This window comes from Dendrobates tinctorius, unplaced genomic scaffold (genome assembly GCF_039654945.1).
Source record: "Dendrobates tinctorius isolate UK_male_01 unplaced genomic scaffold, ASM3965494v1 ptg000028l, whole genome shotgun sequence".
Lineage (NCBI taxonomy): Eukaryota > Metazoa > Chordata > Amphibia > Anura > Dendrobatidae > Dendrobates > Dendrobates tinctorius.
This window is the reverse complement of record NW_027361696.1, coordinates 66,960,924-67,033,012: the sequence shown is the minus strand read 5'-3', so window position 1 is coordinate 67,033,012 and position 72,089 is coordinate 66,960,924. Positions and strand designations below refer to the sequence as shown.

Genomic DNA, 72,089 nt, shown 5'->3' with positions numbered 1-72,089 from the left:
TAGGCAAACACTATGAGAGACCCACTTCTTCACAATGGGAACATTTTTTCATGAGGCCCTCCTCTACCTCTCTTCAAAGGGGCATTGAAGTGGCTCCAAATTTTTGTCAGCCCTTGCATTCACTACATAGGCAAATAATATGGGAGACCCGCTTCTTCATAACGGGAACATTTTTTCATGAGACCCTCTTGTACGTCTCTTCAAAAGGGTATTGGGGTGCGTCTAAATTTTGGGCAGGCCTTGCATTCACTGCATAGGCAAACAGTATGGGAGAACCACTTCCTAATAATGGGAACATTGTTTTCAGGAGGCCCTCCTGTACGTCTCTTCAAAGGGATATTGGGGTGCGTCCTAATTTTTGGCAGCCCAAACACTCACTGCATAGGCAATAACAGTCTAGGAGACCCACTGTTTAATAATGGCCCTTTAAGAATAGTAAAGGCCGCCTGATGGCACTATAAAAATAGGCTTTGTGACTTTCAGAGTCCCTCCTTCACAAATGAAACAGGATGTGTCTGATGATGTGTCACACACCACATGGCCAGATAAAATTACATTTCCCAGTGAATGCATTTGTCTTGGTTGAAAGCAATGCTAAAGTTCAAAAAGCATCAAAAACGCTACATGTGGGATAGCTCAAGGTGTGGAAGAGCATTTTTGTTTTTGGCGATTTATTTTGCCTTATATACCCTGGAAAGGATGTTCTTTAACATATTTCCCAGAAAAATCCATTTTGATTTTGTTTTTGTATGTTTTATTGTGTGCCTGTAAAAGTGGCATAAAACTGACCACATTTGTACACAGCAGTGACCTAGGAGTCAGAAATGCTTCCAGGAGTCTTCACCGTGCCATTACCATGTCATTTGAGCACGGTTCCCATCGATTTCCGCAATTTCTAGACCCTCTGCAGATTGCCAGGGGGCCGCCGGAAATATGCTTGAGTTTCCCATAGACTTATAATGGGCTCATAGCTCGGGTCGAGCACCCGAGCATTTTAGTGCTCGCCCATCATTAGTGAAAACCAAAATCCAAGCTTTGTACCTGCTACCTAATTTATACAGTATGTGTTACACCAGTTCCAACAGTAAAGTACACCTTATTTTTATAAATTACTCATGCAATACATCTAAGGTTCTTGACTCAGTGATCTAAGGGTATGCGGACTGGGTATGTGGACTGAGTGGGAAGGTCCACGGCAAAAAATATCACTCCCCACTCGGTGCTTAGCATCTTGACAGAACACCTTAGCCTGTGCAACCCTTACACATGTAATGTGATAAAGCAAAATTAAAAAAAGTCGGAATTGCTGTTTTTTTTGCACATCATATCTCTTAAATGGATTATTTTGCAATCCCAAGTTAGGACAGCATGATGTAGGGGCAGAAACCCTGATTCCAGAAATGTAACACTTACTGGGCTGCATGGTCCAGTTTTGATAAATTCAAAGTTTTCTGTGCTGCAGATGTACAGGTTCTCTGAAAGGTGAGTTTTGTATAACCCTGCCCACACCACTGATAGCTTTCTTTGTACACTGTGCATAGGCAGAAAACTTCAGTGATGCTGGCGGGGTTTTACACAGCTCATTAATATGGGGGACTACATAGCAGCAGATTTGCTAGTCCTCTAGTGATAACTAGAGTTGAGCGAAACGGGTCGAAAAATTTCAAAAGTCGCCGACTTTTGGTAAAGTCGGGTTTCATGAAACGAAACCCGACCCTAGGGTGAGGTCGGCCACGAGCTCGGCGACTTTAGCGCCAAAGTCGCGTTTCAAAAGTTTGTTTTCCGCCCTTTTTCAGCCAATCAGGATCCACGGACACTGTGGGCAACGTGATGACATAGGCAGGGGTCACCACCATCTTTGAGAAGGGCATGCAAGTGATCGGCTTGCTTTGGGGGGCGTCACAGGGGGTATAAAAGGGCGTGCACGCCGACCACCATGTTACTCATGCTGATCTCAGAATAGGGAGAGCTGCTGCTGCTGATTCTGTAGGGAGAGCGTTAGGCAGGGAAGAAGACACCAAAAACTGCTTCTGCTGCTAGCGATTTTGCCTGCACAACACACCAGTCACTGTGTGTGCAGTGCAAATGGAGGCTATATTTTGCTGGATCAGCTGTGTTGGTTGTTAGGCTGGCTTATAAGGCTTCCTGATAGCTGCATTGCTGTTTTCCCACTGCTCTGCAAACTGCTTTTTTAAAAGCAATCCAAATTTTTTTTTTTGTCCTGGTGAGGTACTGAGCGTGCATTTTTTCACACCATACAGCGGTGTACGCTCCTCACACAGTACCGTGTAAAGGCTGTTATCACGGCCACAGTGAAGCTATCTGTGTGTGACTCTGTAAGAATAAGTCGAGGACATGCTCCGTTATTACAGACCTCCACCTTCTAGTTTTGTCTGTTTTTCAAACAGTTAAGTATATTTGCTGTTGATCACATTCAAAACTATAGAGAGACAGCGTGTGTCAGTCCGTATACTTAAAAAACACGGAGCTTGACAATTTTACGGACACCGGACAGCGGTGTACGTGCACGCTCCTCTCTCAGTACCGTGTAACGGCTGTTATCACGGCCACAGTGAAGCTATCTGTGTGTGACTCTGTAAGAATAAGTCGAGGACATGTTCCATTCTTACAGACCTCCACCTTCTAGTTTTGTCTGTTTTTCAAACAGTTAAGTATATTTGCTGTTTGATCACATTCAAAACTATAGAGAGACAGCGTGTGTCAGTCCGTATACTTAAAAAACACGGAGCTTGACAATTTTACGGACACCGGACAGCGGTGTACGTGCACGCTCCTCTCTCAGTACCGTGTAAAGGCTGTTATCACGGCCACAGTGAAGCTATCTGTGTGTGACTCTGTAAGAATAAGTTGAGGACATGTTCCATTCTTACAGACCTCCACTCTAGGGAGATTCCTATTCTGCCCAATTCTATATGCACCTTGTAGTTTGTCATACACTAGCCAATTTCTGCCTGTGACATAGCGGTGTGATATTCACTGGGCCTCACACAATCCAACAGTGTCCACATGTGTGTTCAGAAATTCTACATCTCCCCTGTCCTATAGTGACATTTTTCACACCTGTGACATTGAGCCTGTGACATAGCGGTGTGATATTCACTGGGCCTCACACAATCCAACAGTGTCCACAAGTGTGTTCAGAAATTCTACATCTCCCCTGTCCTATAGTGACATTTTTCACACCTGCGACATTGAGACTGTGACATAGCGGTGTGATATTCACTGGGCCTCACACAATCCAACAGTGTCCACAAGTGTGTTCAGAAATTCTACATCTCCCCTGTCCTATATACACCTTGTACCTTGTTTTACATTACTATATAGTTTGTGGGATTTTGTGTACATTTTTACCAGAAATGAGGAAGGCTGGTGGAAGAGGCCGTAGAATTGGGCGGGGCTTGCCAGCCGGTAATGATGGTGTTGGTGGTGGATCTGATGGTAGTGGCAAAAGCAAAATAGGACCGAATGCAGGAGGTGTTGAGCCTGCGTCATCGTCTGGCTACACAAGGCCTCAAAGGCTTAGTTTTCTAGGAGTTGGCAAACCGCTTTTAAAGCCAGAGCTTCAGGAAAAAGTTTTGGCTTACATTGCTGACTCATCCTCCAGCTCTATCGCCTCCTCTTCTGAAGTTGTAAAAAATAAAATCACTGAGTCGTCATTGGAGGCTCATGTTCATGAACCACACCTTTCCTTGTGTCCTTCACCCCAACCAAGATTGAAGGATGATGCAGGCCATACAACTGATTACTCCATGGAGCTGTTTTCACATACCATGCCTGGGTTATCAAGTGAAATGGTGAATTACCCAGGCCAAGATGAATCTGACATGGAGTGCACTGATGCACAGCCACTGATAGATGATTCTGCTGGTACATTCACTCAGAGCGCTACATTGTCCTCGCAGTGTAATGAGCCAGATTCTGACCCTGATGAGACTCAGGTGCCCCTTCCCGCATACTATACCACCATACACGGTGACACAGAGGAAGGTGCACATGACATTGAAGAGGAGGTGATGGATGACCCAGTTGTTGACCCAGATTGGCATCCATTGGGGGAAGAGGGTGCTGCTTCCAATAGCTCAGATGAGGAGGAGGAGTATCCACAGCAGACATCGACATCGCAACAGCTGTTATCTGGCAGGCCCGGAGCACTCCAAAGACAGGTTCCAAAAATCAAAAGAGTTGCTGGACAGCTTGTCCAGACGGTCAAAATAGCACAGCGTGCTAGGCCGCAAAATGTCTTCCAAAGAAGGAAGAGTGCAGTGTGGCACTTTTTTGAACAAAATCCTCATGATCAGGCCAAGATTATCAGTAAGAAGTGCGCAAAGACCTTTAGCCGAGAGAAAAATCTGAAAAATTTGAATACCAGTTGCATGCATAGACATTTAACCAGCATGCACTTGCAAGCGTGGACACAACACCAAACCTCAAGTACCACATGTGCAACTGATCACAAAGAAGGTAGTCAGCAACGCTACATTGTTTCCCCCACTGTAAGCCCACCGGTTAGCACAGCAGCAAATGTTGAGGTGTCGTTGCAAGGCCAAAGCAGTCAGGGAATCCCACTGTTATATCAACGAAAGACTGATTCTAGGCCATCAGAAAGAACACCAACTCCATCACCATCATCAACCCTCTCTCAGTCCGCCCTGTCCACCGCTAGTTCCACCATATGCAGCTCTCAAGTCCAGCTCACCCTCCCAGAGACTATGAATAGGTCAAGAAAGTACTCAGTCTCTCATCCGCGTACACTGGGTTTGAACGCCCACATTGCCAAACTAATCTCGTTAGAGATGATGCCCTATCGGTTGGTGGAAAGCGCAGCGTTCCGCGAACTCATGGCCTATGCAGTACCACGCTATGACCTACCCAGTCGCCACTTCTTCTCTCGCAAAGCCATCCCAGCCCTCCACCATCATGTGAAAGACCGCATTGTCCATGCACTCAAGCAGTCAGTGAGTGGAAAGGTGCACCTCACAACAGATGCATGGTCCAGTCGGCATGGCCAGGGCCGTTACGTGTCCATCACTGCGCACTGGGTTAATGTGGTGGATGCAGGGTCCACAGGGGACAGCGGTGGTGGGACAGTGCTGCCTAGCCCACGGTATAGGAAACAGTTGGCTGTAGGCGTTCGACCCTCCTCCTCCTCCTCCAGAAGCGAAAGCTCGTCCACAGAGCGCAGTCGTACGAGCACTCCATCTGTAGCTGCCACTGTTGCACACGAGGTGTCCCCCTATCGAGCAGCTAGTGGAAAGCGTCAGCAGGCTGTGTTTTAGATGATGTGTTTGGGCGACAGACACACTGCGGAGGTGCTGGCCGAGTACTTTCAGCGACAAACTGAGTCATGGCTGGGCAGTATACATCTTGAGGCAGGCATAGTGATAACGGCCGTAATTTTGTGGCAGCCATAGCCCTTTCAAAACTCAGCCACATACCTTGCTTGGCTCACACCTTGAACCTGGTGGTGCAGTGCTTCCTCAACAATTATCCAGAGTTAACAGCCCTGCTCCAGAAGGTGCGGAGACTGTGCGTGCACATCCGCCGGTCGCCTGTACACTCCATTCATATGCAGAAGCTGCAGCGATTGCTCCACCTTCCCAACCACCGCCTCATTATCGACATTGCAACAAGGTGGAACTCCACCCTGCACATGGTTGAGCGGCTGTGCAAACAGAGGCAGGCCATAATGCATTTGTGGGAGGATACACGGCCAGGCACTTTGAGAGCAGACATGGAGTTGACAGGTGTGCAGTGGTCGAATCTGAAAGACCTCTGTAAAGTCCTTCAGTGTTTTGAGGAATGCACACGGCTGGTAAGCGCAGACGACGCCATCCTAAGCATGAGCATCCCACTTATGCGTCTGCTCATGCAAACTTTGACGCACCTTAAGGAGCAGGCATCTGCAGCCAATGTTGACGAGGAGGAAGAGGAGGAGGGAATCCTTGATGACATTCAGCCACTGTCTGCTCAGGGACCTCTCCTGGATGAGGTGGAGGAAGAAGAGGAGGATGATGATGGGGATGATTACTAAGGGGAGGAGGATGCATCTCATGGGGCAAGTGAAAATGTTGGCGTGGCAAGGTCTGGTACAGGGTTTGTGCGTGACTGGAGGGATGTGGATTTGCCAGAAAGTGCTCCTCCAACCAGCACTCGCAGTGCATCATTGACATCGGGAACATTGGCCCACATGTCAGATTATGCCTTGCAGATCCTAAAAAGGGACCCCCGCATTGCCAAAATGATAAACGATGACGACTACTGGTTGGTCAGCATCCTGGATCCACGCTATAAAGGCAAATTACAAAACATCATGCCACAGGAGAACCTTGACCTAATATTGGCTAATAAACAAGCAACTCTGGTAAACCGGTTGGTTGAGGCATTCCCAGCACACAGCAGCGGTGATGGTTCTCACTCGAGCCGTACGGGCCGGGGGCAGCTTGGCAGAGGTGTTCGTGGTGCACACAGTAGAAGTGGCATTGGAGGCAGTGGTGTCATGACAATGTTGTGGACTGATTTTTCAAGTACCGCTCACACAACTGGTAATACTGCATCGATGGAAAGTGACAGGAGACAGCAGTTGTCAACTATGGTTACAAACTACTTTTCCTCCCATATCGATGTTCTCCCGCACAGGTCATTCCCCTTTGACTATTGGGCCGCTAAACTGGACACCTGGCCTGAATTGGCACAATATGCCTTACAGGAGCTCGCCTGCCCAGTTGCAAGTGTGCTATCGGAAAGAGTCTTCAGTGCAACTGGATCAATCCTGACAGAAAAAAGGACCCGTCTGTCAACCCAAAATGTGGATGATTTAACCTTCATTAAAATGAACCATGTATGGGTTTCCAAGGATTTTGTCCCACCTTCCCTTGATGACACATAGGTTGCCAGAAAAATGGCTTGCTTTGGTCCTCCTCCTATTCCGTGAACTTGACCTATTTCGCCTTTTGCAGCAGCTGAATGTCCCACATCAACATATGCCACTTTGTAAACCGCCCTAACTGGGCTGCCCCCCCTCCCCCCATGGCCGGGGTCACCACCTAGCGCACGAAACCGTGCGAGTTCCGTTGCCCTGGACAGGTGGGTAGGCCGACTCTTGGCCGCAGGCACTGGCACAGGGTCCCTCATAGTGCAATCAAGTGTCTCTGACGGTGGTGGTGCACACCCGCCGTCAGACACACCGCCGTACTATGAGGGGCCCAGTGCCAGTACCGACACCCACGAGTGGGCCCCCCTTGCTTGGGCAGGGCCACAGCATTTGCAATGTTTACCTCTCCCTGCTCCTCCGCTGTGTAGTCTGGGCTGTCAAATCCTTCACTGGGAGTGCCACTACAAATTGATTGAACTGAAAGATGATGGTTAAGATGTAGCTATGCCCTGTCCTGCTGGCCGGGCTCTAGCTCCAGATGATCAATGGCTTCCATTTCTTATGGACGTTGTCTCACAATGACATGCATTGGTGGTTTATCATCAGCTTTCACAGTTTTCCTACTCACAAACGTGTGACATTCCGGCGCACATTTTAAAATGTGCCCTCTCATGCCAATCAAATAGAATCGCCTACGGCCTGTGGCTTCTGTCTTTTGCACTCCAAAGTTACGTGACAGATCATGATAGCCAGTGAGCACCATGTTTACATCGCTCCCTGTGATAAAAATTTGATTGAGATGAGTAACAGTGATGGAATCAACGGAAGTGCGATACAGCAAGACTTTATTCACAAAAAAAGTTTTCACTGTCTCAACACACAAATTAATTGAGGGTCAGCATCGCCTATGAGAATTGTGACGGAAGTTTTTCCCATGAATAGTAATTCCTAGATTTCTGCAATCACTAGCCTTTATGTCAGTAATTGTATGCATCTCATTTCCTATTGCGGAGAGACTGGACTGTATTACTGAGACAGAAATATATATGAAGATTTAAAAATAACACCAAAAGTATATAGTTTTGTACGCCTCAAATGCATTTCCTTTTTTCCACTTTTTAGATTGCTGTGAACACGGAGATTTTACATGTTTAAACTATGCTATATATACCTGCTATCTAGTGATAAAGTACCCTTTCTCAACTTTGTACAATCTGGTCAAATCCATACTGGGCCTGAGAACATCTGAGTCTGCCTCCTGATCTATAGACATATATTTTTAATGTATAAACTAGGCTACATATATACGTGTTATCCGGTGAAACTGTACCCTTTATCAACTTTCTACAATGTTGTTGAATCCATACTGGGCCTGAGAACGGCTGCCGCGCTGTTAAGCAAGCTACAGCACCTGTGGTTTGGACACGTAATTTTTTCAGGAATGACGGTTAGGCCTAACTCCGGAATTGCGGTTGACCTGAACTTACTGGGAAATCATCGTTCGTTCGCGGGGAATAATCTGAATCCCAGATCCCCATCACTAACGGAGTTCAGCAGGTTATCTGCACCTGTAAGCGACATAAGCTGGTCCTTTCAGTGTAGCGTGCCTGCAGCCCTGGACATGTACGGGAATGCTAGACCTGTTATTGCTCGATCTCACGTGCCAGAGCCTCGCTTATCCCTCTAGTAAGCTTGACGCGTACTGCGGGGGCATGCCGGAGTCTCGGTTGTTAACGGAATAAAGCTGAGAAATCGCTAGCACAACTACAAACACACATACCACACCACACACAGAATCGACAAAGCTTTCAAAGTGTGCATCTTTTCTTTAGGTGGCATGGTTGTGGTTTCCCGGGTGGAGTCCAATTAAGCCACAGGCTCCACTCCTGGTGGTGCCCTTTTGGACATTCCTTTAAGGTTCAGCTTTGCAATCATACTGCCCCCGGAAAACAAAAACTTTGCCTTCATGGACGCTGTTTGGAGGTTCGTGGGAATAACGCCACCCGATCAGCAGTCGGCATATGGGTCGCCCTCCCAGGGCTGTGGGGTACTCGGTACCAGGCCGGTGTCAGTGGGATGTGTCACAGCAGCGGTGACCCGGACAGTGGCCCTGGGCGCCCATGTAAATGGCGTGGTATAATGGTAAAGAGTTTATATAGATAGTTTGATGCCACCTGTGGTGTTCGGCAACATAGATGTTAGGCCGACGCTGCATGCAGATCCTCTGGGACTGATGGTGTTGTGCAGCAAAGATGGTGAAGCTCCCCACAGGTGGTGCAGGATTCCCAGGGAAGTGTAGATGTAGTGATGGGGGAAAGGCACAGGCGGTGTAGGTGCTGCTACCCAGATGTAGCGGTGCTGGAATAACTGTAGGACACCAGAGCGTGCAGTTAAAAAGCTTTACTCACAGTCTGCAGGTTACACAGATGCCTGCCTCCGTGCTGTGTCCTCCGGGTCAGGACCTCAGCCAACCTCCGGGACCAAAATGGAAAGCTCCCTTCCAACACTCCGCCAACATGTACCTTCCTGAACGTCTCCTTTCTAGCGCTTGTGGGGGAAGCACTCACAAGACCATGGTTCACTGAAGCGCCTCCTGTCTGACAGATGTTTCTCAGACTTTACTTGTATGGCAGACAGATGTAGCCTTTTCCTTCTGGCTCCCACACGTTGATGCTGGGGCCTCCGAGCCTTAGTTGGGTACAGAGCATTTATAGCTGCTACTTCCCCCGGTTTCTGCTGCAGGAATGTCAGTGTCCCTACAAACTCGGAGACCGGAATCGGGACCATGCGCTCCAGCTAGGAGTGAGCCTTAACTCTGCTCATCCTAAAGCTCCCCTTCTCACGTCCACACACTTCCCCTTCCCTGCACAGAGTGCCCTAACTTTCCTCCTCCTGACCACAGAGAGCAGCTCCTCAGCAGTCAGGTTCAGAGGTCTCCCTGCTAGCCTGCAGTGGGAAATGTGTTGTGTGTTGGTTTCACTGCTAGAGAGATCCTTCATTGCTCCCAAGCTTGACAACACACTCCCTAGGAGGAAGGTAATGCCACAGTGGCGACCGTACTCTTGGGGACGCCACAAGTGCACTGAGGCCCAGCCACTGCTGGATGATGATGCTGGTACATTGACCCAGACCACTACATTCCCCTCGCACTCTACACTGCCAGAATCTGACCCAGAGGAAACTCAGGTTCCCCTTCCCACATACTATTCCACCTTACACGGTGACAAAGAGGAAGGTGCAGATGAAAGTGCAGGTTCCTTGAGCAGGTGGGGGGGGCATACTCATGGGCGATGGCACTGGCACAGGGCACCGCATAGTATGCAAAAGTGTCTCTGCCGGTGGGAGGGCCTAAACAGCCAAGTGCAGTGAGATGGAAGATGGGGACGACAAGGAGTTCAGAGTAGTGCAGGGATTCCCTAGCAAGGAGACTTATGTAATTGTTTTCAATGTTGGGACAGCAATTTTTGGGGAGCACTATACTCTGGGGAATGATATATGGGGCCCACCATACACTGGAGCATTCCAAAGGTGGACATCAGACACTGGAGCAGCATTTACAGGGCCCATTATACACTAGAGCAGTAGAAATGGGGCCCATTATATATGGAGCATTATTTGGGCCCATAAGACAGTGGAGCTTCATCCATTGGGACCAACATATACCATAGCATTATGTGGAGCTCATCATATATGGTTTGAAACATTATATGGGATCAATGATTCCATATGGAGAAATATATGGGCCTCATTACTCTGTATAGCGCACTAAGCGCTGGCCATAATACTGTATGGAGTTAAATACTGTCCGTTTTTGGAGGTATTGGAGAATTTAAAATGGATATCAGTCATGAGATGTAAGAAGTGAAGTATTTTTCATTGTACTATACTGCTATTTCTCTGCCGTATCGGAGCATCATGAGTTGTGGTATGTGTTAAAGGGGCGCTCTTTGGCCCTGGGCCCACGAAAACCTGGAGCCAGCCCTACCCCCCCACAACTGTAGCCAAATAACCCCCATTTTTCAGTGCGTAACTAGGATGACGAAACGAAACTCGACCCTAAAAAACCAAAAGTTGCTCAACTCTAGTGATAACCTCTTGCTGATAAAACAGTGATTTTATCAAAACTACAGCAAGAGGCTAAGTAAGTAACACATTGCTGGAATCAGGGTCTTTGTCTTTACATCATGCCCCTCTCATATTAGTTGGCAAAAACTTGGTGACAGATTCCTTTTGAATAAAAAGTCATCAAGAAGCCATATGTCATCCAAAATAGGAGTAAAAAATAACAAAGTCCCGGATAACCCCTTTAAAGAAAAATTAGAATAAAAAAAGCCTGAATTGCTGTTTTTTTTGCTCATCCCATGGAATAAAAAGTGATCGAAAAGTTACATGTTCTCCAAAATGGTGCCAACAAAAAGTACAGACTGTGCCCTCCAAAAAATACACCATCTCACAGACCACCAGATTGTGTCTAATGGTGGAATTACTATTTGTTCTAGTAATATGCATTGGAAATACTCAATGATCAGTTTGTTTCTGCCCTAAATAAGTGACATTTATGTTTACAAACTATTGAACTTCTTTGTTGTCAACAGAACACCTTAGCCAGTGCAACACATGTGCTATCATTAAGCAAAATTAGAATCATAGAATCATGGAATCGTAGAGTTGGAAGGGACCTCCTGGGCCATCTGGTCCAACCCCCTCCTCAAAGCAGGATTTGCTAAATCATCCCAGACAGATATCTGTTCAGCCTCTGTTTGAAGACTTCTATTGAAGGAGAACTCACCACCTCTCGTAGGAAGCCTGTTCCACTCATTGATCACTCTGTCAAAAAGTTTTTTCTGATATCTAATCCCATAGCTTCTAGTCTTTCCTTGTGCAAATGAGAATAAAGATGATCCTTCTGCAATGTGACAGCCCTTGAGATATTTGTAGACAGCTATTAAGTCTCCTCTCAGTCTTCTTTTCTGCAAGCTAAACATTCCCAAATCCTGCAACCTTTCCTCATAAGACAGGGTTGGCAGACCGGTCACCATTCTGGTCGCTCTTTTCTGAACTTGCTCCAGTTTGTTGATGTCTTTTTTAAAATGTGGCGCTCAAAACAGGACCCAGTATTCCAGATGAGGTCTGACCAAAGAGGAGTAGAGGGCAATAATGACTTCATGCGATCTAGACTGTATGCTTCTGTTAATACATCCTAGAATTGCATTTGCCTTTTTTGCTGCTGCATCTCAATGTTGACTCATATTCAGTCTGTGATCTATTAGTATACCCAAGTCTTTTTCCCATGTGCTGTTGCATAGCCCTATTCCTCCCATTCTGTATATGCTTTTTTCATTTTTATTGCCCAAATGTAGTACTTTGCATTTTTCCCTGTTAAAAACCATTCTGGTAGTTGCTGCCCACTGCTCCAGTTTATTTATATCTTTTTGAATCTTCTCTCTCTCTTCTCTAGTATTAGCTATCCCTCCTAGCTTTGTGTCATCAGCAAATTTAATCAGTTTACCCTCAATTCCTTCATCTAAATCATTGATAAAGATGTTGAACAATACAGGGCCCAGGACAGAGCCCTGTGGTATGTTATGAATGAGTCACTGGAGGAGGAAAAAACAAAAGCACAAGCTAAGTCCGGAAAACGGAGAGGTTGGTAGCTAGCGGATTGCAGACCCCTGATCCTATTCACCACAACTAACAGTAGCCGTGGGGGGTTCCTACGGTGCCCTAGACCCCTCGTCACAGCCGGAGAGCTACATAAGCCTAAAGAAAGAAAGGGGAAATCTAAACTGCCCCAGAGCAGCCCCCAACATGTATTGTCGTTGAAAAACAGATGAAAACACAAACGCAGACAGAAAGACAGGCTGAGCAAATGATGGGGCCCAACTAACTAAATAGGAAAGGACAGAAAAGATGCTGGCTGCAATCACGCAAAAAACCCTGCCAAAAATAATGTCCAACACATCTGATAGAAAAGGCCTTGAAGTCACTAGACTTCAAATTCTCTATATCAGCACTCAGGTATATTCTGAAAACAGAGCAAAGAGATCAACTGATCAGAGACAAAAATGGAGTTCAGCCCATCCCAACCAGGGCAGGCTGAACACAAACACTAAGTAAACCAGACAAAATCTCATGGAAAAATAGCAGAGCAAAAACTTAGCTTTTAGTAGACAGGAACTAAACTTGATGCCAGAGCTCAGAGCAGAAAGGATCACCAGCAACCCAGCAGGGCGTCGGCTGCCTTATATCCACTCAGAAATTTCGGATGTCCAATCACACTCCACCTGTTCAGATGACAGGTTCTTCCCATCTAGATCAATTTCACTACCTCCTTTCACCAGCAGAGAGAGTTCATCAGACATCAGAGGTGAAGGAGAAAATGAACTCATAACAGTGGTTCCCCACTTGAGACATTCTTCCAACTGGATGTGCAGCCATTTACGACCATTCTTTGGGTCCGATCACTAAGCCAGTTATGAATCCACCTAACAGTTGCCTTGTCCATTCCATACTTAGTCATTTTTTCAATAAAGATTGTGTGAGATACTTTGTCAAATGCTTTGCTGAAGTCAAGATATACTATATCTACTGCATTTCCCTGATCCACCCAATCAGTGACTCTGTCATAGAAGGAAATTAAGTTAGTCTGACATGACTTATTAGTTACAAACCCATGCTGACTCTGTTTAATCACTTCATTCTTATCCAGGTACTGACATACATGTTGTTTAATAATTTGTTCAAAGATCTTTCCTGGTATAGAAGTCAGACTCAGCGGCCTATAGTTGCCTGGGTCCACCTTCTTCCCCTTTTTGAAGATATGAACAACATTTGCTTTTCTTTTAATTAGCATTAAAAGAAATGCCGGAATTGCTGTTTATTTTGCCATATCCAATCACAAAGTTTTTATACTTTTCAAATAAAAAATGTATAGTCCGAGCCTTGCCGGAAACTTCTTTGGACTATGTGAGATCCATAACTTTCACATCCATCTATATGAATGAATTACAGCAGAAAACAGAGGACTTTAGAATTGCTTATCTAACACTAGAAACTTTTGAGTACAACTTGAACCTACAATATTGATTATTTTTCTGTTTTTCTTCAATGATTTGTTTTTAGTCATCCTATTTTCTGGTCATATAGTTGGCTATTAACATTATACCTATGTATGCGTGATAAGCCGGATTACTTACCGGTAATGCTCTTTTAATGAGTCCACGACAGCACCCACTGGAGGTATCGGATCCGCCCCATTTGGAACAGGAAACCCTACAGGAAAGATAAAAGGGGCGGTCCGCCTTTCCTCCTCAGTTTTGCATTTCAGAGTACCAGGAGGACCGCCAAGGATTAGGCAATGTCTTGTACTTGTAACTTTACTTATCCAACTTTAGCAGATATACTTTTAATATTGATATTTCTAGCAGGGAGGGAAGTGAGCGGGTGCTGTTGTGGACTCATTAAAAGAGCATTACCGGTAAGTAATCCGGCTTTTTACCCTTCGCCACGACAGCACCCACTGGAGAGATTCCAGAGACCATCACCTGGGTGGGACCACTGTGCTAAGGACAGTCCTGCCAAAGCTTAGGTCAGAAGTAGACGAAAGGTCAAGTCTATAGTGTCTATAGAAGGTAGAAGGGGATGACCAAATTGCCGCCTTACATATGGTTTCAATTGGAACGTCTCCCCTCTCCGCCCAGGAGGCCGCCATTGCTCTGGTGGAATGTGCTCTGATGTCGTCCGGAGGTTCTTCCTTTTTTGCAGAGTAGGCTAAACGAATGGCATCCCTGATCCATCGGGAAATGGTGCTCTTTGTGACTCCATACCCCTGAAAAGAAATGAAGAGAGCCCTACACTGCCTCCAGCTCTCGGACCTTTCAATATACTTTAGGACAGTTCTTCTGACGTCCAAAGTGTGGAATTTCTGCTCTTCCGGAGTGGAGGAATCTTCAAAGAAGGTTGGGAGGAGTATCTCCTGAGACCTATGGTACTTTGTTGATACCTTAGGCAGGTATGAGGGGTCTGGCTTTAATATTAATCTATCCCGGTATACCTGCAAAAAGGGTGGATCTATGGACAGGGCCTGGATATCACCCACTCTCCTAGCGGATGTCAGTGCTACCAAGAGGGCCGTCTTAAATGATAAATATTTAAGGGATATCGTATCTATCGGTTCAAAAGGTTCTTCTGTCAGGGCGTCTAACACCAAGTTTAAGTCCCATGTAGTATTGTAGGTATGTGAACCGGAGTTATTCTTAAACATGCTGTAATGAATCGTGATATCCACTTATTCCCTGCTATATTATGGCCATACAGCGCCCCCAACGCAGACACCTGTACTTTCAGTGTGTTTACTGACAAGCCCAATTCCTTCCCTTTTTATAGGAATTCTAAGATAGGAACTATCGGGACTTCTGCTGTATGAGATGCTGTATGAAACTGTAGGAATTTCTTCCATATTCTTTTATAAATTTGGGTTGTGGACTGCTTCCTGCACTGTAGGAGCGTAGTAATTAATGATTCCGAAAAACCTCTTGATCTTAATAGGTGCCTTTCAAGTTCCACGCCGTCAAGTGTAAGTTGTCCACTTGAGGGTGGAAGAAAGGGCCTTGGGAGAGTAGGTTGGGGTTTGAGGGAAGAACCCAAGGATCTGTCACTGACATAATTCATAGCCACGAGAACCACTGTCTCTTGGGCCAGAATGGTGCTATCAGGATTACTCTTGCCTTTTCCTCTCTGATTTTCCGAATCACTTGTGGTAGGAGAATCAATGGAGGGAAGGCGTATGCCAGCTTGAATTTCCATGAGGCCTGGAGGGCATCCAGTATGTCTGGGTGATCTGCTGGAGACAGGGAAGCAAAGTTCTTTGTTTGTCTGTTCTCCCTTGTGGCGAAGAGGTCCACTTGAGGATGCCCCCATAGAGCTACTATGTCCTGGAAGATTTGGCGATTGAGGCACCACTCCCCTTGCCGAAGTGTGTGTCGGCTTAAGAAATCTGCTTCTTGGTTGTCCTCTCCTCTGATATGAAGAGCTGAGAGGGACAACAAATTGCTTTCGGCTAAGCTTAAGATTCTTGCCGCAGAAGACATCAGAGTCTCTGATCGAGTACCTCCTTGTCTGTTTATGTAGGCCACTGTGGTGGTGTTGTCCGACATGATCCTGACATGTTTCTGTTGGAGCTGTGGAAGGAAATGATGTAGAGCATAGTATACTGCTGTCAGTTCTTTTAAATTAGACGAGTATTCTCTTTCCTCTCTATTCCATCTTCCTTGACAAAAGCTATTCCCCATATGGGCTCCCCAGCCTTGGGGGCTAGCGTCGGTGGTTAGGATACCAGATGGTACTATGACCCATGGGACTCCTGAGGATAGATGGTCATCATCTAACCACCATTCCAGAGAAGTCAAGACCTCCTGAGTTAGAGTTATCTTGCTCTCGAGGTGACCACCATGTCGCCTCTCCTCCTGGAGGATCTGATGCTGAAGTGTGCGGACATGATAATGGGCCCACCGGACTGCAGGGGCACAGGAATCTAGCGACCCCAATAGCGACATTGCCCCTCTCAGAGACATGCGTGGTCTATCTATGGCTGCCTCTACTTTCTCTTTTGTTAGTGCAATCTTTACCTGAGGAAGTAGACATTTCTGGGTTATGGAGTTCAATTGGAACCCCAAAAACATCTGGAGGGATTGCGGAACGAGCCTGGACTTCTGTATATTGATGATCCAGCCTAGGTCCTGCAAAGATGAGATTGCATCAGCCACTCGTTCGGTACATTGGGTATCCGAGCTCCCGATTATTAGGAAGTCGTCTAAGTAAGGTACGATTAAAGTATCTTTTTGACGAAGATAGGCCATCACCTCTGACATCACCTTGGTGAAGATTCTTGGCGCTGTAGAGAGGCCGAAAGGCATGGCTGTGTACTGAAAATGACGGACCTTGCCATCGAACACCACTGCGACCCTTAGATATTTTTGGTATCTATTATGGATAGGAAGATGATAGTAAGCATCTTTTAAGTCAATCCCCGCCATCACACAATTTGGAAAGAGAAGCTTTATGGTGGATCTGATTGATTCCATCTTAAACTTATAATTTTTTATAAACGTATTAAGCTTCCTTAAATTAATAATTGTTCTAAATGTACCATCTGGTTTGGAAATTAAAAATAAAGGAGAGTAGAAGCCTCTACCTTCCTGTCCCTCTGGGACCTCCACTAAAACCCCCTTGCATAGTAGGCTCCGAATTTTTTCTTCGAGGGCCTTTTGTTGGGCCATAGAGTTAAGGCGGGTTATGATAAAGAAATCATAAGGGTTTTGAAGGAATTCTATTTTCATTCCTTCTTTAATAATACCCAAGATCCATGGGTTTGAGGATATTTGTTCCCATTTTGGATAAAAGAAACGTAATCTACCCCCTACAGGTGGGTCTGATTTTTTAATTTCTATTTTCCCTTCGGAATGTTGGACCCCTGAACATGGTACCCTTTTGTTTCTCTTCTTTTGCGGCCCATCTATTTGATCTTTCCGTTTGCCTCCTACTTCCAAACGGTCGCCTCTTAAAGGTTCTCCTATAGAAAGGGATAGAAGGGTCAGGGAGGGCCGACTTCCTCTCCTTTGCTTTGGCGAGTATACTGTCTAACTCTTTCCCGAAGAGAAACTCACCCTCGCATGGGGTTGCACAAATCTTAGCCTTTGATTGCGCGTCCCCCTTCCAGCTCTTCATCCACAACGCCCTTCTGGCGTTGTTCACAAGAGCTGCTGATCTTGCTGCCAGCTGTAGAGTGTCCGCCGACGCATCAGCCATAAAGGCAGCTGCCCCTCTAATTAATGGGATAGCGGCCCGTAATTTTTCTCTGGACACCTTTTGCTCGATTTGTTGATCCAGCTGGTCCAACCACACGAGCATAGATCTAGTGGTGCATGTGCTGGCTACCGCTGGCTTAAAAATACCCGTGGTAGATTCCCAAGACCTCTTCAATGATGATTCTGCCTTGCGGTCTAACGGGTCTGCCAACAAGCCTGCGTCCTCTACTGGAATAGCTGATTGTTTCGAGGTAGAGGATATAACGGCATCCACTTTTGGCACTTTGGTCCATTTTAATAGCTCCTCATCGCTAAATGGATACTTTCTTTTTGAGGCTGATGGGAGAAAACTTCTTTGGTCGTGTTTTTCCCATTCCTTTTTTATTAGGGCCTTAATTGCCGGTATTACCGGGAACGCTCTCCTTTTCTTTTCCGCCAATCCCGCAAACATTATGTCTTGTGCGGTTTGGGCACCCCTTGGTTCCTCACACCCCATAGTGCTTCTCACCGATTTGACTAGGTTGTCCACACTATCCAGGGGGAAACATGACAGTCCCTCCATGTCTGATGACGACGAGGATGTGAGTGAGGAGTCAGAGATTAACCCCCCTTCTTCCTCTGACTCTGAGCTGAGGGTTAACTGCTTTTTGCTGCCAGTCTCTGAGGGAGTTTTGGCACGGTTAATAGCCTGTATCTCCTCCCTGATTATTGCTCTAATGTCTTTTGTCGACAATGCGGCCCCTTGCTTTGTCTCTTTGGTGCACTGCTTACAGAGCTTCTTAGGGTAGGAGTCAGGGAGAGGTTCAGAGCATAACGCACATTCTTTATGCTTGGATTTATCCTTTTTCTTTGTCTAGAGGGGGACACCAAGGCGGGGGGGGGGGGAGAGGTCAGCTTAGTAGGCAGAGTATATACTTTGCACACTCACCCAGTGAAGCCTTATATTACCGGATCAGATGGCTGAGATCCCGTCCTAGGCCTTGATTCTCCTGCTTCATTCCTGCGGCCGGTGTTGCGGTCCCTGGTGGAGCTACCTCCTGCAGAATCCCCCGCTGGAGCGTGCGCTTCCGTTGGGGACGACATTGCTGCATCGCCGCTCAGCTGCGCCGCTGTTTAAATAGTTTGCCTCTTTTTTTTTTTCCTGCCGTCCCCCCGGAAGTTGCTTCTCCTCCCTGGGATCACTGCGCGCATGCCCCGAGGCGCTCTCAGCCATCCCTCCCCGGAAGTTCAACCATTACTTCCGGGGGGTCAGGAGACTCTGCGCCGGCCGGCTACCGCGCCGCTTTGATGTGCGGCCCCCGCTCTCCATGCGGTCCCACCCTCTCTATGCACCGCCACCGCTGCTGTGCGCTTTTTATTTCAAAAGAAAAACCTTTTTTTTTTTTTTTCCCTGCGCCACTGGCGCTCTTACCACTCCCAGTAGCGGTGCGTCCCGGTGCCTACCGGCGCTCTCCTGGGTGATACGGGGCGGCCCTCCCCGGACCCCGTCATCACCCTTCGTTCACCAGACGAGGGGGAGCCGTCTAGCGGAATCTCCCCCGACGCTGCCTCCGGACCGCAGCCCCTGCCATTCACATGGAGACTGCACAGGCGGCATGCCTGGCCCAGGTATTCTTTCCTGAAGGATATCGTGGCTCCGTTTGGAACAGGAAACCAAAACTGAGGAGGAAAGGCGGACCGCCCCTTTTATCTTTCCTGTAGGGTTTCCTGTTCCAAATAGGGCGGATCCGATACCTCCAGTAGGTGCTGTCGTGGCGAAGGGTAAAATATTGTATCTAACGTAATCCTGGAGCATAGGACTGGTGCCCTTTGGTCATAATCTGCTGATATTAATCTAGTAAATTCTGTTAGTGATGACCATTCTCCTGTTGGTGCAAAGAGCAGAATAAGTCGAAGCACAGGTTACAGAAATCTTTACCTCCATCTCTTAAGTATTAGGTCACGATCAGTATTCGATCAGTATTTGTAAGCCAAGAATATGGGTGGGCGAAAAATACAGAAGTGGCGACGTTTTTCTATTATACTTTTCCTCTATTTGTTCCACTCCTGATTTTGGCTTACAAATACTGATGTAAAATACTGGCCAAATGTTGAATGTGTGAACCTTAAGGTAGATAAATTTCTTTTGCACATCCCCTTGAATAAAAGTCTCTATTCCTTTCACACACGTAAAAAAAATCTAATAGTTTCATCATTGATTTCGGTCAGAGTTTCATTAATGAGTTGGATCCAAGTGTCATCAGTTTTTCTCATACTTGGAAAGAAAAATAAGGAAAGTTTTTCCGCCTTCTCCTATCAAACGGTCGGTGAAAATCAGGCAGCACATGGATGGCATCTAAGTGCTGTCAAATTTTTTTCCACAGCCCATAGACTTGCCTTGACAATTTTGAGCTGACTCTCGGACCAATATCATACCTGTCTACACGATTTTGCTCAGAGGGCTCGATCTGCAAAAACTCTGAGAGAAATTAATGGCCCCATTTACTACTTTTAGTAGGAGTGCCATCTGTGAAAAATATGGATTGCATTTGTATGTCAAAAACTGTCATCCTCAAAATGCTAATTGAACCCCTACAGCGGTAGGGGACTTAGTACCATTAAAAATCACAGCTGTAGTATAGATTTTAGTGGTTTATTTGTTAGGAAAAACTATTAATGTTGTACTCAACTATGGTGGCTTCGGTGCCCCATTGATGTGTCCAAAGTCTCTGCAACATTGGCATGTTCAAAGTCTCTGTAGCACAGACATGTCCAAAGTCTCTGCACCATTACTACCCCTGTATTTATATAATGAGCACTGCCATATCTTGATTGACAGGTCACAAGTGAGAGCTGCCTGTAGACTCTCTGTGAGTGCACGCTGTCATCACTTGCTCCTGTCTTTGTTCTCCTTTGTGTTGACATTCAGCCGGAGCTGTTTGGACAGAGTGCCAGATGTCGGACCACCACCAGTCTGATATGGATGATGTATCTATAGGATAAGTCATCAATATCTTGGATACTTTCCCTTTTACCAGACAACCTCTTTTATGATGGTTCTTTTCCAATAGTATAGTTAACTATTAACTTTATTTTTATCTGCGTAATAAATGACATAGACATGGGAAGAAAACATTGTAAAAACCCGCCATCCTGTCTCCTCTACTCACCAACGTCGAGGATTTACTGGAACTTACTGGAATGTTTTCATAAGGTAAGTTCTTATAAACGCCTTGATTAAATGTTTCTCTGCAGGTCAGGATTCTCCGTGATAACCATAGTAAACGCCATTTATGTGGATTGTCTAACGGTAGCGCTGTTTGACTTATTGAAGAAGGCTTGGTGCATGGGACCTTTACTATTTCCTATCAATTAGAATTTCCATGGCTCCCTCCAAGAAAAATTACGCAGAAAATTTTTTTGAAATCAAGAATTCTAGGTGTGAATAAGCCCTAACAAAAGTGAGCAGCAATAATGCAAACTACCCATGGAGAGGCATAGAGCTGTTTCTGGAAGAAAATTGGCATTTATTCAGTTAAACCAGTTATCGCTCCATCCTCTACTGATCCTCTCCAGGAAAATATATTTGTAGCATGCTAAAGATTGGAGAAAATGGAAAAATTTGCAATTTTGTAAAGTTGGCAAGGGGATGTGGAAACCACATAAATTGCGACCAATAGATCCAATTATCAAAAAATAATAATAGATACTTTATTCAGGGAATTACACAGAACGGGTAGTGGGGAACATGTGTACAGAAATAACAAAGTGCAACAGTGCAAGAGGACACGTGGCCTGACCCTGGCCATATATATCACTATATACACAACACTCTATGAGTAAAAAATGGCGATTACCAACTCCACAATAGGCAGAAAAATAGCCAAGCAGCCTAGAGTTAAACAGGGGAAATATGTTGTACACAAGATCCCTTGTTAATGTGTATGCTTATGCTAATTAGCAAAGGAACAATTGTTTGTAGCAAACATGTACTAAAACTACATCACAACCGTGATTAGCTATGCATACATAGGCAGTAGAATCTGCCAAAGACTGCAATAAGATGACTTCCCCTGTGTGTGACCGTAATCTGCCCACCCACATGAGTGAGCAATGCTGGGGCAGAACATACCTCGGAGTGGGAGAAACCAGGATGGCCGGGCAGTCTGCGACCCCTGACGAAGGAGAATCCCTCCGAAACGCACGTCGGGGTGATGCGTGGACTGCCCGGCCATCCTGGTTTCTCCCACTCCGAGTTTTTTGCAAAAAAAGAGTAAGTAACAAAACATGTTATTTCAGCAAATGTTGTACTAACTAGGATTTATGATTTGTTTGTAATAATGTTTTAATGTAGCCACTGGGTGCTGCCATCTTGGTTTGCAGATCTGTGGAGGACTCATACAGTCTGCAAATATGGCCGTCCCTGGACATAGGAGACTGCGGTCGACTCCCGACCCCACCATGCAGCCTCATTAGCAGTGAACTGGGCACGCCCCCGTGGGCTGCACAATTCACTGCTGTAGGTGTGGCTGGGCGCCATTTTACTGTAGCCCAGTGCTATCTGCTGAGCTCCACTTTCTGCACCAGCTCCACTGTCCTCCTGCTCTGTCTCCGCCTCCTCACTCACACACAGCCCCAGTGATCTCCGGTAATCTGACACCTTTGTTTTTATGAGAGCTTTTATGGCTGTCTGAGGACAGTGACATATACAGCCCATAGTCTAGTGTATAATTGGGGGGGGGCTGGAAGTTTCACCAGTGTGGGCATATCTGTAATACTGTCTCCTGTGATACTGCCTGCTGAGCCGTGTATCTAATCCTCTCCTGTGTGATACTGCCTGCTGAGCCGTGTATCTAATCCTCTCCTGTGTGATACTGACTGCTGAACCGTGTATCTATTCCTATCCTGTGTGATACTGACTGCTGAACCATGTATCTAATCCTCTCCTGTGTGATAATGACTGCTGAACCGTGTATCTAATCCTCTCCTGTGTGATACTGTCTGCTGAACCGTGTATCTAATCCTATCCTGTGTGATACTGACTGCTGAACCATGTATCTAATCCTCTCCTGTGTGATACTGACTGCTGATCCGTGTATCTAATCCTCTCCTGTGTGATACTGTCTGCTGAACCGTGTATCTAATCCTATGCTGTGTGATACTGACTGCTGAACCGTGTATCTAATCCTATCCTGTGTGATACTGACTGCTGAGCCGTGTATCTAATCCTATCCTGTGTGATACTGACTGCTGAACCATGTATCTAATCCTCTCCTGTGTGATACTGTCTGCTGAACCGTGTATCTAATCCTATCCTGTGTGATACTGACTTCTGAGCCATGTATCTAATCCTATGCTGTGTGATACTGACTGCTGAGCAGTGTAACTAATCCTATCCTGTGTGATACTGACTGCTGAGCCGTGTATCTAATCCTCTCCTGTGTGATACTGTCTGCTGAGCCGTGTATCTAATCCTCTCCTGTGTGATACTGACTGCTGAACCGTGTATCTAATCCTCTCCTGTGTGATACTGTCTGCTGAGCCGTGTATCTAATCCTCTCCTGTGTGATACTGACTGCTGAACCGTGTATCTAATCCTCTCCTGTGTGATACTGACTGCTGAACCGTGTATCTAATCCTATCCTGTGTGATACTGACTGCTGAGCCGTGTATCTAATCCTCTCCTGTGTGATACTGACTGCTGAACCGTGTATCTAATCCTCTCCTGTGTGATACTGCCTGCTGAACCGTGTATCTAATCCTCTCCTGTGTGATACTGACTGCTGAACCGTGTATCTAATCCTATCCTGTGTGATACTGTCTGCTGAGCCGTGTATCTAATCCTCTCCTGTGTGATACTGACTGCTGAACCGTGTATCTAATCCTCTCCTGTGTGATACTGTCTGCTGAGCCGTGTATCTAATCCTCTCCTGTGTGATACTGTCTGCTGAGCCGTGCATCTAATTCTCTGCCGTGTGATACTGCTCTCCTAAAATACTCTGTGCTGCTGTCACCCTGCTGGTTTTATGTGTGATCTACATGGTGGTATTGTGTATGATCTATATGGCGGTATTGCGTGTGAAGTATATGGCGGTATTATTTGTGATCTGCTAAAAGGGGACCCATTCTGGGGTGGTTCTGGCTGAGCACCTGCACACGGGTCAGAGGTAATAGGTGCAGTCAGGGGAGAGCTGGGGAGGCAGCTGAAGAGAGGGGTCTCATTTTTATCATTACTGTATGGCTCCATTCCCCCCCAGCCTGCTTCCCAGCGTCACCCCGGACTGCGCCTGTCGCCTCGCTTTCACACATCGCCAGGACAGGATCTGAGGAGGAGAATGGGGTCTTTGCATGCAAAGTCTGGATCAGAACAGGCCATCAATCAGCAGAAATGTTTCCTGGATTTCTGTGCTGCTGTCTCCCTGCTCCTCCCCCATATATCTCCCTCTGTGCCCCCCATAGACCAGCGCACTGCTCTCGTGAAATACTCTGTGCTGCTGTCACCTTGCTCCTCCACCATATATCTCCCTCTGTGCCTCCCATAGACCAGTACACTGCTCTCCTGAAATACTCTGTGCTGCTGACACCCTGCTTCTCCCCCATATATCTCCCTCTGTGCCCCCCATAGACCAGTACACTGCTCTCCTGAAATACTCTGTGCTGCTGTCACCCTGCTCCTCCCCCATACATCTCCCTCTGTGCCCCCCATAGACCAGCGCACTGCTCTCCTGAAATACTGTGTGCTGCTGTCACTCTGCTCCCTCTACCATATATCTCTCTGTGTGCCCCCCATAGACCAGCACACTGCTCTCCTGAAATACTCTGTGCTGCTGTCACCCTGCTCCCTCCACCATATATCTCTCTCTGTGCCCCCCCATAGACCAGCACACTGCTCTCCTGAAATACTCTGTGCTGCTGTCACCCTGCTCCCTCCACCATATATCTCTCTCTGTGCCCCCCCATAGACCAGCACACTGCTCTCCTGAAATACTCTGTGCTGCTGTCACCCTGCTCCCAGAATCCTTGCTGCCTGCCATCCTCGGTGACTGAAGACCCCATTCCTCTCCTCAGATCCTGTCCTGGCGATGTGTGAAAGCGAGGCGACAGGGGCCTGATATATGGAGGAAGGAGCAGGGTTTTAAGATTAACATTAATTCTTTACATTTTTTCAATTGCTGAAAAATTTTTTTTGGGATGGCACCTTCCCTTTAAGGCTACGAAACCGCAGAGTCATGGGGTGCGGGGTTACAGGAGCTCTAGAGGGGAATTCCCAGAGAGAGGGAATATAAGAAGGGGTAGAGAGTTCCAGAGTCAGTCAGTCCATGGAGAGGAGCTCAGGAGAGAAGACTGAAGGGAGAGAGAGAGAGCGAGAAGAAGCTCCAGAAGGGACTGATAACAGAGACGGTCAGGGAGTGGCCCTGACAGGAGAAGCTGCAGAACAAAGGAGGCCTGGGGGTACCTGATGGACGTACTCGGACGGGTGAAGCGCTGTGGTGGTAGGCCTAGGGCAGCCAAAGTGAAAGAGCCACGAGGGACGTCAATTAGGAAAAGGAAGGAAGTGAAGGTACCCGGGCTTGTGTGCGTAGTCGAGCAGCTGCTGTGTGGTGCTGCGGGTCGTCGAGAGAACAGCCAATAAAGAGGACCTGTAGAACACACATCGGTGTCTGTCTTAAGACTCTTTGCGGCGGAAGAAGGACCACCCCCCCAGTCGGCGCCCCTACCTACATTTGGCGTATTCGGCAGGATCATCACCGCCAATACACCATCTTCAGTGGTAAGCCTGCACCAAAGATCCAAGGGACACAAGCTGAACCGGTTGAAGATTTCCCCTTGTGGATTACAAAATTGGACTGTCAGGGGCAGCTAAGCCGAGCTCACCCCTGGAACACTGCTGGGAAAGCTGGGTGCCGTGGCTGGAAAGCTGGGTACCCTCCCACGTTAAAGGACTACAGAGAGAACTGGGAGCAGATGACAGCGCAGCAAGTACTCACCCATCTTGGAGATCTGCAGCAGATGGAGTCCCCGACAGCTGCATCCGCGAAGCTGGAGCCGGAGAAAACGGGGGGCGCTCGCCCGCAGCCCAGGCTGTGTCGGAGCAGCCGCCCGAGGAACTGTTGCCGACTGTCCTCTCAGAACCATCGGGCCTGGAGGCTGGCCCTGCGAGATGGCGGGGTGAAGAACATCGGCTGCTGGAGGAGATGTGGGATGGCCTGTTGGAAGTCGCGGCACTGCAGGCAGGTCCCGTCTCCACGCCCCGTGCACGAAACAGGCCCAAGGCCCTGACACCAGCCCTCAGCCTCCCAGCCTGGCCTCCTCTCATCCCGTGTTTCCAGCTCCTGATGGATCTGCGGTTCGTGCAGGGCCAATTGCTGACCCCACCATCGACCCCGAGCCGCCCTGCCCGGCGCCGCCTCGTCCTGCATCTCCGGTGCCGAGCGGGTCCGCGGCCTGTATCCTGAGACTGGGGGCCGCCTCTGCCGCGCCCCATACTGCGGCTGCGGCCTGTCCATCAAGGCCTGCGGCCGCTCTGGCCCCATCATTCCAGATCACGGCTGTGGCCGGGTCACCAGGCCCCGTGGCCTATGCGAGGCCATCCGACATCCTCATCAACAGGCCTTCCCGCTCCGCTTTCCACCGGTCAACATTCCCGGCCTCCTACCTGCAGATGTACCTGCAGGAGCTGAGGGTCGGACGGAGCGGAGCCTCAACATCGACGGAGATGAGCGCACCTCTTCCGCGACCTGTGGTGGATCGCTGGGCCCTGACACTGTCCCTCGGTGGGGACGCGAGGCCTGGGGTCCCTGTTGCCAGGTGCCTGCGCTCCCGTTGGGCATCCCCTGGGGCCGCCGGGCCCTCCAGAGAAAGTATCGATCCCCACGCAGGGGTGACTGCGGACTCCTCTGCCCCCAAGACTTTTCCGCTGTTTGGAGATGCTGCAGCGGCGGAGTTCTCTTTGGCCCATGTCAGGGCCTGGTGCCCAAGTGAAGATGCAGTGCAGGATGCGCGCCGCGGAACTATCCTTGGCCCCTTCTTCCCCTTTTAATGCATCTCTCAGGAGGGAGATGAACTCCTAGGTCCTGGGCAATAAGAGCACTCGGGGCCCAGGAGCAGTCAAGACATCCCAGGAGCTCCACGGCTGTGGAGTTCCTTGCTGTTGGCAGAACATCGGCCATCAGGAGACGGCCCAGAGCACCGCTGAATATGGACTACCGGAACTGCTGTGCACTATTGCGCAGCATGGGGACTGTTCCGCGTCCTCTTGGGGTAAAGTACGCAACTCTTGATACAGCAGGGATGTGTGGGAGTGCTTACCACAATGGAAGGGGCGCACCACTGTTTAAAAAGTTGCTGATAGATGTTTGAACCGTTGTATAATGATGCTGATTGCTATAGATGTAGATATGATGGGGAATGTGCAGAGATAGTTAACAGATATGTTGAAGAAATAGTGAGTAGTTTAAAAGGTAGAATATTAGGATGATAATTAATGTAGAATGTTTCAAGGAATAGGGTAGATGTTGTAACCATCAAAAGTAGTGTATGTTGACACTATGTATATTATCTATAGTGAGTTTAAGAATGTTATACAAAAAGAATGTCCAACAGGTCCCGGGTACTAAGTAAAGAGAAAACCGCCGACCATGACTGATTTAACTTGAAGGGACAAGGAAACAGGTGGAATTGAAACAGACATCGGTCCATAGATCAGGTCCCGAGTACCACAAACACCCCAAAAGAGAGAGGGAAGCGGACTGTGACTTAGAAGGTTAAAAGTCCTCGGTCATTGCGCTGAGATGCTGAACATGAGAAAAGTGGGAAGTATGCACCCGTAGAGGAATCCGGGTGGTCCTATCCCAACAGGAAGGAATTGTCATAGTGGCGTATGCGCTGGCGGGTAGCCATAAGTTACTTGGAGCATGATTGCTCCCGGTTTAGTTCAGCTCCCTGCGTATCGTGGGCCTTGCTCAGCAACTGGTCTGACAAAAAGGTGAGGAAGCTTCATAACGCAAAATAAAGGTGACGAGTTCGTCGAGGATGACAATGGTCAAAGGAAGGGGGCAAGTAGGGAAAGTGGACTGACCTATGGACCTGTCTGCAGCATTAGGGCAAATGTACAATGTGCTTGACATGGACTGCTGTATATGAAGGTGGGAGACAGCTGGAGGTAGTAAGGGATGGTGAAGTACTGGGTTTGGCCACTAGGGGGAGACTAAAGACAGCAGAAACAGAAGGAGGTGTAATGCTGTAGTTTGGCCACAAGATGGCAGCAGAGAGCAGTGAGAAAAGGGCTTTACATCAGCTTAAGGTTACGAAACCGCAGAGTCATGGGGGGCAGGGTTACAGGAGCTCTAGAGGGGAATTCCCAGAGAGAGGGAATATAAAAAGGGATAGAGAGTTCCCGAGTCAGTCAGTCCAGGAAAAGGAGCTCAGGAGAGAAGACTGAAGGGAGAGAGAGCGAGAAGAAGCTCCAGAAGGGACTGATAACAGAGACGGTCAGGGGGTGGCCCTGACAGGAGAAGCCACAGAACAGAGGAGGCCCGGGGGTACCTGACGGATGGACTCGGACGGGTGAAGCACTGTGGTGGTAGGCCTAGGGCAGTCACAGTGAAAGAGCCACGAGGGACATCAATTAGGAAAAGGAAGGAAGTCAAGGTACCCGGGCCTGTGTGCGTAGTCGAGCAGCTGCTGTGTGGTGCTGCGGAGTCGAGCAGCTGCTGTGTGGTGCTGTGGGTCGTCGAGAGGACTGCCAATAAAGAGGACCTGTTGAACGCACATCGGTGTCTGTCTTAAATCTGTTTGCGCGGAAGAAGGACCACCCCCCAGTCGGCGCCCCTACCTACACCTACATACAAAATTGCATAACTGGGGGCGAAACGATTCCCAATGGCACCGCCTCTGAATTGTCAGTATTTTTATGTGATGAAGGAGTTATAACAACTTCGAAACTCGTTGTCAATAAAATTCCACTCTTTCCAAACTCCTGGATACCCTGATGCTCTTGACCCAGGAGCAGCAGCAAACACTCCATTTTCCATTTTTTCCTTCTTTCTTCGTTTTTAATTGCAAGCTGACACCGCCAATCACAGCCCCATTGAGATAAGTAGAGTTCTGCTACAGTTCCCTAGAAGCACCACTATGCAAAGAAAAGAAAAATTAAAGTGAACCTGTCAGCAGTTTTGGCCGCTATAAGATGTTGCCACTGCCTTTCAGGGCTTATCTACAGCATTCTATAATGCTGTAGATAAGTGTTTAAAAATAAGTTTTATTATACTCACCCGGGGGGCAGGCCGGTGCTGGCCTGACAATGGGTGTCACAGGTCTGGGTCCGGCGCCTCCCATCTTCTTGTGATGCTGCCCTTCTGTTGCTTCATCGCTCCCCGGCACCTTGCTCCTGCGCAGGTGCACTTATTGGCCCTGTTGAGGACAGAGCAAAGTACTGCAGTGCGCAGGCACTGGGCCTCTTGGTGAGTATAATGAAACTTATTTTTCTTATCTTTCAGGTGGGATTGGGGGCTTATCAACAGTATTGTGGAATGCTGTAGATAAGCCCTGAAAGGCGGTGGCCATATCTTATAGCGGCCTAAACAGGTGACAGGTTCCCTTTAAAGACAACCCAGCCCTACATCATAGAAGCAGAACCTTCTTTTTGAGAATCAGTTGCTCCTTCATCTCTACATATCAGGTATTCAGATCAGAAATACATAATATTTTTTTTTCCGGGGTGGTAAGGTGGAGAATAGAAAGACAAATTATGTAAAAATTAGTGACATTATTCTGCAGATTGTTACGATTGCGTTAATACTAACTTTTAGAGTTGAGCGAAACAACTAGGTCTGATTTAAAAATCGGCGACTTTCGCCAAAGTCAGGTTTCGCTCGGCGAAACCCGACCATAGCGTGAAGTCGGCCATGCGGTCATCGACCCGGGCGCCAAAGTCGCGTTTCCCATAATGCAGGCGCCTTTTCTCAGCCAATGAGCAAGGACGCACACTGTGGGCAACGAGATGACATGGGCAGCAGCCACCACCATCTTAGAGAAGGGCATTACAGTGATTGGCTTGCTTTGTGTGGCATCACAGTGGCTATAAAAGCCCTGGCTGCCGACCGCCATTATACTTCTGCCGATCTTAGCGTAGGGAGAGGTTGCTGCTGCTGTTTCTCAGTCGGGAGAGAGTTAGGCAGGAAAGTAAAGTGATTCTGTGGTTGTGCTGATAGCAATTGTGCTGTACAGTTAGTGTGCAGTGACAGGGGAGGATTTTGTTGTGTGCAGCAGCGCTGGTTATTAGGCTGCCTGCCAGTCACAAGGGAGGATTTTCTTTTGTGCAGCAGCAGAGCTGATTAATAGGTTGCCTGCTAGCTGTATTGCTGTGTGTACACTGCTGTGCAGACTGCTTTTTACACAGCACTAATACTTTTATTCTTTTTTTCTGCACACTTCCCGAGCATTAATTTTTTCCCACACCATATAGAGCTGTACACTCCTCACACACTACCTTGTACCAGCTGGTATCACGGACAAATACATGCTGACTATTTGTGTGTGACCCCAGAAATGTATACAGAGATTTACAATTACCCCTAGACTGTATACAGCTGTACGCTTGTGATACAGTACCCTTTTTCAGCTTTTTATATTCTTGTCTAATCCATACTGAGCCTGAGAGCATCTGTGTGTGACTCCTGAAATATATATGGAGATTTAAAATTACCCCAACACTATATATACCTGGTATCTTCTGACACAGTACCCTTTTTCAGCTTTTTATATTCTTGTCTAATCCATACTGAGCCTGAGAGCATCTGTGTGTGACTCCTGAAATATATATGGAGATTTAAAATTACCCTAACACTATATATACCTGGTATCTTCTGACACAGTACCCTTTTTCAGCTTTTTATATTCTTGTCTAATCCATACTGAGCCTGAGAGCATCTGTGTGTGACTCCTGAAATATATACAGAGATTTAAAATTACCCCAACACTATATATACCTGGTATCTTCTGACACAGTACCCTTTTTCAGCTTTTTATATTCTTGTCTAATCCATACTGAGCCTGAGAGCATCTGTGTGTGACTCCTGAAATATATACGGAGATTTAAAATTACCCCAACACTATATACACCTAGTATCTTTTGATACAGTACCCTTTTTCAGCTTTTCTTATTCTTGTCTAATCCATACTGAGCTGTTATGAATGGGTCACCGAGGAGGATGGCAGGAACAGGCTAAGCCACCAGAAAAGAAGAGAGGTTGGTAACTAAGCGGATTGCAGACCCCTGATCCTATCCACACAACTAGCAGTAGCCGTGGAGCGTACCAATGATGCCCTAGACGCCTCGGCACAGCCAGAGAGCTAACTAAGCCTAAAGCAAGATAGATGAAATCTAAACTGCCCCAGAGCAGACCCCAAAGGAATAGATAGCCCCCAAACATATATTGTCAGTGGGACAAGATGAAACACAAACACAGGCAGAAAAATAAACTGAGCAAATGATGGGGCCCAAACTGAGTAGGCAGGATAGGAAAGCAAAGACACTGTCTGCAATCATGCAAAAAACCCTGAAAAATCCAACACATCTGATGTACAAAAAGCCACTGAAGTCACACGACTTCGCCCTCACTATATCAGCACTCTGGTATTAATTGGAAGCAAAGCAAAAGAGACCAATATAACAGGGGACTGAACAAACTGACACAAGCAGCAACATATGGAGTGGTGGTCCAGCACAGCCCCCAGCAAGAGCAAGCTGAACCTGCACAACAAGCAGAGATAGACAAAACCAGATCAGATGCAAAGGATTAGCAAATTAATCACTTAGCTGAACAATGCAGGATCAGAGCAGGAGACATCAGACCTCAGAATGCACAGGAAAGAAATCACCAGCAGGGATTGAAGGAAGTCTGCTGACTTAAATACTCCAATCAGTAACCCCAGATCTCCAATCGTCATCATCATCATAAGGTGGCAGACCTATGTCAATCTGGCCAGCTCCACCACCTCCAGTAACCACCGGAAGGAGCCCTGAAAGAGAATTCACAACACTGAGTCTGTGAGCGTCTGTGTATTACTCCGGAAATATGTACGGAGATTTAAAATTACCCCAACACTATATACACCTGGTATCATCTGATACAGTACCCTTTTTTCAGTTTTTTTATTCTTGTCTAATCCATACTGAGCCTGTAAGCGTCTGTGTGTTACTCCAGAAATATATACAGAGATTTACAATTAGCCCTAGACTGTATACAGCTGTACGCTTGTGATACTACTAGTACCCTTTTTCAGCTTTTTATATTCTTGTCTAATCCATACTGAGCCTGAGAGCGTCTGTGTGTGACTCCTGAAATATATACAGAGATTTAAAATTACCCCAACACTATATACACCTGGTATCTTCTGATACAGTACCCTTTTTCAGCTTTTTATATTCTTGTCTAATCCATACTTAGCCTGTGAGCATCTGTGTGTTACTCCAGAAATATATATGGAGATTTATAATTACCCCAACACTATATACACCTGATATCATCTGATACAGTACCCTTTTTCAGCTTTTTGTATTCTTGTGTAATCCATACTGAGCCTGTGAGCGTCTGTGTGTTACTCCGGAAATATATATGGAGATTTACAATTAGCCCTTGACTGCATACAGCTGTATGTGTTATGATGAGTCACCGAAGGAGGAAAAAACAAAATACCAGCTAAGTCCAGAAAAACCAGAGAGGTTGGCAGCTATCGGATTGCAGACCCCTGAACCTATCCACAACAACTAGCAGTAGCCGTGGGGGGTTCCTACGGTGCCCTAGACCCCTCGATCACAGCCGGAGAACTATATAGCCTAAAGACAGAAAGGGGAAAAACTAACACTTCCCCAGAGCAGACCCCAAAGCAAAAGGCAGCCCCCAACATATAATGACGGTGAAGCAAGATGAAAACACTAACACAGATAGAAAGATAGTTTGATGGGGCCCAAGCTAGCTACATAGGACAGGATAGGAAAGCTGCTGTCTGCCATCCGCAAAAACCCTATCAAAATGAGCCAACCGACTGATAGGAAAAACAGGCCCTGAAGTCGCTAGGCTTCAAAAGACTATATCAGCACTCAGGTATATTCTGAAGACAGAGCAAAATATCAGCAGATCAGAGACAAAAATGGAGTACAGCTCACCCCCGGCCGGGGATGGCAGAACTCCCAAAAAACAAGGCAAAACAAAAACCAAACTGAAGAGTACAAAGAAGAGCAGAAAAACTTAGCTTTGAGATGCAGGAATCAGACTGGTCTCCAAGCATCCAGCAGGAAACTCACCAGCCAGGAAGAAGGGCGTTGGCAGCCTTATATCCAGTCCTCAATTCCAGCCACCCAGTCATCATCTAGCTGCCCATGTGTTTGGTAATCAGCCTCACTACCTTCCTTCACCAGAGGAGGGAGTTCCTCAGACCTCAATGGTGAAGGGAAAAATGAACTCACAACATGTATGCTTGTGATACAGTACCCTTTTCCAGCATTTTATATTCTTGTCTAATCCATACTGAGCCTGAAAGCGTCTGTGTGTGACTCCTGAAATATATATGGAGATTTAAAATTACCCCAACACTATATACACCTGGTATCTCTGATACAGTACCATATATCTGCTGGTATTTTTGGTACATTTTCCCAAACATGAGGAAGTATGGTGGAAGAGGCCGTGGACATGGGGGGGGCAGCTGGTCCTGATGGTGGTGGTGGTGCATTTGCTGGTAGTGCCAAAAGCACAATAGCACCTAAGGCAGGAGGTGTTGAGCCTGTGTCATCATCTGGCTCAAGAAGGCCTGGAAGGCTCCCTTTCCTGGGAGTAGGTAAACCGCTTTTAAAGCCGGAGCATCAGGAACAGGTTTTGACTTATATTGCCGAAACAGCCTCCAGCTCTATTGCCTCCTCTTCTGAAGTTTCAAAAAATGAAAGCACTGAGTCATCAGTGCAGGCTTCTGGTAAGGAACAACACCTTTCCTTGTGTCCTTCACCCCCACCAAAATGGAAGAATGCAGCAGGCCACACTTCAGATTACTACATGGCGCTCTTTTCACTTACCATGCCTGGGTTATCAAGTCAAATCCTGAATTCCCCCAGTCCAAGATGAATCTGACATGGAGTGCACTGATGCGAAGCCACTGCTAGATGATTCTGCTGGTACATTGACCCAGAGCACTACATTGCTCTCGCAATCTACTGAGCCAGAATCTGACCCTGATGAAACTCAGGTGCCCCTTCCCGCATACTATACCACCTTACACGGTGACACAGAGGAAGGTGTAGATGAGGTGATGGATGACCCATTGTTGACCCGGATTGGCATCCATTGGGGGAAGAGGGTGCTGCTGGCAATAGCTCAGAAGAGTAGAAGGATCCGCAGCAGGCATAGGCATTGCAGCAGCGGTTATCTGGCAGGCCTGTAGCTGTCCAAAAACATGGTAAAAAAACGAAAAGAGTTGCAGGATAGCTTGGCCAGATGGTCAAATTAGCACAGCGTGCAAGCCCTGGAAATTTATACCATAGCAGGAAGAGTGCAGTGTGGCACTTTTTTGACCAAAATCCTATTGATGAGGCAAAGGTTATCTGTAAGAAGTGAGGAAGGACCTTTAGCCGAGGGAAAAATCTCAGAAATTTGAATACCAGTTGCATGCTTAGACATTTAGTCACCATGCACTTGCAAGCATGGACGGACTACAAAACCTCAGGTAGCACATGTGCACCTGCTCCAACTGAAGGTAGCCACAATGCTCCATCGCTTCCCCCACTGTAAGCCCACCGGTAAGCACATCACCAGCAAGAAATGATGAGGTGTCGTTGCAAGGCCAAAGCAGTCAGGGAATCACAATGTTTTTGCAATGAAAGACTGAATCTAGACTTTCACCACCACCACCATCACCATCACCAACCCCCTCTCAGTCCGTCATGTCCACCGCTAGTTCCCCCATATGCAGCTCTCAAGTCCAGCTCACCCTAGCAGACACTCTGAGTAGGACAAGAAAGTACTCATCCTATCATCTGCGTACACTGGCTTTGAACGCCTACATTGCCAAACTGATCTCATTAGAGATGATGCCCTTTCGTTTGGTTGAAAGCGAAGCGTTCCGAGAGCTCATGGCCTAGGCTGTCCCACGCTATGACCTACCCAGTCAGCACTTCCTTTCTAGAAAAGCCATCCCTGCCCTCCACCTGCATGTGAAAGACCCCATGCACTCAAACAATCAGTGAGTGGAAAGGTGCACCTCACAACAGATGCATAGGCCAGTAGGCATGGCCAGGGCCGTTACGTGTTCATCACTGTGCACTAGGTTAATGTGGTGGATGCAGGCTCCTCAGGGGACAGCAGCGGTGGAACAGTGCTGCCTAGCCCACGGTATAGGAAACAGTTGGCTGTAGGCGTTCGACTCTCCTCCTCCTCCTCCAGTAGCAAAAGCTCATCGACAGAGCGCAGTCGCATGAGCGCTCCATCCGCAGCTGCCAGTGTTGCCCACGAGGTGTCCCACTATCGAACAGCTAGTGGTAAGCATCAGCAGGCTGTTTTAAAAATGATGTCTTTGGGCGACAACAGACACACCGCGGAGGTACTGGCCGACTACTTGCAGCGAGAAACTGAGTCATGGCTGGGCAGTCTACATCTTGAGCCAGGCAAGGTAGTCAGTGATAACGGCCGTAACTTTGTGGTGGCCATAGCCCTTGCAAAACTCAGACACATACCTTGCCTGGCTCACACCTTGAACCTGGTGGTGCAGTGCTTCCTAAATAAGTTGACAGCCCTGCTCCATAAGGTGCGAAGACTGTGCTCGCACATCCGTCGCTTGCCCGTAGACTCCAGTCATATGCAGAGGTGGAACTCCACCATGCACATGGTTGAGAGGCTGTACGAACAGAGGCAGGCTGTAATGCATTTGTGGGAGGATACATGGGCAGGCAGTTTGAGGGCAGATATGGAGTTGTTGGGTGTGCAGTGGTCAAAGCTGTCGCCATCATAAGCATGAGCATCCCACTTATGCGTCTGCTCATGCAAACTTTGACGCACATTAAAGATCAGGCGACTGCAGCGGAGGAGGAAGAGGAGGAGGAGGAGTGAAGCCTTGATGATAGTCAGCCATTGTCTGCTCAGGGAACTGTCCTGGACGAGGTGGAGGAAGAAGAGGAAGAGGAGGAGGAGGATGAGGGGGATGATTATTTTGGGGAGTAGGATGCTTCTCGAGGGCAAGAGAAAATGTTGGCTTGCCAAGGTCAGGTACAGGGTTTGTGCGTGACTGGAGGGATGTGGATTTGGCAGAAAGTGCTCCTCCACCCACCACTTTCAGTGCATCATTGACACCGGGAACATTGGCCCACATGTGTGATTATGTATTGCGGATCCTAAGAAGGGACCCCCGCATTGCCAAAATTATGAAGGATGATGACTACTGGTTGGCCAGCATCCTCGATCCAGGGTATAAAGGCAAATTACAGAACATCATGCCACAGGAGAACCTACAGCTAATATTGGCGAACAAACAAGCAACTCTGGTAAACCGTTTGTTAGAGGCATTCCCAGCACACAGCAGCGGTGCAGGTTCTACCACGAGCCATACTGGGCCAAATGGAAGAGGTGTTCGTGGTGCACACAGCCGAACTGGCATTGGAGACAGGGGTTTCATGACCATGTTGTGGACTGATATCTCGAGTACCACTCACACGATGGTTAATACTGAATCGATTGCAACAGACAGGGACAGCAGTTGTCAACTATGGTTCAAAATTACCTCTCCTCCCCTATCGATGTTCTCCCTCACAGTTCATTCCCCTTTGACTACTGGGCCTGTAAACTGGACACCTGGCTTGAATTGGCACAATATGCCTTACAGGAGCTCGCTTGCCCTGCTGGTAGTGTGCTATCAGAAAGAGTCTTCAGTGCTGCTGGATCAATCCTGACAGAAAGAAGGACCCGGCTGTCGACCCAAACTGTTGGTGACCTCACCTTCATTAAAATGAACCATGCATGGGTTTCAAAGGATTTTGTCCCACCTTCCCCTGATGACACATAGGTTGCCAGCAAAATGGCTCACTTTGTCCTCCTCTTCCTCTGACTTCTCCAATTCCTCCATTAGCAGCTGCTGAACGTCCAGCCTACACCTCAACATATGCCAGTTTTTCCTCCTTCCTAACTGGGCTGTACCCCCCCAGGGCCAGCGACAGCACCTGGCGCACCCGAGCAAGTGGCGGTGCCCTGAGCAGGTGGGGGGCCCACTCATGGGCGACGGCACTGGCACAGGGCCCCTCACAGTACGCCGGTGTCTCTGACGGTGGGGGGGCCCACTCGTCGTCAGAGACACCATCGTACTATGAGGAGCCCTGTGCCGGTGCCATTGCCCATGAGTGGGCCCCCCTGCTTGCTCAGGCCACCAGCACTTGCAATACTTACCTCTCCCTGCTCCACCGCTGTGACCTCTTCCGCGTTTCCTGACAGTGACATTCAGGTCAGAGAGCGCGGTGATGTCACATCTGTATGCCCTCTGCCTGAACAGTCCAAGTGCAGAGAGCTAGAAGATGGCAACGCTGAGGAGTCTAGAGTAGAGCAGTGCCCAACGAGTAGAGGTATTTCATTGTTTTCAATGTTTGGAGCTATATATGGGGAGCATTATACACTGGAGAATTATATATGGGGCCTATCATACACTTGAGCATCATAGATAGGGACCATTATACACTGGAGCATCATATGGGGCCCATTATATATGGAGCATTAGATGGGCCCATCATACACTGGAGCATTATAAATGGGGCTCATCATACACTGGAGCATCATCCATGGGGCCCATCATACACCTGCGCATTATAAATGGGGCCCATCATACACCTGCGCATTATAAATGTGGCCCATCATACACTGGAGCATCATATATGGGGCCCATTATACACTGGAGCATTATAAATGGGGCCCACTATATATGGAGCATTATACACTGTTTGCATAATTATGATTAGGCAAGTTGTATTTGAGAGGATTCTTTTTATTATTGAACAACAACTATGTTCTCAATCAACCGAAAAGACTCATAAATATCAAAGCTTAATATTTTTGGAAGTTGGAGAGGGGTTTTTTAGATTTGGCTATCTTAGGCTGGTTTCACACTTGCGTTTTATCGCGCAGCGCATTGTGCGCTATCGGTCACACGTGCAATTGTCCCGTATCTTTAAAATGGCAGGTGCAGTATCCAGCGATTGCACGTGGGCCTCAGTGTTTGCGCGCGCTGCGCATTTTCCAGGTGTGCGACCAGACGCTACATGTTGCATTTTTTTCCGCCCAACGTCGTTAAAAAATCGCATGCGCTGACATGCACTGTGAAGTGCGCATGTCAGCGCTTTGTGAGCGCGCGCGATTTCAGAGTAAACAATGTCTAGACACTTGTTTAATACACCCCCTAAACAAGCAACATTGTTTTGGAGGAGGGTAGATAAAACAAGGGGTCTGTAGTGCCAGATCATTACTCTCCAGACACACTGCAAGACAAAGAAGACAAGACAACACCCACCCAGCCAGAGACAATCCACTACTTTGGAGAACACAGCAGCTATAATGTGAGCATTCTCAAATCAATTTATGTGAGCCTGTCCTTTAAAATAAATTATGCACTAATATTTTTTTTTTATTTTTCCAGCATGTCTTCTGGATCCCAATACAGTCCTTCCAGGGAAGAATTGGAAGAAGCAGAGTGTGAGGTGAGTATTTTGCTGATTTTGTGTAAGTATACCGGCCTCTAGAAATGGGTAAATATTTCTGTTCATTTTACAGACCACTGCATCGGACCTGCCAAGTGAGCCGGAACAGCCGGAGCAGCATATACAAGTCCCGGCGAGGAGGAGATGCAATGTAAGTATCCATTATTTAAAGTTACCTTTTATTTTAAATTCTGTTTTCTATTCCTGTTTTTATATCCTGTTTTTCATGTTCTTTTTTTTTCTCTATACCATTCTCCACAATTTCCACGATTCTAAATGTATTTCTTTTCTAGGTTCCACAACGGGATGAAGACCTGTACATTGATAATGAGCAACTGATCATCCTTGTTCAGGAGCGTGTCCCGTTGTGGGACAGCCGTGACCAGCAGTACAAGGACAATGTGGTGACCCGGCAGCTCTGGAATGAGGTGGCCCCCTCGTTTGATGGAGGGCTTGGACAGCGCCTCTGCAACTTTAGAGAAGGTGTTTAGTAAGTATTTCCCTGTTGTGTGATGCCGCATTGAGTCTTTGTCCTGAGGATACTGTTTTGTTTCCTGATAGATTCTATCAGGGACCATAACAGTGTCCTCAGTAACAAGATTGAATGCATTATGAATTGTAATGTTGTATTGTTCATGCTTTATCTCTTGCACCTGATGAAACTTATGTGTTTACTGCAAGATATATTCTTGCAGTGAACACACAAGTTTCCTCAGGTTCAGCAGTCAAGGCATTGTGATTTTTCATGCTGTATTCTTCATGCTTAATCTCTTGCACCTGATGATACTTGTGTGTTTCCTGCAAGATATATTCTTGCAGTGAACATACAAGCTTCCTCAGGTTCAGCAGTCAATGCATTGTGAATTGTAATGTTGTATTGTTCATGCTTTATCTCTTGCACCTGATGATACTTGTGTGTTTACTGCAAGATATATTCTTGCAGTGAACACACAAGTGTCCTCAGGTTCAGCAGTCAAGGCATTGTGTTTTTTAATGCTGTATTCTTCATGCTTAATCTCTTGCACCTGATGATACTTGTGTGTTTCATGCAAGATATATTCTTGCAGTGAACACACAAGTTTCCTCAGGTTCAGCAGTCAAGGCACTGTGATTTTTAATGCTGTATTCATCATGCTTTATCTCTTGCACCTGATGATACTTGTGTGTTTACTGCAAGATTTTTCCATGCTGTGAACACACAAGTGTCCTCAGGTTCAACAGTCAATGCATTGTGAATTGTAATGTTGTATTGTTCATGCTTTATCTCATGCACCTGGTGATGCTTGTGTGTTTAATAATAATAATAATCTTTATTTTTATATAGCGCTAACATATTCCGCAGCGCTTTACAGTTTTGCACACATTATCATCACTGTCCCCGATGGGGCTCACAATCTAAATTCCCTATTAGTATGTATTTAGAATGTGGGAGGAAACCGGAGTACCCAGAGGAAACCCACGCAAACACGGGGAGAACATACAAACTCCTTGCAGATGTTGTCCTTGGTGGGATCCTGGGGTCCTGGGTTCGAATCCCACCAAGGACAACATCTGCAAGGAGTTTGTATGTTCTCCCCGTGTTTGCGTGGGTTTACTCCGGGTACTCCGGTTTCCTCCCACATTCTAAAGACATACTAATAGGGAATTTAGATTGTGATCCCCATCGGGCCACCGTGCCGCCCCACTGCAGGATATATTCTTGCAGTGAACACACAAGTGTCCTCAGGTTCAACAGTCAAAGCATTGTGAATTGTAATGTTGTATTGTTCATGCTTTATCTCTTGCACCTGATGATACTTGTGTGTTTACTGCAAGATTTTTTCTTGCAGTGAACACACAAGTGTCCTCAGGTTCAACAGTCTTTGCATTGTGAATTGTAATGTTCTATTATTCATGATTTATCTCTTGCCTCTGATGATACTTGTGTGTTTACTGCAAGATATATTCTTGCAGTAAACACATAAGTGTCCTCAGGTTCAGCAGTAAAGGCATTGTGTATTGATTTTTTTTTGATGCCACATTGACTGTTTGACAAGGGAAATCAGGTGTGCGTGATTATACAAGATGTTGCCAACTGTGCATTGTATAATGTTTATTTTATTACTTTTTCAACAGTGAACAAAGTCCGCACACGTTGGCGCTCAATGAAGGACCGCTTCAACACTGATGTTCGTGCTGAGGGACAGGTTCGCAGTGGCTCATCGGCAAGGAGCAGAACCAAGTACCGATAGCATCGTGCTTTGGAATTCCTATGACCGGTCCTTGCCATCAGAAAGTAAGTATAATTTCCTTTTTTTTATGTTTTCATTGAACATAATCAGTGATTTTATCTTCCACAGATGATCCTTCTCGAAATGCATGATTCTAATTTTTAACTTTTGTTTCCACAGCACCTGGAGCAGCACCCTGCAACCTGTCCCTAGAGCGGTTCTTCATCGATCGACCTCGGACCCGTCCCAGCCATCCGACAGCCAGGAAGCAAGTTGCAGGTCAGCAACACAGACAGCTGGTGACCAGGAAGCTGGTCCATCAGGTGTTCCCATGTCCCAGGTCTCTGCCACTGGTTATGCTGGCACTACCCGCCAGCGGCAGAGGGCCTCGGACAGGAATGTCATGCCCGAGTTTATGCACTTGATTGAAGCCTTTCATGCCAGCCTCAAGATGCTGGCCGAAAGAGCGGGAAGTGGTTTTTCACTAATGGAATGTGGTTTTAACCACATGGAACACCTCTTCCACTCTTCCGACCAGCGCTTTGAACGGCTGGAGGCCGACCTCAATAGACCAGCACACCATTTCTTTAGTAAAATTGAACGGGGCATGGCGGATCACCTTAGTCCTGAGCAACAACTGAATGTGTTACACGTCTGCAACACTGCTTACTTACAGGCTATGCAGCAGAATCAGCACGTGCAGCAGTCAGTGGTGTCATTCCCACCTGTGCCACCACTGACTCGCTTCACCACAGTACCGACTGCTGCTGCATACCACAGCACGGCCACCTGCATTCCTAGACAAGCCGGACACCACTACACCACAACAATGCTGAGTGCTGCTGGACACTCGACCCCTGCCACCACCATGTCAAGTGCTGCTCCTGTCTGGAGCACCAGTACTGCCACCGCTTCCACATCGTGGCATACCAAAATCTGCTTGGGCCACCGCCACATCTTCTCCTGTTCGGACCACAGAGACTACATCATCTCCGAAATGGAGCACCGCCACTTCGCTTAATCAGCATGGGAGCACAGCCACAACTCCTCATCATTCCAGGAGCACCTCCACCACTCATCATCAGAGGAGCACCGCCACCTCTTCTCCTCATCGTAGCATAGCACCGCCACCACCACTCTTCAGAGGAGCACCACCACCGCTTCACCTACTCGGAGCACCACCACCACTCCTCTTCAGAGGAGCACCGCCACCGCTTTGCCTACACGTTGCACCGCCACCACTCCTCATCCCCGGAGCACTGCCACCGCTTCGCCTGATAGGAGCACCACCACCTATTCTCCCACCAGAAGCACCGCGCACACTTCACACTTCAATTAGCACCGACACCACAAGTTCTCCTGCAAGGAGCACCGCCAGTGCCTCCAACGAGCAGCCCAGGGGAGACCCACATTCCACATTTTATTCTTCACAGACACGGTCCCACATCTCAAGGCGGTCAACAACTGTAAGGCGGTCACAAGGTGGTAGTCGGTACAGGCAGGTTACTCCTGCCCCAAAGAAGAAGAAACAAAAGACTTTGTTAGTCAGTCCCCCCTCTCCTTCCAAGGTTTCTCAACCAGCCTCCAGTTCCATGCCTGATCTCCCTTCCCCTAGTACTTTAGTAGCCCCTTCACCTAGAACCCCTTCCTCAATTTCCAGTCGTTCCTCATCTCTCCACACCCCCAAAGTATCTCACTCTTCCCCCAAACGTCCTTCAAAATAAAAATAACCTTTTTTTTAGTTTTACAAAATAAATGTGCAATTTTTCTGGTTCAAAAAAAGTTTGGTTTAGTGTGTCTCTCGACGCCAACACACACAGCGTTGTACACACACTGCGCCGTACATTTTTATTTTTTTTGTCAACACATAGCTCCATGACATGTTTTTACGCGTGTCAATCTTGGAGATATGTGTAGTCAAAACAAGAAATCTAGATGACTTGAATTTTCCACATCAGTCTCTTCAGTCAGGTAATAAAGCACAGACTGAATAGAGGATGGTGTTGAGTGCAAGGCCTATCTATTGTCACCTTGGTTTGTATCCAAAACAGTAACTTCACTATGGTTTTTTTTAACATTTACCTTTTTTGGATACAATCCAAGGTTATTATAGCTAGACCTTGTAATTAAACTCATCCTCTATTCAGTGTGCGTGGATAAACAGAGTAGATGATGTTGAAAATACCCGCCAATTGTACAATACCCTGGCCTTGTATCATTACGATCACACCTGGCCAGGTGAATAAACATGAGTTATAACCAGCAGCGTGGCTTCAGTCTGCATATATATAACTCAGACTGTAGCGCTGCTGCAGTTAACCTCTTATGTGTATTCTCCTGACAATGTGTGATAAGCATCTGAAGTGTGGATGCGTTAGTTTTGCCGTCCTCACTTCAGCATGACACCAGGCCTAGGTATTGTAGAAGTTGTATCAACTTTATTATGTCTACAGTTTTGAGTTCTAAACTGGCCACAGTGATGCTAATACAACTAATATTTATAGTCACAGTGTTTTTAGGTATCATAAATAGTTAGGGATGCTCCTGCATTCCAAAATGAATAATTGTAACATCATGACAGGTGACACAAATATTAGTGGTATTATCTCCACCGTCGTATCACACCGAACTCAAAGTGTAAAGATAATAAAGATCATACAAGTTGTGTGTATGTATAGTCACCTGGTCTTGAGTACTATTATATGAAGGATGCACAAAACACAGCATCATGAATTCAATCGTACACCTGGGCAGTTGATTATTATATTGAAGTGTAAAAAGACAGAGTGAACTCGGTACAGGTATCAACAATTTTTTTTTTATTAACATACACACAAAAGTAAACATTGTTACACTATTTGGTCTTGCCAGGCCACCCGTCCTAGATCTGAGTTGAAGTAGGCCGCAAATTGGTCCCTCATTTGGCCAACTTCAATGGATGACCTGAGAGGGTGCTGACTAAATTCTGGCAAGGGGTTAGGAGCGGCATCATCAAGTTCAAAGTTCGGGTGCTCTCTAACCATAACAAAATTGTGTAGCACCATGCAGGCCTTCACCACCTCATCCACTGTTTCCAGTTTCAGATTAATGGCTGTGGTTAAAATGTGCCTTCTAGAGACAAGTATACCAAAGGCACACTCTACAGTTCTTCTTGCCCTGGTCAGCCTGTAATTAAAAATTCTTTTGTTGTGGTCCAAGTCCCGGCTGGAGTAGCATTTGAGGAGGTTTTGGCACATCTGGAATGCCTCATCCCCAACCATTACAAAGGGCTGTGGTGGACCTTCGGTGTTGGTAAGAGGATGTGGCAAGGGGAAATTGAACTGGTTGCCATACAACCTCTGGCCCATGTCCGAGTTCTTAAAAGCCTGGGAGTCATTCCCATGCCCAAATGCACCAATGTTCACTGCAACAAACTTACAGTCTGCATCAAAAATGGCCATGAGTACTGTAGAGAAGTACTTTTTGTAATTATAGTACTCTGATCCAGTTCTTTTTGGTTTTATAATTCGGATGTGTTTCCCATCCACCGTATTCAAACAGTTGGGGAAATTGCAGACTGTCCAGAATCTTTCGGCATTTTCAATCCACTTTTCCATGGTGGGAGGGGCAGAAATTCAGGACAGAGAACGTCCCACAGAGCCCGGCAGGTGTCCACAACTATTCCCGACAAGGTGGAGATTCCAAGCCGGTACTGGAAGTGCAGTGAAGAGAGGGTCTCTCCAATAGCCAGGAATCTGGGAAACAGTGAAACAACAAAAATTAATTTTTGTGTATCTGGAAGTTTTACAACACCAAAAAATAAAATTAGAAACAAAAAAAAGGCATAAACATAAATATGCAGCCTTTTTTTACTACATGGCATTAAAATAATGCTGCAACCTTTGGTTAAGTACATGGAAGAACAATAATTCATAGTACATCTGAGAGAACAGATAAAATTAGGCAGGCATTTTTTTTAAATACTACGTACCGTAAGGTGACCAGGAGCCGTTCCTCAGGAGGAATCGCACGACTGAGGTGTGTCCTGTCTCCAGATGGCATCTTGGACACGACCTAGCAAATACATGAAGCTTTGTTGGGACATCCGTGTGTAATCAGTAAATTTATCCGGGTTTGCCTGGAGCTCGCTGTAGAGGGTGTGGTACGCTCCACGGCTCTCCCGGAGTTCAACAATCGGATGCATCCACAAATGCCACTGCTGCCGTCTTTGCTGTCTCTCTCTCTCCCTTTGTTGATGGCAAGCAACTGCATAAGCCTGAGCCATCCTGATGTCCAGATCCAAGTTGAAGTAAAAAGTCTTCCGGCGCAGATCCATGTTGTCAAGAGAAAATCCAAGGAAATGTGAAGAATTCAGCTGTAAACTGGGTCTATATAAAGAATTTCCATAACACAAGCCCACTGCTGTCCCATTGGTGGTGTCTGATGCAAGAATTTTTCTAGAATTTTCCTGCTGTGATTATGACACCATGCGCATAAAAAACGCATACACATGGAAAACGCTTAAAAACGCATACAAACGTTGCGTTTTTTTGCCTTACCGCGCACGATAATGCGACAAATAAACGCAGTGTTTACAAGCGTTTGTATGCGTTTTTGTCATTTGTTTGATGTCCGCACCAAACGCAGCGCAGAAAAACGCTAGTGTGAAACTAGCCTTAGGAGGATATCTATTTGTGCAGGTAACTATTACTGTGCAGAATTATTAGGCAACTTAATAAAAACCAAATATATACCCATCTCACTTGTTTATTTTCATCAGGTAAACCAATATAACAACACAAAATTTAGAAATAAACATTTCTGACATTCAAAACCAAAAAAAAGGGACCAACAGAGCCACCTTTATTTACGATGACACTCAAAAGCCTTCCATCAATAGATTCTGTCAGTTGCTTGATCTGTTTACGATCAACATTGCATGCAGCAGCCACCACAGCCTCCCTGACACTGTTCCGAAAGGTGTAATGTTTTCACTCCCTGTAGATCTCATATTTTATGATGGACCACAGGTTCTCTATGGGGTTCAGATCAGGTGAACAAGGGGGCCATGTCATTATTTTTTCTTCTTTTAGACCTTTACTGGGCAGCCACGCTGTGGAGTATTTGGATGCATGTGATGGAGCATTGTCCTGCATGAAAATCATGTTTTTCTTGAACGATGCCGACTTCTTCCTGTACCACTTCTTGAAGAAGGTGTCTTCCAGAAACTGGCAGTAGGTCTGGGAGTTGAGCTTCACTCCACCCTCAACCCGAAAAGGTCCCACAAGTTCATCTTTGATGATACCAGCCCATACCAGTACCCCACCTCCACCTTGCTGGCGTCTTAGTCAGAGTAGAGCTCTCTGGCCTTTATTGATTTAGCCTCGGGCCCATCCATCTGGCCCATCAAGAGTCACTCTCACTTCATCAGTCCATAAAACCTTACAAAAATCTGTCTTAACATATTTCTTGGCTCAGTCTTGACATTTTATCTTATGTTTCTTGTTCAAAGGTGGTCGTTTTCCAGCCTTCCTTACCTTGGCCATGTCCCTGAGTATGGCACACCTTGTGCTTTTTGATACTCCAGTAACGTTGCAGCTCTGAAATATGGCAAAACTGGTGGCAAATGGCATCTTGGCAGCTTCACGCTTGATGTTCCTCAGTTCATGGGCAGTTATTTTGAGCCTTCGCTTCTTGCGACCCTGTTGGCTATTTGCCATGAAACGCTTGATTGTTCAGTGATCACGCTTCAAAAGTTTGGTAATTTCAAGACTGCTGCATCCGTCTGCAAGACATCTCAGAATTTTTGACTTTTCAGAGTCTGTCTAATCTCTCTTCTAACACATTTTGCCAAAGGAATGGAAGTTACCTAATAATTAAGCACATCTTATATAGGGTGTTGATGTTATTAGACCACCCTCCTCATTACAGAGATGCAAATCACCTGGTTTACATAATTGGCAGTTGGCTTTCAAGCCTATACAGCTTAGAGTAGGACAACATGTATAAAAAGGATGATGTGATCAAAATACTCATTTGCCTTATAATTCTGCACACAGTGTATAGGCCCATCATACACTGGAGCATCATCCATGGGGCCCATCATATACTGCAGCATCATATGGGGCCTATTATACACTCACTGGCCACTTTATTAGGTACACCATGCTAGTAACGGGTTGGACCCCCTTTTGCCTTCAGAACTGCCTCAATTCTTCGTGGCAGAGATTCAACAAGGTGCTGGAAGCATTCCTCAGAGATTTTGGACCATATTGACATGATGGCATCACACAGTTGGCGCAGATTTGTCGGCTGCACATCCCTGATGCGAATCTCCCGTTCCACCACATCCCAAAGATGCTCTATTGGATTGAGATCTGGTGACTGAGGAGGCCATTTGAGTACAGTGAACTCATTGTCATGTTCAAGAAACCAATCTGAGATGATTCGAGCTTTATGACATGGCGCATTATCCTGCTGAAAGCAGCCATCAGATGTTGGGTACATTGTGGTCATAAAGGGATGGACATGGTCAGCAACAATACTCAGGTAGGCTGTGGCGTTGCAACGATGCTCAATTGGTACCAAGGGGCCCAAAGAGTGCCAAGAAAAAATTCCCCACACCATGACACCACCACCACCAGCCTGAACCGTTGATACAAGGCTGGATGGATCCATGCTTTCATGTTGTTTACGCCAAATTCTGACCCTACCATCCGAATGTCGCAGCAGAAATCGAGTCTCATCAGACCAGGCAACGTTTTTCCAATCTTCTACTGTCCAATTTCGGTGAGCTTGTGCAAATTGTAGCCTCAGTTTCCTGTTCTTAGCTGAGAGGAGTGGTACCCAGTGTGGTCTTCTGCTGCTGTAGCCCATCTGCCTCAAAGTTCGACGCACTGTGCGTTCAGAGATGCTCTTCTGCCTACCTTGGTTGTAACGGGTGGCAATTTGAGTCACTGTTGCCTTTCTATCAGCTCGAACCAGTATGCCCATTCTCCTCTGACCTCTGGCATCAACAAGGCATTTCCGGCCACAGAACTGCCGCTCACTGGATTTTTTTTCTTTTTCGGACCATTCTCTGTAAACCCTAGAGATGGTTGTGCGTGAAAATCCCAGTAGATCAGCAGTTTCTGAAATACTCAGACCAGCCCTTCTGGCACCAACAATCATGCCACGTTCAAAGGCACTCAAATCACCTTTCTTCCCCATACTGATGCTCGGTTTGAACTGCAGGAGATTGTCTTGACCATGTCTACATGCCTAAATGCACTGAGTTGCCGCCATGTGATTGGCTGATTAGAAATTAAGTCTTAACACACAGTTGGACAGGTGTACCTAATAAAGTGGCCAGTGAGTGTATATGGAGCATTATATAAGCCCATCATACAATGGAGCAGTATCCATGGGGCCCATCATATACTGGAGCATCATATGAGGCCCATCATATGCTAGAGCATCATATGGGGCCCTGTTATGAATGGGTCACCGAGGAGGAAAAAACCTAAACAAGCTAAGCCCAGAAAAACCAGAGAGGTTGGTAACTATGCAGATTGCAGATCCCTGATCCTAACCACACAACTAGCAGCAGCCGAGGAGCGTACCTACGATGAACCTAGACGCCTCGTCATGGCCGGAGGACTAAATAAGCCTAAAGCAAGAAAGGGGGAAAACTAACTGCCCCAGAGCAGACCCCAAAGGAACAGACAGCCCCCACACATGTATTGACGGTGAAACAAGATGAAAACGCAAACACAGGCAGGAAAATAGGCTGAGCAAATGAAGGGGCCCAAACTAACTAGAAAGGAGAGGAAAGGAAAGACACTGTCTGCAATCTGCCCAAAACCCTACAAAATAATGTCCAACACTTCTGATAACAAAATTAACCCTGAAGTCAAAAGACTTCTCCCACTATATCAGCACTCTGAAATATTCTGAGACAGAGCAAAAAGAGGCCAATCTAATAAGGGACAAAAAGTAAATTGGCAAATACAGATAAATAAGAGTGGAAATTTAGCAAAGCCCCAGCCGGGGCTGGCTGACCACACAAAAAACTGAATAGAACAACAAAATCAAGTGTGAACATTAGCAGAAAAACTTAGCTTGAGCTGACTGGAACAGAGCTGAGAACTAAGACCTGACAAGCAGAAGGAATCACCAGCACCAGAGTAGGGCGTCGGCTGTCTTAAATCCAATCTGAGATTCCTGAGGTCCAATCGTCATCCTCATTATCAGGTGGCAAATCTCTACTGATTAAATCAGCCTCACTACCTCCTGTTACCACCAGAGGGAGCCTGGAAGGAGAACTCACAACTGGTAGACCAGAAAATGAACTCATAACAGTACCCCCCCTTGAGGAGGGGTCACCAAACCCTTATCCATGCCACCAGGCCAATCAGGATGGGCCCGGTGAAAAACACGAACCAATCTATTGGCATGAATATCAGAGGCAGAGACCCAAGATTTATCCTCCTGGCCATAACCCTTCCATTTGACCAAATACTGGAGTCTCCGTCTAACCAAACGAGAATCCAATATTTTCTCTACCTCATATTCCACATTGCCTTCAACCAACACAGGGTCAGGAGGTGCTGCTATAGGAACCACTGGCTCAACAAACCTCTTCAACAGAGATTTGTGAAATACGTTATGGATTTTGAACGTAACTGGAAGAGCCAATCGAAAAGAAACAGAATTAAGAATCTCCAAAATCTTATAAGGTCCAATAAATCTTGGCTTAAATTTAGGAGATGCAACCTTTATAGGAATATTCTTAGGCGACAACCAAACCATATCACCCACTTTAAACTGTGGACCAATGGTCCTATGCCGGTTGGAAAATCGCTGGGCCTTTTCCTGAGAGAGTGACAACTTATCTACCACTTGGTCCCATATCTGCTGCATTCTCTCAACCACAGTGTCCACACCTGGGCAGGACGAAGATTCCACTTGCCCTGAAGAGAATCGAGGATGAAACCCAAAATTACAGAAAAAGGGTGACATCAAAGTGGCAGAACTAGCTCTATTGTTCAGCGCGAATTCGGCCAAGGACAAAAATGAGACCCAATCATCCTGATCAGCAGATATAAAACATCTTAAATAAGACTCCAAGGTCTGGTTTGTTCTCTCAGTCTGTCCATTGGTCTGGGGATGAAACGCGGAGGAGAAGGATAACTGAATTCCCAGACTGGAACAAAAGGCTTTCCAGAATCTGAAAACAAACTGAACTCCTCTGTCGGACACAATATTCTCAGGAATCCCATGTAACCGAACCACCTGTTGTAAAAACAAGGGCACCAACTCATCGGAAGATGGCAACTTTGGGAGTGGTACAAGATGGACCATCTTCGAAAATCTATCACAAATCACCCAGATAACAGTCATTCTCTGAGAGACAGGAAGATCAGAAATAAAATCCATTGAGATATGGATCCATGGCCTCTTGGGCACCGGCAGGGGCATCAGCAACCCACTAGAACGAGAACAGGGTTTAGACCGAGAACAAGTCCCACAGGACTGTACAAAATTCCTGACATCACGAGATAAGGCAGGCCACCAAAAGGACCGACTCACCAAATCTCTGGTACCAAAAATACCTGGATGACCAGCCAATGCGGAGCAATGAATTTCAGACATCGCTCTCTTTCTCCACTGGTCAGGAACATACAATTTTCCCAAAGGGCAACGCTCAGGTTTATCCTCCTGAAATTCCTCCAGGGCGCGTCTCAAATCGGGCAAAATGGCAGAAAGAACTACCCCCTCACCTAGGATGGTAGTAGGCTCGGTCACATTAAGAGAATCGGCAAAGAAACTCCTAGAAAGGGCGTCTGCCTTAACATTCTTAGTGCCTGGAAGAAAAGAGACCACAAAATTAAAACGCGTGAAAAACAAGGCCCATCTAGCCTGTCTAGAATTCAAGCGTTTGGCCGACTCCAGATAAATCAAATTCTTGTGATCGGTGAGGATCACAACTTGATGTCTAGCTCCCTCCAACCAATGTCTCCACTCCTCAAATGCCCATTTCATGGCCAACACTTTCCGATTCCCCATGTCATAGTTGCGTTCAGATGGGGAGAACTTTCGAGAAAAGAAGGCACAGGGATTCATCTTAGAAGTCACAGGGTCTTTTTGGGGCAAAACAGTTCCTGCACCAATCTCAGAAGCATCTACCTCCACCTGAAATGGAAGTGAGACATCAGGTTGCCGTAAAACCGGAGCTGAAGTAAATCTCCGCTTAAGCTCCTGAAATGCTGAGACAGCCTCAGGAGACCAATTCAGCACAGCAGCGCCCTTCTTGGTCAGATCAGTCAGTGGTTTGACAATACCAGAAAAAATACCTATAAATTTACGATAGAAATTAGCAAAACCCAAAAACTTCTGGAGGGCCTTCAAAGAAGTAGGCTGAACCCAATCATAAATGGCCTGTACCTTGGCCGGGTCCATTTCAATAGTCGATGGAGACAAGATAAATCCCAAAAATGAAATCCTCTGTACACCAAAGAGGCATTTCGATCCCTTAACAAACAGGGAATTCTCCCTCAAATTCCGGAGCACAGTCCGGACGTGTTCCACATGAGAATCCCAATCAAGCAGAAAGAATCACCAGCACCAGAGTAGGGCGTCGGCTGTTTTAAATCCAATCTGAGATTCCTGAGGTCCAATCGTCATCCTCATTATCAAGTGGCAGATCTCTACTGATTAAATCAGCCTCACTACCTCCTGTTACCACCAGAGGGAGCCTGGAAGGAGAACTCACAACTGGTAGACCAGAAAATGAACTCACAATAGGGCGAATTATATATGGAGCATCATATAGGCCCATCATACAATGGGGCCCATCATATACCAAAGCATCATATGGGGCCCATCATATACTAGAGCATCAAAAGGAGGCCCATTATATATGGAGCATTAGATAGGCCCATCATAGAATGGAGCATCATCCATGGAGCCCATCATATACTAGAGCATCATATGGGGTTCATTATTTATGGGGCATCATATAGTGTATGGAGAATTATATGGAACACATATGGGGCCTATTCTGTATGGAGCATTATATGGAGCCCCTTCTGTATGGAACAATATATGGGGCCCATCATATATTGTATGGAGCTTTATATGCGACTCATTATACTGTATGGAGCAATATGTGATGCTCATTCTACTCTATGGGGACTGTCCTATACTGTATGGCACATTATATGGGGACCATCATATACTGTAGCATTATGTGGAGCTCATCATATACTGTGTGGAACATTATATGGGACCAATTATTCTGCATGGATCAATATATGAGGCTCATTATTCTGTATGGTGCACTATGTGGTGGCCATAATACTGTATGGAGGAATATACTGTCCGGTTTTTGAGCTATTGTAGAATTTAAAATAGATATCAGTCATGTAATGTAAGAAGTGAAGTATTTGTCATTGTACTATACCTATATTTCTCTGCCGTTTCGGAGCATCATGAATTGTGGTATGCGTTAAAGGGGCCCACTGACACTCTTTCCCCCGGGGCACACGAGAACCTGGAGCCAGCCCTAACCCCCCCACAACTTTAGCCAAATAACCCCCAGTTTTCAATGCGTAACTATTATTATAAAGTAAATTAAGGTTGACAAGCTTAAGTAATAAGAATTGGTGTCGTCGGCATTGAAATGGGCACTGTAGGAGTGTTTACTGTCCTCCACTCCCTGCCGACTTTGCTTCCCCATTGATTTGCATTGGGTTTCGTGTTTCAGTCAGACCCCGACTTTTCCCGATTCTCGGCCGATTTCATTCGACTCGATTTTTGTGAAAGTCGGGTTTCATGAAACCCGACTCGACCCTAAAAAAGGCAAAGTCCCTCATCTCTACTAACTTTATACATAGATCTGGCAACGGTTAAATTGACTCATGACAGAGCAATGGGAGAAAACAGTGTATTGCAACACATTTATGGCTTGCGCAATGTTAAAGTGTAACTAAATGTAAATTAGTCTGGGGTTTCTTTTAACAATTTTGTCCAGCATGAAAAGTTATAAAAATTTGCACATCACTTTATTAAAACTCCCCTCCAGCGTGTTTTTATTATTTCAGCAATGGAGTGGTGCTACTAATCTACCGTATATACTCGTGTATAAGCCAAGATTTTTAGCCTATTTTTTTTGGGCTGAAAGTCCCCCTCTCGGCTTATACACGGGTCATATACCTGGGGGTCAGCGGAGGAGGGGGAGCAGGGGAGTCAGAGCTCATACTTACCTGTCCTGCCGCGGTCTCTGCAGCCTCATATGCTGCTCCATAGATTATGCCCCCATATGCTGCTCCATAGAATATGCCCCCATATGCTGCTCCATAGTTTATGCCCCCATATGCTGCTCGATAGAATATGCCCCCATATGCTGCTCCATAGATTAAGCCCCCATATGCTTCTCCATAGTTTATGCCCCCATATGCTGCTCCATAGACTACGCACCCATATGTTGCTCCATAGACTATGTCCCCATATGCTGCTCCATAGAATATGCCCCCATATGCTGGCCCAAAAAAATTCCATACTCACCTCTCCTGGGTCCATTGCCGCTGTCTGCCGCTTCTTGTGTCAGTGACTGTTCAGCCAGCAGAGGGGCAGCGCGCACTAACCACGTCACCTCGCCCCCGCTGCCTAAACGTCACTGACACAGGATGCAGCAGAGACAGCGGTGAGCAGCGATGGACTGGGGGACAGGTGAATATCGCTATACTCACCCATCTTGCCGCGGTCTCTGCAGTCTCCCTGTCTTCAGCGGTCACGTGGTACCGCTCATTACACTCATGAATATGCACATATTCATGACTAATGAGCGGTGAGTATAGCGATATTCACCTGTCCCCGGTCCATCGCTGCTCACCGCTGCAGCATATGGGGGAATATTCTATGGAGCAGCATATGGGGGCATAATCTATGGAGCAGCATATGAGGGCATTCACTATGGAGCAGCATATGGGGCATAGTCTATGAGGCAGCATATGGGGGCATAAACTATGGAGCAGCATATGGGAGTATAGTCTATAGGTTCCACCCTCGGCTTATACACGAGTCAATAAGTTTTCCCAGTTTTTTGTGGCAAAATTAGGGGAGTCGGCTTATACACGGGTCGGCTTATACACGAGTATATATGGTAAGTTTCCTAGTTTTATACCTACATGCTGCTGTTTTCACCTCTTCCCAGCGCCGCTCTGGTCCTGTGTTGCCATCTTTCGACCAAAAATTCTGACTGAGTGACAGACTTACAGCGAGTTGTGACTTCCGGATCACCCAGTAATCACTGAAGCGATCCGGCAGGTCACAAACTGCTGGAGCAGCACTGGGAACAGATAAAGATGTTCAGTAAAAAAATGTTGGAGTGGTGCTTTTGTAAGGGGGTGGCATTGCTATGGACAGTAGAGACAAGCTGCCCCTTTAAGAGACAGCACCCCCTTGGTTAGATCAGTGGGACGTTCTGCATTTCCCTGCTGTAAAGGCTGTTTTGGTTTCATCTGCCTGACTACAGAGGGGAGAGGCTGCTTTTCTGTGTGGAGAAGAGGAGATTTCTGCAGGAAGAAGACGGGCCTGCCAGAGGCTATGTGCACACGTTGCGGATTTCGGTTTTGGCCCTGCGGAAACGCAGCAGTTCCGCTGACATGGTACAGTACAATGAAAGCCTATGGGTTTCAAAAACGCTGTGCTCACGCTGCAAATTTTTCCACGTGGTTTTGCTGCGGTTTACAAACCGCAGCATGTCAATTGTTTGTGCGGTTTCCACAGCGGTTTCACACCTTTAACATAGTAGAGGTGTGAAATCGCATGGCAAAACCGCAGACCAAACCGCAGGAAAACCGCAGGTCACTTTACCTGCGGTTTTACCTGCTTTTCCGCGTGGAAAAGCCCGCAGCGGAATCCGCAACGTGTGCACATAGCCTTAGCGGTGAGGAAAAAGAAGGTTTAGCCTGAGACTGTGACTTTGTAAACTACTCTGAGGATTAAAAGGTGGCTTTCCTGCCTTGCTGCCAGAAGCCACGAAGAAAAGACAAGAAAGGAACAGGCTTGGAATCTTCACACAAGGACAAGACCACGTTGCACAGAGCTTCCAGGGAGGACATTGCATCATCTTGCAGAGAACTGCAGGGGGCCCCAAGAAGGAACTTAGATACCAACTTTACCTTGAGTGTTATCCCCGTGTGCGCACATGTTTAGGGCTTAGGATAGGCTGCAATAGACAGAGCACGGTAGCCGTGCGACCGGAGTAGCCAGTCAGGCTAGAGTTTGAGTAGCTGCATACTGTGCTTTATTGTATTGTTTTGCCTTTTGCAAAATACACTGATCTGTAATAGTTGGTGCTCCCTGCCATTTGTATGGCCCAGCTAGAGAATATCACTTTTGTAAATTGTTTTATGTCATTGCATACCCCTATTTACACTTTCCTAACACTGCATTCCTTGCCTGTAAATACATTAACCCTTTGTTGTTTGCACCTCATCTTGTGTACCATAGTCTCCATGCATTGTGGTGGTCCCCCGGCCATTGCTTCACTTTCACACAGCCAAGTAAGTGACACCTTACTGGAATCAGGGTCTCAGCCACTACATCATGCTGCTCACAGATTGGAAAAAAAACGCTGATAGACTTCCTTTAATGTAAAGATTACCTTTCAATACAAAATGTATTAAGTTTGTAACTCAAATGAAAAAAAGGTGATTGCTTTGTTTCATTAAAATTAATTTTTCTGTTTCTCTTATCTTTATATAGAGATATCTTTGACTCTGGGGGAGTTTAGACAATGAAGAGATGTGTTGTTTGGACGGTGATCATCTTATTCCTGTTCTTCATCATCCTGAATTTCGTCAGCTGGGAATATGTCACTATGGACAATTTGAAGTCAACGTTATTCCGCAAAACCATCCAGGTGAATAATACAGAAAAAAATGATAAATATTCAGGACCACAAAGAATTTCCCATCCAGTCAATAGTGTTTGGGTAATAGAATCTGGAGGAAGGCTGGGAAGCCAAATGGGAAAGTATGCAACTCTCTATGCTTTAGCCAAAATCAGTGGTCATCAACCCTACATCTTACCCAAAATGCACGATATGTTATCCCAATTATTTAGGATAAAGGTACCGGTTCTACCACTGGAGGTTGCCAATCGCATGAAATGGAAGAGATATCTGTTAAAAAACTGGATGCTACCTGAATACAGGAATATTTCTGATGACCATGTACGGTTTTCAGGCACTCCTTGGTCATGGACGTTTTATCACCACATCAGAGATGAGATTCTCCAGGAATTCACTTTCCATGACTATCTTAAAGAGGAAGCTAATGAATATCTCGCACAAGTGAGGGGAGATCGCAAAAATGTCACCTTTATCGGGGTGCATGTTCGCAGAGGTGACTATGTTACGGTGATGCCAAGAGATCGCAAAGGAGTTGTAGCAGACAAAGGATATATCGACAAAGCCATGGCCTACTACCGAAATAAGTACTCAAATCCCCTCTTTGTGGTGGCCAGTAATGGTATGACATGGTGTAAGGAGAATATTAATGCCTCTTTTGGAGATGTTCACTTTGCTGGCGATGGTAAAGAATCCTCACCGGCCCATGACTTTGCCATCTTGGCACATTGTAACCATACCATTATGACCATAGGATCTTTTGGATTTTGGTCTTCCTATATGACAGGAGGAGAAACCATTTATCTCACCAATTTTACAATGCCAGGTTCTCCAATGATGACATTTTTTAAATATGACGCTATTTACCTTCCGGAATGGATTGGAATACCGGCGGATTTGTCTCCACTTTTAGCAGAGAAAGGAGAAAACAATACCGGGATAATATAAATATGGATGTCAGTTCTTTCAAGTGAAAGGTGTTATCCTGTCTAAATTGATAAGTCTGCAGTCCCTGTGTGTGTGACTGCAGACTAACAAATTCCCCCAGCGCATGCCGGTTTCTTAGCTGGGAACTGCGGTGATGTATGCGATATGCACACTCCCGAGCAGAACATATCTAGTAGACGTGACCTCTTTCCATACACTTGTATTGAGCCAGCTTGCATCCACTTGACAGCTTCTGCCCAGGAGTATACATATTGCATACATCACCATCATACCTGGCTCAGAAACCGATGAATCCTCGCAGTGCACGGCGCATACGCTGGGCTGATTCATAAGTCTGCAGTCACACAGTGTGACGAAAACGCACGGGAATCCTGCTGACCGGGAGGACAGAGGTGCCGGCCAAGGTCTTGGCTCATGGGAACGGAGATTTGCGCAACTCCATAAGTAAGGTAAGAAAATCTAGTTATCTTACCTGAATGTTCCCTGTGCCCAGTCCGGGTCAGCAACTCTAGCCGGTCAGTGTGGTCACCAAACCCAGGTAGTGCAAAAAAAGTCCACGAGCAAATCCAAACCCTGGGATAAGCTAAGTGTCTACTGTGGTCCTGTGTGTCTAAGATCCGGGTGGGAGAGTTGGTGGGAAATTGTGACAGATTTGTGTTTATGGTTGATGGTAGACCGATAACGGGGGAGTTTGACCCACTCAGATAGGTCCTCACAAATATACCTGGACACAAGGGGAGGACAGATGAAGCCTTGCCCAGGGACAGGTGGTGGGGGCCTTACGGAGATATCACAAGTCAAATCTCACATCAAGCTATCACAACAAACACCCGTGCACAGGAAGGGACAACAGTGCCCATGCCAGGCCATGCGGTGGTGTTAGCTTAGGGGAGATATTGCGAGCCAAACCACTTGACAGGTTGCCACCAACACACCTGGTCACAGGGAAGGACAGGAGAAGCCGGCCCAGGCATCAGGTGGTGGCAACATAGTGGGAGTTATCACATTACTGATACTGACGAGCCAGTCAGGACGCGTCCAGTACAGCGTGTTAACATTCCCGGGTCACCAGCGCAGTGCACCCAGTGTGGTTGGCAGTTATCGGTTACCAGCAGCTGTTTCACATACACGTCACAAGACAAGGGCTTTCGATCTCTCTCCCTGGACGTCTATATGTGAATTCATTGCAGGTTTCCGTGGAGATCTGAAGCAGAAAGAGTTTTGCCTTTTTTATTGTAAACTTCCTCTTTTGCCTGCAGGGTGTGCCCCTGATATATATATATATTTTTCATATTGTTATATTTTGGACTCTGTTTTTTCCCTATTTTATCTTTTATTTTGCATTTTTGGTAGAGGCTTTTGTTACTGCAGTATGAGAATTTTCGGGAAAGCTGGGTCATTTTTTGGTTTTCCATTGTTCTCAGATTTCACTGAGAGACGCAGGCAGGGAAAAAAAAAAAAAAGAGGAAGTTAGGTGCCTGCATTCTACATTCAACATTAACCCTTTTATTGTTGATTTAACGTTTTATATACTATATACTTTTTGATTTTATCAATTTTTTTGGGGGGTTTCACCCTTTAAAAATCTTTTTAAGGAAAAAAAAAGAAAGAAAAATCATTTTTTCCTTTTTATCTCTTTTTAGTTTTCTTCCACTTTTTGTGACATTTTATCAGTTTTTTAGGTTTAGTTTTCACTTCTTTCTTTCAGTTTTGTTAAAAAGAGAATTTTTACCTGCGTTGGGGTATTCACTAAATATTCTTGTTTTGTTCCCTTTTAAGCAGGTTAAAAGGGGTTGCAAAGTGTTTAAAGGTTTAATCACTCACTTTTTTGAAGTTTTTTGAACAAACACAGTAGGTGTTATTCAGAAAGTTAAGCATGTCATTTTCTACAGGCAGCTCCATATGCTGCAGCATGGTATGATGTACTGAAAGGAAAAAGGGAAGTAGCTAGTAATTGCCGTCTGCATTTCTTAAAGTGACAGAGGATTTTAACAGCGCAGAAGGTGATAGCAGATAGTGTGAATAAGAAAGGATTGGTTTTTTTTTTGTTTTACGTGTAGGAAAAAGTGTTTTCATACTAATCTGTGCCGTCTGAGAAGGACCACAGGTCTAAGAATGCATTCTGTGACGGCAGGGGGGGGGAAGCAGTCCGCCCCCCCATCTCCTCTCTCTTCACTCCTCCCATCTCCCTCCTCCCTCTATCTCTGCTATTCTCACAATGCAAAATCTCCTCCCCTCTCTCATCTATCTCTCCTCCTATCCCTCCTCCTCCTCCTCCTTTTCTCTTTCCTATCTCTCCTCCCTTTCCATCTTCATCACCAACGCCCACCTCTCATCCCTCTCATCCACCGCACCCGTCTCCTCTTCCCTTCTCCTTGTCTTCACCATCTCCTCCACCCTTCCCTCTCTTTCTTTTTCTCACCCACCTCTCAGTTCATCGTCACCCGCTGGCCCAGTGCCAGATCCAGACAATGAAGTGTCCCTAGTTCCACAGGGCACTCTCTCTAAAGAGACAGTTATAACACCGGGAGAAGAAAGTGAATCACTCCCCACACATGACAACACAGGTGCCCTCCCGATACAACAGATAGCACAAGGGAGGTGTGGGCCATCAGACACTGCACCTGCTAACTCTGAGACTAAAGATCCTATGTGCCACACGGAGCTCCAGTCTCAGGGGGGGGGAAGTACACACACACAGAAAGACAATCACACAGTGGCACAGTTCCTCCTCTGATGAACATGAAGAGGAGATTATGCTGCATAGTAGGCAGGGGCAGATAGAGCCAGAACTCTTACACTATGTGCCCTTCACCCCTAGTCAGGTGTTCAGTATTCTAAGAAATCTGCCAGACCCAATTATGGACCCCATGCCATTTTACCGAAAAATGCAGCAGAGCCAGCAGACATATGCTGCAACCTGGAGTGATCTCTGGTCCATAATGGAGATTAAAGCAGGTAAAACACTCTGGCCAATCATGAAGGAACACTTCAAGCTTCCATCAGAATTAGATGTGCATTCCTGGGAATCAGGATCAAAGCTAATTGAACAGCTCAGAGAGTGGGCCAACGCCAGACAAGCACTCAGCCTGCATAACATGAGACAAGCCGAGACAGAGTCTCTAGACAGGTGTCATGGCAGAGTGAGGCAAGCATTCCAAGTTTTAGGCTTCACTATTCATGATCAGGTACACGGACAAATGTTGGCACAGGCCTTTGTGCATGGACTAAGAGAACCAATCAAGAAACTACTGATAGTGGCCAGACCTGAGTACAGGACAATAGCAGTAGATGTCCTGCTTACAGTAGCCAGAAGAATTGAGTCCCTCCCAGGAGTACGGAGGACAGGCCCTCCCGTGATGGCCACTGATGTGGAGGAGCAACCACCCTGCAGAGACAGAAGACCTGTCAGGTGTTTCAACTGTGGCAACCTTGGCCATTTCCGGAACCGGTGCACAGCACCCCAGCAACCCAGGTCATCACGCAGAGGAGTAGGCCAAGAAAGAAACACAGAAGACAATGAAGAACCCTGTCCATAGGACAGAGGCAAACCAGGTCCGCCAGACGTTACGCCCCTGACATGTGAAACCCCATCAGCGGACCCAATACCTCAAATCACTGGGGACTGTCATATCTTTCCTTGTGGACACTGGTGCAGTCAGAAGTGAAAATCCCCGACCCCACCAGTCTATCAGAACACTCTGTGTCTTGTATGGGAATTAAAGGTCAAGACAGACGTTCCCCAGCTTGCAAGCCCCTAAGCATGAGGACACTGCCAGGACACTCCATCCTGTTCCAGTTTACGGTGGAGACCTGCCCACCCCACCTGATGAGCGCAGACCTACTGCAGGAACTGAAGGTGACCAAAGTGTCCCATGAAGATGTGACCTTGACCTCTTCTCCACCTTAGATCCAAGAAGAATCAATCATGCTGGTGGCCCTACAAGAGCCTCGCTCGAATAACCGGTGCAAGCCTACCCAAGGAGGTGCTGGACATAGCACCCAGAAGCCTATGGCCCAAGGGAGACTTCAAGTTGCGCCAGTGCGGGTGTCACTCAAGTCTGCAACCCCGGACGCTCCGAAGGCCCAGCATCCGCAGCTCATCACCCAGAGCTAAACTGCCTCTGACCAACTGGAGGTCTAAGTGGAACTGCTGTTCAAGAAACGGCCTAAGAACTTTGGCATGGGCCAGGAAACTCTCAACCCAGAGGGACCACACCCGCTTCGTGAAATGGCTGCACTGCTTCCGGTTCCAGCGCCAGAGGATCATCTTGGACAAGATTCTGAAGGTGCTCCCTGAAGTTAATCCAGGCCCTGAACCAGAAGACAGCCACTCAGCTCCTCAAATTGGTTAACAAGACACTGACCTGAAATCAAGCTGGGTGAAAGGAACTGCTGCTGGCTGGTAAAGAAGATGCCCCAGCAAAAAGACCCCCTGAGAGAGCAAGAAAGCTCAGCTGAACGTCACCTCTGACGAAAAATAAGGACCCTAGCAAACGGTTTGGTTTCCTGCCAGCCCTGTGCCAGAAGATGGGAGTCACTCACGGCACTGTGAAGAGCAAGGCCAGATTAAGCCGCCTCACCCACGGGAATCATCATGCGGTCCCAGCTTCTCTCGATCAAGAGGAAGACTGTGAAAGGAGAACCAGATCAGATTGAATGGTGCATAACCTGAGGACTGTGAGCGAAGCAACCGTGTTTGAAACCCCAGTTGTGCCAGATCTGCACACTCTGCTGACAAACGTGCCAGCCACAGCAACGGTGCTCACGGCAATGGATCTGCCTGAAGCTTCCCTCAATGTTCCCCTCACCTGGACGACCAGTTCCTGAAAACGCACAAGGGGGGTGCGGAACAAATGGACAGTGATGCCCAAGAGGGCCCGGAACAGCCTTTCACAGCTCGCCAGAGCATTGCCCTCCGTCCCCACCAACTGGATTGCAGAGCATGCAGAAGTCATCGACACCGCTACCCGCACAGCGTTTTCCATGCCTCCTCTACACTGCCTGACGAAGCAGCAACGTAAGTTCTGCAAAAACAGAGTCCAGTGGTGTCAAAAGCAAGTTCCTGAAAACACCGTATCGCCCACTAGACGAAACACTTGACAGATGACTGGAGGACCGCGGAGGAGAAGATGGCTCCCTCAACAACTCCGAAGATGCAGGCCTTCCTTAGTCTAGTCTCATACTGCAGAACTTGGATTCCTGGTGCTCCAGACTTAATGCAGCCTCTGTACAATTGCATCAACGCATTGAAACCTTCATCTCGTACAGGAAACTGAAAGACTTCATAGTCTCTACGCCAACTCTAGGCCTCCCTGACTACGAGAAGCCATCCCGTCCTGACCAAAACGGAAAAAAGAAGGACCAAGATGGAGAAGGTCATGCTACTGGCCAGGCTTAAAACAGACCCACGGAGGAAAACCAGAGGCCTCTAGACTACCTCTCAGCCGGCCTGGATCCAGTTGCAAGGGGGGGGGGGCCCTCCTGCATGAAAACAATACCCGCAGTACACGCCCTCCTGACAAGGCTGCTCTCCACCACTCTTCAGTGCTCGCAGCCGTTACCTGTCTCTACTCCCACTCCCAAGGGGGGATGCGGATACGGACCCTCAGATGAAAAATCTGCAAGATACCGTAGATGACTGCAGTTTTGTAGATGATGAAGGAAGGTTCCACACGGGATGTGCAGCGACCAGCAATCAAGACATTCTATGGTCCAGAAGGTCGTCAGCCCAAGAGCCCAAGAAGCGGAGCTGATAGAGCTGACGAAAGACCTGCCAGATTGCTAAGAACAAAAACTTCCAGGTACTCGCATGACATGGCACCCGACTTTGGACCCATCTGGGCTGCAAGAAACTTCATCACAGCAAGCGGATCGACCGTGATGCACCATGGAGCCATCAGAGACCTGCTGGACGCTCTTCAACTACTAAAAGTGGTGGCAGTGCTGAAGGCCAAGGCACACGGAAAACTGAACACAGTAGAGACACGGGGCATCAACAGCAGATGTGGCAGCCAAAGAAGCAGCCAGAGGAAGACAATATGGAAAATGGGAGAGGTCGCAGAGCCGGATGGCTACTACATGACGACTGAAGACGAGAAAACCTGGCAAACAGAAGTCAATGGGAAAACCGTTGAAGATGCCATCTCTGAATTGGACAGAAGTGCTGCCTCCTCCTCCACCAGCCAACAAGCTGAATCACTTCCAGGACGAAGACTCTGACGTGGATATGAATTCTGAGGCAGAAGAATGGTGCCTACCTTTCCAGAAAGGACGTATTTGATGGAGAACATTCCAGAAGATTGTCCTCCACCACGCTCTCGTGGGGAAGCTTCTTCTCCAGCACAGTCCTGCGGTCAGCAGTCCACGGCAACACTTACCCCGTCCCCCCGAGACGAGCTGCATGAGTCCGAAGGCATCCCAAGGCTACAACAGTTTGACCTTCCCCCTCATCACCGGAGAATGTCGGCTGGATCGGTACCAATGCAAAGAGTCCCAAGTCCTCCTCTGACACAGTCTAACCCGAGTCTTCATACAGAGGGAGGCGCAGACATAGACGGAACCTCAGCTAAAATCCCACAATCAGTTCAGAGAATGTCAATTACCACAACCCAGTCACTAAACCTGACAAAATGACTTCCTGAAACCTGTACAAGAAGTAACAGGATCAGACTCGGAAGGAGGAGAAGGAAAGCTGTATGGTGAAGGCCAAAAGCACTGGGCTCCAAGAAACCATCTACATCAAAACGTCTACCTCAAGACAGACCTAGTCTACCTCAAACTGTCTATCTCAAAACGTCTACCTCAAGACAGACCCAGTCTATCTCAAAGTGTGTACCCTACGGTGGTTCAATGGGCACATGGCCCCCACACAGAATTGAAGACACAGATGAATGACCTGATTGGACTCAACTCACACCTCAACAGTGAAGATTCCCAGCAGCTGTTTGGCCACCGACAAATTTAACATCGGACAAGCGGGAAAAGTTCCCCCACATCATCTGGCCTGAAGACTTCCCAGTAAGGAACCAGTTGGCGAAGACTACTGCAAAGAAGTTACTCTCAAAAATAGTGTGCAGATATGGGGTTTCCAGAAGCAATAGCAAGTGATCAGGGACCCGCATACACAACAAACCCAAGAGACCTGATCAGCAGTAGGGTCAGACTTAGGCCTACACACTACTCACCATCCCACACCATAGACTAGGTGGGACACTTAAGAGCAGCATGCTTAAAAATTTGCCCAAGAGACAGACAAACCCTGGCATTAGACACTCCCATAGGCTCAAAAAAAGCTTTCACCAATATGAAACTTTATTTGGGTAAAAAACCCAGTTTAGGGGTATTCTTTACTTAGCAGTTGACTATGCAATATGATACTTTGTCTGCATGTGTAATTGAATTTATCAAGAATCTTGCTAATGTCCATTCTCGAGTTTTCTCCTTCATTGCCAGGTCCAGATTCGGTGCCTGGGATGCACGCCCTGAAGTCAGGAGACTGCTGAGTGTTGATGGGAAAAGTCTGTAAAGAGAAGCACTCGATCCCAGATCTGATGGCCCTTCTCCAAGTGCTGACGCCACCGACCTGGAGAGAAAACCCCACCTGGATCCACGCATCGCATTGCAGGAAAAGGCCTTCATACCAGAAGATACACCTGAGCTGGAATGATGCTGTGGATGACCTCCCTGACTGAATAAATTACCTACCTGATGGAGACTACACATGCACTGACTGCATAGACTGCTAACTAAGAGACTTTGATTACATTGCACCACACCCCCTTTAGGGACAGATCTCCTGACTGCCCATTTGCGAAAAGTCTGTACAGAGGAGGATGTATGCACTAGGCATCTGTCAGTCCATTGGCAGCATAAAAGAGTTGCAGCGCTTTGGGCCAGGAGCAGGATTTTAGGGCAAGTGTTATCTAAGGGGGGATTGTTATGGAAATATATATGTATTTCATACAGATCTCACTTGCCTGCTATAGGCTATATACTCCATATACTGCTATATACTCATGTATTCTTATATACTCATATACACACAGATACATATTCACAGTTTGAACCTTGTAACTAGTTGGTGGAAATGACCTCCCGCGCCCCCCATGAAAGAGTCTGGGGAGCAGATGGTATCTTATGATAGCATTGTCTTGTGATATTTGTCCCAGACATAGAAAGAGGAAGTTAGGCCAGATGTGCCAGCCGATATCAGAACATTGCTGACATTGTAAGACAAAGGGCAGTATATCGTCTGATGCTTAAGTCACCTTAGGTCGGACGCCCATATATGTTTATGCATTTAAACTGACCAATTAGCTAAGAAGTAAAGCCTTTATGTTAATGAGTAACCACTTCTTTCTGTACAACTGATAAAACCAAGTATATTCAATAAACTTCCAGAGTTTTTGCTGGAAGGTATTGCTGCTAACCATTGTGTGGCGTCTTTCCTTCTTTGAGCGTTCAATAAGACTGTCTAATCAGCACAGGCCACAGTACGCACAGGGGTAAATCTACCCAAATCAAAAATAAATCCACATCACACCCTGCAGGGAGATTAAACATATGATGGGGTAGTGAAGACCCTTTCTTACGTGGTTGTCCTGAGAGGGGTTTTGCCCCTCTTCTTGTCACTGTGGAAAAATAAAATTAACCCTCTCCGGGCAAATATTTTTCTGGGTACAGAGCCCGAAGATTCCAACACAGGGATTCCTGCCGTAAGGGTCACCTCCATAGGGAAAGAGTGTGAACCCAATAGGTTTCCCCTAGAGGTGATGGAAGGAGAGATCGAAGAGACCCTGACAATCCATGAGCTGGAAGTGCCCCGGGGAACTTTTGGGACAACTGACCTCACCCATATCATATGCGAGGGTCGATATGTGTCCCCCAGGATGCAAACGGAGTCCTATTAAATCCACTGGAGTGCCTTGTGTTCACAGCAGGGCGCCTGTAAGTCACAAGTCAAAATAAAAGAAAGAATGGATTGGGTCCAAGTAGTGACTCAGTCAGATTCTTAGGAAATCCTGTTAAGGGCTTTTATTTCTAGAAGGATTTGCAGGTTTGGTAGTGGGGCGAATCCCTCTCTCAACTCTGGGTTTTGGAAGTGGCTCTATGGCCACGATTCCATTTAATTCTGTCAGTTTTGCCTTGGGAATGTTAGTTTGGAGTCTATAAGCTGCAGATCAGGTGTCTCTGTTCAACCCAGGTCTGTGTGGAGCTAACACAGAGCCAGGGAACTCAAGGAAGCTGATGCACCCAAGAGACACGGCGGTGTTACTGTCCTCACCCATATCATATGCGAGGGTCGATATGTGTCCCTCAGGATGCAAATGGAGTCCTATTAAATCCGCTGGAGTGCCTTGTGTTCACAGCAGTACATAGAAGAGCAAGAAAAAAGATCACGTCCATATATAAAGGAGCACCTCAATTGTATATATAAAGAATAATGACACTTTATTAGACAATATTACAAAAAGCAAAAAATCACACAAAGCATATTAAAAGCATTTAAAATACAAAAAGGACCTACAATGAGTCATGCCTTATTATAGAAGCAATGACTTACAACACCTACTAATCTCCCAAAGAACCAGATAAGTACATAAAGCCACTGTCAAAGGTATTGCACATCATAAATATAATACATATGTAGCAGCATCAGAAAATACTTCAGTGGCTTTAAAGTGCATATGAGAAATACCATGTGGGCCCAAAGATCCACAGAAAAAAAAAAAGAGTATCAAAAGAGAGTAATTTAACCTGTTGAATGCAGGTCTCTCAGCAATGGCAAAAGGTAAAAATACCAATAGCGCACAGATTTTGTAAAACATGACAAAAAAACCCTTAAATGGCTATGAAGTGCATAACAATAGTACCATATGGGCCCAGAGAAACACAAAAAGGCTTGTGAGAAGAAAGTAGTAAGCCTGTTAAATACAGGTCCCTCAACATAGCCTAAGAAGAGAAACTAGTAGCACACAATTATAGGGAAGATAACAAACCCATTCCTGGGCTGAAGTATGCTTACACACCAGAGTGAGTGTGGATCCTAGAGTCTGAGCCAGGGCCCTGGCAGTAGGGAGAAAGATGGTGTGGGATAGGTTCCCACGCGTATCGCCACAATTGTGGCCTCCTCAGGGAAAAAGATAGCAACCCTGATAATCCATGAGCTGGAAGTGCCCCGGGGAACTTTTGGGACAACTGACCTCACCCATATGACATGCGAGGGTCGATATGTGTCCCCCAGGATGCAAACGGAGACCTATTAAATCCACTGGGGTGCCTTGTGTTCACAGCAGGGCGCCTGTAAGTCACAAGTCAAAATAAAAGAAAGAATGGATTGGGTCTAAGTAGTGACTCAGTCAGATTCTTAGGAAAACCCGTTAAGGGCTTTTATTTCTTAAAGGATTTGCAGGTTTGGTAGTGGGGCGAATCCCTCTCTCAACTCCGGGTTTTGGAAGTGGCTCTATGGCCACGATCCCATTTAAATAATAATAATAATCTTTATTTTTATATAGCGCTAACATATTCCGCAGCGCTTTACAGTTTGCACACATTATCATCACTGTCCCCGATGGGGCTCACAATCTAAATTCCCTATCAGTATGTCTTTGGAATGTGGGAGGAAACCGGAGTACCCGGAGGAAACCCACGCAAACACGGGGAGAACATACAAACTCCTTGCAGATGTTGTCCTTGGTGGGATTCGAACCCAGGACTCCAGCGCTGCAAGGCTGCAGTGCTAACCACTGAGCCACCGTGCTGCCCGGCCCACTGCTGTTTGCCAATACCGCGACGGACAGCGGACCCTGTGTCACCACTATGTCACAATCCCACCACTGACACGGGTGTATCAGCAGACGGAGGGACGCGACACACTGCCGGCACACGGCTATCACAGGGACAGTGGGGGCTTATCTTAGTTATCCCACCACTGACACCATGTGACAAAAATATCCAGCAAGCTAATCTCGCTCTAACAATTTGCCGCAGGGGGGGTATTTTGGGTGCCCCACCACTGCTATCAATCTTCTACGAACTGCGGGGATTTATGTATATCCCACTTTCTCAGTTCCACTTTGGAACTCGCAGCTCTCCGGCGCCCCCCTTACCCTCAGGTCAGTCAGGGGACTGCACCTAGGATAATTAGTCGCCGGATGGGCTGCTTGTTGTGAACCGGCGGTTAGGCTACTGCAGTGGGGGAATTATCAATGCTGTGGCCGCAGCCCCTCATTCAGCAATATAAGACCCTTCTGGACTGCCAGCTAGCCGCAACAACCGTACACACCACAAATCTGTCAGTTTTGCCTTGGGAATGTTAGTTTGGAGTCTATAAGCTGCAGATCAGGTGTCTCTGTTCAACCCAGGTCTGTGTGGAGCTAACACAAAGCCAGGGGACTCAAGGAAGCTGATGCACCCAAGAGACACGGCGGTGTTACTGTCCACGGCAATGAGTTCAGAGATTGGACTGTATATATGGAAACCCGATTGCAAAACAAAGGATATCAATCTCAGGGCTGCCACTAGGAATTTTGGGATCCCATACTGACAAAACTTTCGAGGCCCCCTTGAGACTCCGCCCAGGCTCCACCCCTTGAACTGTCCACAGTCCCACCGCTCTCTCTTGGAAAAACTCCACTTCTCACCAATCACACATTAAAGGGAACCTGCCACCTGTTTTGGCTGCCATAAGTTACAGCCACGACCTTTCAGGGCTTATCTACAGCATTCTATAATGCTGTAGATAAGCACCCGGTCTGACCTGAAAGATAAGAAAAATAAATTTTATTATACTCACCTGGGGGGTGGTCTGGTCCGATGGGTATTGCAGGTCCAGATCCGTCGCCTCCCATCTTATTGCGGGCGCTGGGCCTCTCTGACCTTTCCTGGCGCCAACGCACTGCAGTACTTTGCTCTGCCCTCAACAGGGCAGAGAAGTACACTTGCGCAGAAGCGCAATGCCGGAGTGCGATGAAGCAAGCAGGAGGGCGGCATTGCAAGAAGATGTGAGGCGTCAGACCCAGACCTGCGACACCCATCGGACCGGACGGCACTGGACCGCCCCCCCGGGTGAGTATAATAAAAGTTATTTTTCTTATCTTTCAGGTCGGATCGAGGACTTATCTACAGCATTATAGAATGCTGTAGATAAGCCCTGAAAGACAGTGGCTGCATCTTACAGCGACCAAAACAGGTGACAGGTTCGGTTTAACAGTTACCATCACCAGATCACATATATAGCCAGCAGATTTTGATTTGGCCAAAAGATTTTTTAAGCCACCATCACTACAAGGTAGACTCTTTTGGCCAGGCCCTACTCTACTCTAACCTAGTAATCATTTGTTATACTATCCAAAACAATTTAGGCATATTTTTATTTTTTTTTCAATTTTTAAAATGACGAATAATATCAAATACAAGGGGCAAATTCCACCGCACCATAACCATACACCATATTACCACCACGTAAAAAATACACAAACACCAGATATAGTATTATATATGATATATAATATATTTGCATGTATATAAAAATATATAATAGTAGTAAATTATTAGAATTATTATATATACTACCATCAGTGTTCAGTGAAATTAGTGGTTTGCCCACTGATTTAAGAGACCAAATCCCAATCCACCGAAGGACCCATTGGCCAGGAAAGACCAAACAGGATATAGTTAATCAATAATTTTTATTATATTGGTAGTAAAAAATATTAAAAAACAATTTAAAAACAATACGTGCACATTGTTTTTCAACTGTTTTTTAATATTTTTTACTACCAATATAATAAAAATTATTGATTAACTATATCCTGTTTGGTCTTTCCTGGTCACTGGGTCCTTCGGTGGATTGGGATTTTGTAACATAGTAACATAGTTATTAAGGTTGAAGGAAGACTTTAAGTCCATCTAGTTCAACCCATATCCTAACCTAACTTGCCCTAACATGTTGATCCAGAGGAAGGCAAAAAAAACCCATGTGGCAAACAGTAAGCTTCAGATTGGGGAAAAAAAATTACTTCCCGACTCCACATACGGCAATCAGACTAGCTCCCTGGATCAACGCAATATTAAGGAAACTAGTGTATATACCCTGTAATATTATACTTTTCAAGAAAGGCATCCAGTCCCTTCTTAAATTTTAGTAGGGAATCACTCATTGCAACATCATATGGCAGAGAGTTCCATAGTCTCACTGCTCTTACAGTAAAGAATCAGCGTCTGTGAGTATGCTTAAACCTTCTTTCCTCCAGACGTAGAGGATGCCCCCTTGTCCCCGTCACAGGTCTAAGGGTATGTGCACACACTACAGATTCACCTGCGGGTTTTTTCCTGCGGAACCGCAGGTAAAACTGCAGGTAAAGTGACCTGCGGTTTTGCTGCGGTTTGGCCTGAGGTTTTGCCCTGCGGTTTGACACCTGGACAATGGAATAGGTGGCAAACCGCAGCAGAATCCGCAGAAACAATTGACATGCTGCAGAAAAAAAACGCAGCTTTTCCGCAGGTAAAAAACCGCAGCGTGAGCACTGCGGTTTTGAAAACCCATAGGCTAACATGGTAAAGTACCATGTCTGCGGAACTGCTGCAGTTCTGCAGGGCCAAAACCGCAGCAAAACCGCAGCAAAACCGCAGCAAAACCGCAGCGTGTGCACATACCCTAAGAGTAAAAAGATCATTAGAAAGGTCTTTGTACTGTCCCCGCTTATATTTATACATTGTAGTAAGATCACCCCTAAGCCTTCGATTTTCCAAACTAAATAACCCCAAGTGTAATAACCTGTCTTGGTATTGCAGACCCCCTAGTTCCCTAATAACCTTGGTCGCTCTTCTTTGCACCCGCTCCAGTTCAGCTATGTCTTTCTTATACACCGGAGACCAGAACTGTACACAGTATTGTTAGGAGTGGCGGAAGGCACTAAATAAAAATATAAATAAAGTGCCTTCGCCACTCGGGGTCCACCGTGCAGAGGATGTAATAACTGCTGCTAGGTGACGACAGAGCAATCTGGCGGTAGTGTGCACAGGGTTAACTGCACCCAATGTGCACTGCACAGACTCTGTTGAACTCACAGAGTCCTAGTAACAACAATAAACACAAAAACGCTGAGTCTGTTTAGGACACAGAACTACAGCGCTGCACCCGCGGTATCTGGTCACAGGAGTAGCACTAGATGGCGGTACTTACTCCGTCTAGACCTAACGACAAGGATCGGGTGTAGAGCGTCGCAACCGCGAACGCACGCAGAGTTGCAACTGCAGCGCGGCAAGAACAGAGCCGCTGCAATGACACTGCTAACTAGCAGGTGCAATGCTGACGCTAGGCTGCTGAGGCAATGGAGCAATAGCGCGCTGGCGCTGATACTGGCAATAACTCAGGCACGCTCACAGATGTAGTATCAGAGGGTAGAGGTTTCCAATGAGTCATTCACCAGTCCATGCATCCATCAACAAACATACAGCAGCAGTATGGCTATACTAGCGCATGACGGAACAGCCATGCGCGCTTTTTATAGCGAACAGGACCTTCCGGAAATCTCTAGGTCTCCAAGAGGAGCCAATGGGATCCGACACAGGACCTGAACACCAGACTCCCGAACTCCAATGGGAGTTCATCCCATGAGCATGCTCAGACGCAGGAGTAGAGGACTTAGCCTCTGGAGAGAGTTGCCGCAAGGCAATCTCCTCTGCTGTCTCCTCTACAGCAGATGAGAAGCAGGTGACTGCAGAATGTGAGGATCTAGATTTCAGGAAAGGCAGAAATCTGACTCCAAACATTACCCCCCCTCCTAGGGCCCCCCCCTCCCTGAGCCTTCCGGACCATCAGCCTATGCCCTACAGTGGCATGGGGCTCAAACTCGCTCAAAGGCGAGCTTGGTGTCCTGGTGGGTGATACAGTGAACCGGGACACATGGAAGGTGTCAGCGGAGGCAAGGTCACCAGGTTTCAGAAGGGACCTCTGGGAGATAGCGGGAGCAGGCGATGCAACAGAGCACCGCCGTGAGTCGGCGGCCGGCACCACTCTCCGCCTAGGAAGGCTATCCTGAGCACATGAGGTGCAGGCCTGAATAAATTTTTTGATGTCCCGAGCCCTGTGGGGCCACCAATACGCGCCGGCCAATAGCTTCGTGGTTTGCATATAGCCCCGATGGTTGTGCGCATTGGATGCATGTGCCCAGGCAAGGACCTGAGCCCTAAGATGAGGAGGGACAAAGGTCTCGTTGACCGACTCAGAGTCCGACCATTGGGGGGAGCTGACTCCCTGAGAAGCAGCACACACATGATGACAACCGCAAATGGAAACTTGAGCTGGAGCTGTATCAAAACTGGTACAAGACACCTCCATGGGCTCTGGGGGTAGAACCTCTGGTTCAGGCAGCTCCAGAGGCTCAAAAAATTTGAGAGCCGGACTAGCTCTCCACTTGGAGTGAGCACGCTCCATACCGCGCTCCGAAAAACGGAGGTCAATACGTGAGGAGACAGAAATTAGCTCCTCCAAGGTAGTGGGGATCTCTCTAGTAGAGAGAGCATCCTTGACATGCTCCGCTAGCCCTTGCCAAAAAACGGGAATAAGGGCCTTATCGGACCATTCCAACTCGGACGCCAGTGTCCGAAAACGGACGGCATACTGGCTAACCGAGAGGGATCCCTGAGTAAG

The 72,089-nt window shown here is 46.8% G+C and overlaps 1 protein-coding gene across 3 annotated transcripts; it reads left to right on the top strand.

Moving 5' to 3' along the window:
- Positions 1-20,599: 20,599 nt before the first annotated feature.
- Positions 20,600-64,862, top strand: LOC141085489 (galactoside alpha-(1,2)-fucosyltransferase 2-like). 3 transcript variants are annotated; one of them, XM_073570891.1, is made up of 6 exons: positions 20,600-20,890; positions 38,338-38,398; positions 38,472-38,549; positions 38,692-38,888; positions 40,514-40,673; positions 40,789-42,446. In XM_073570891.1, the coding sequence occupies exons 2-5, from the start codon at positions 38,339-38,341 to the stop codon at positions 40,563-40,565; spliced, it is 387 nt and encodes a 128-aa protein (XP_073426992.1). In that variant the 5' UTR covers positions 20,600-20,890; position 38,338; the 3' UTR covers positions 40,566-40,673; positions 40,789-42,446. The 3 variants fall into 3 exon arrangements, with proteins under 3 accessions (XP_073426992.1, XP_073426989.1, XP_073426991.1); XM_073570888.1 differs by lacking the exons at positions 38,338-38,398; positions 38,472-38,549; positions 38,692-38,888; positions 40,514-40,673; positions 40,789-42,446 and adding an exon at positions 55,339-64,862; XM_073570890.1 differs by lacking the exons at positions 20,600-20,890; positions 38,338-38,398; positions 38,472-38,549; ... (1 more) ...; positions 40,514-40,673; positions 40,789-42,446 and adding exons at positions 22,045-22,324; positions 55,339-64,862.
- Positions 64,863-72,089: the final 7,227 nt, after the last annotated feature.

Bases quoted from the DNA above. Each gene is read 5' to 3' on its own strand.
- LOC141085489 (XM_073570888.1), top strand. From the start codon at position 55,370: ATGAAGAGATGTGTTGTTTGGACGGTGATCATCTTATTCCTGTTCTTC.